A 60,948-nucleotide genomic window follows, 5' to 3' on the forward strand; every position below is an offset into this window, starting at 1 on the left:
ACAGTTGAGTCTGACATTAACTAACTTTACAATATTGAGTTTACCATTTTATGAATTACAATATGTACATGATGGTTCTGTACAATATGTACTGTATGTATGTATATCATACAACAATAGGATAATGTTGAAATCGCCTTACCAAATAGTAATCGACACTGTAACTGCCATGTGTGAAACAACTATGCAAATTAAAACAAAAAATGCATGCTCCCATCTGTGCACTTTGTTCACTTTGGCTTGTCTGTCATCACTAGGCTAAGCTGCTAACGTTAGCCATCAAGCTAACAAAGTTTGTCCCAGATGAGTTTTACGATGAAGCCCTCTTTGTCTGGAGAAGTAAATGAATGGTTCCAGCGCTGTAGGAGCTGTATCTACTACGCTTTGTTTCAGGACAAACTGGATCACACAGAGTTCCAATGTGACAATTGTTTGCTTGCCGGGGATTATAGGCTTGAGGTGTCTTCCTTCATCACTCAGGTAGCCAGCCTACGTAAGATACTGGGGAAAATGCAGAATCGAATGTTTACCATTTCTACGCCGGTGCTGCACGGCGTTCGCGCATGTTGGATGCATCTCTATCTTGTAGTTTGTCGTTATCCAAATGGCCGGAGTCGAAGGAGCACAGCAAGAGGAGCATGCCAATCAACAATGGTCACAAGTCATGAGCTGTGGAAGCCGAAGACAGAGGCCTCCCGCAATGCAATCTACACTCCCTACGAGAGGCCCGGGGGTATCGCTGGGGGTATCTGCGTCTGCGGCTGCTGTGCCTACTCCTACTCCTTCCCCTACGATTTCGAAGTCAACTTTCGGCAACCTTCCATCCCTGCTCTGGATCGAGCGAGACTTCTCCATCTGTCGGAGGCCTGCATGCCTGTGAAGCGTGGGAGTGGGCGTATTTCCTCGTCCTTCTCGCCAGCCAGGATTTTGGGCAGCTCCATGGTAAGAACTGTTCCTGGTACAAAAACAATGTCCTATCCCGGAGTTTCAGTAAATTACATTACTAAGCTGCTCCCTAATGTACTACGTCAGGACATGGACATTGATTCTGTCGTAGTCTATGTGGGTTTTAATGACATTATGAAGGGCAGCTCTGAACAGTTGAAACTGGATTTCAAAGAGCTGATTGAATCTCTGCTCGACACAAATAAAATACCCATCATATCTGGCCCTGTGCCCTCTCTGAATCATGGCATTGAACGCTTTAGCAGGATTCTTTCTCTTCACAACTGGTTACGTGATTATTGCAAGCCAATGGGTGTAACTTTTGTTGACAATTTCGATACCTTTTGGAAACAAAAGGAGGATGGGATCCACCCAAATGATTTGGGATCCTGGATCCTTTCACCGAATTTTAAGGCTGGGTCTCAAGCCCAGCTTAGTTAGTCCCTACCATTGTGTCACTGAGTCATCATAATGCTTTAGCAAATGTACATTATACCAGGGGCATTGGAAGACACAATGTAAGTAACTTAATTTATGTCCCTCTAACTGCCCTGAATGCCTCTGCTGATCCTACAGCTATTCTATGCAGCAATTGTGTGCTTATGAACCATATTTATGCTGTTAGCACTGAGGCCGTGTGCCCTAGTAGGAAGTCCACTGTGTGCAGCTCACTCTGCACTAACATAAATAACATGAGAATATCTACTTCTGCTAAGCTTCCCAGTAAAGCAATGAAAACAAGCAAGCATCCCAGAAAAGTGCTCAAAATAACCCAAGTTAACAAATGTAGCTTAAGAAACAAGGTTCATTAAATTAATAACTTTCGAGTAACAGATGACATTCATATTTTGACTATCTCTGAAACTCACTTAGACTATACCCTTTATGATACAGTGGTAGCAATACAAGGTTATAACATATACAGAAATGCCAGTGGTGGAGGTGTTGCTGTTTATATTCAGAACCACATTCCTGTAAAGATTAGAGAGGATCTCATGTTAAATACTGTTGAAGTAATATGGCTTCAGGTTCATCTGCCTCACCTAAAGCCCATTATTGTGGGAAGCTGTTATAGACCACCAATTGCTAGCAGTCAGTATCTGGATAATGTGTGAAATTCTTGATAGTGTGTGTGATATCAACAGAGAGGTATATTTTCTGGGTGATTTAAATATTGACTGGCTTTCATCAAGCTGCCCACTCAAGAAAAAGCTTCAAACTGTAACCAGTGCCTGCAACCTGGTTCAGGTTATCAGTCAACCTACAGTACTGGGGTAGTTACAAACAGCACAGGAATGAAATCATCAACATGTATTGATCAAATCTCTACTAATGCTGCAGAAATGAGCTTGAAAGCAGTATCCATATCCATCGGATGTAGTGATCACAGTATAGTAGCCTTATCTAGGAAAGTGTATAAGAGGTCATACTATAATTTTTATAGTGATTCCTATGTTGTTGATGTAAAGAATATTTGTTGGTCTGTGGTGTGTAATGAGACGTTGCACTTGAAATTGCTTATCCAAGTAACTAATAAGCATGCACTTATGAAGCGAGTTACTAATAAGCATGGATTTAACAAACCTGTTAAATCCACATGAATTGATGAGGAATTGAAAAATTGTATGGTTGAGAGGGATGAGGCCTAAGGAATGGCAAATAAGTCTGGCTGAACAACCGATTGACAAATGTACTGCAAATTGAGAAATCATGTGACTAAACTGAATAAAAAGAAGAAGAAACTACACTATGGAACAAAGATAAATGACAGTAAAAAGCTTTGGAGCACTTTCAATTACATTTTGGGAAAAAAGGCAAACTCAGCTCCATCATTCATTGAATCAGATGGCTCATTCATCACAAAACCGATTGATATTGCCAACTACTTTAATTATTTTTTTCATTGGCAAGATTAGCAAACTTAGGCATGACATGCCAGCAACAAGCGCTGACACTTCACATCAAAGTAATTAATAAAGACAAGAATTGTAATTTTGAGTTCTGTAAAGTCAGTGTGGAAGAGGTGAAAAAATTATTGTTGTCTATCAACAATGACAAGCAACTGGGGTCTGACAACTTTAATGGAAAATTACTGAGGATAATAGCCACTCCTATTTGCCTTAACTTCAATTTAAGACTACTAGAAAGTGTGTCCCCTCAGGCCTGGAGGGAAGCAAAGGTAATTCCACTACCTAAGAATAGTAAAGCTCCCTTAACTGGCTCAAATAGCCGAACAATCAGCTTGTTACCAACCCTTAGTAAAGGTAGAATCAGGAATTCCCCAGGGCAGCTGTCTAGGCCCCTAACCTTTTTCAATCTTTACTAACGACATGCCACTGGCTTTGAGTAAATCCAGTGTGTCGATGTATGCGGATGACTCAACACGATACACTTCAGCTACTACAGCGAGTGAAACCACTGCAACACTTAACAAAGAGCTGCAGTTAGTTTGAGAATGGGTGGCAAGGAATAAGTTAGTCCTAAATATTTCAAAAACTAAAAGCATTGTATTTGGGACAAACCATTCACTAAACCCTAAACCTCAACTAAATCTTGTAATAAATAATGTGGAAATTGAGCAAATTGAGGTGACTATGCTGCTTGGAGTAACCCTGGATTGTAAACTGTCATGGTCAAAACATATTGATACAACAGTAGCTAAGATGGGGAGAAGTCTGTCCATAATAAAGCACTACTCTAACTTCTTAACAGCACTATCAACAAGGCAGGTCCTACAGGCTCTACTTTTGTCTCACCTGAAAACTGTTCAGTCGTGTGGTCATGTGCCCCAAAGATGGACTTAGGAAAATTGCAATTGGCTCTCGTCCTTGGATGTACACAGAGAGCAAACACTGATAATACAGTTAAGGTCGGAAGTTCACAATATACCTTAGCCAAATACTTGTAAACTCAGTTTTTCATAATTCCTGAAATTTAATCCTAGTAAAATGTCCCTGTCTTAGGTCAGTTAGGATCACCACTTTATTTTAAGAATGTGAAATGTCAGAATAATAGTAGAGAGAATGACTTATTTCAGCTTTTATTTCTTTCATCACATTCCCAGTGGGTCAGAAGTTTACATACACTCAATTAGTATTTGGTAGCATTGCCTTTAAATTGTTTAACTTGGGTCAAACATTTCGGGTAGCCTTCCACAAGCTTCCCACAATAAGTTGGGTGAATTTTGTCCCATTCCTCCTGACAGAGCTGGTGTAACTGAGTCAGGTTTGTAGGCCTCCTTGCTCGCACACGCTTTTTCAGTTCTGCCCACAAATTTTCTATGGGACTGAAATCAGGGCTTTGTGATGGCCACTCCAATACCTTGACTTTGTTGTCCTTAAGCCATTTTGCAAAAACTTTGGAAGTATGCTTGGGGTCATTTGTCCATTTTGAAGACCCATTTGCGACCAAGCTTTAACTTCCTGACTGATGTCTTGTGATGTTGCTTCAATAAATCCACATAATTTTCCTGCCTCATGATGCCATCTATTTTGTGAAGTGCACCAGTCCCTCCTGCAGCAAAGCACCCCCACAACATGATACTGCCACCCCCGTGCTTCACGGTTGGGATGGTGTTCTTCAGCTTGCAAGCCTCCCCCTTTTTCCTCCAAACATATCGATGGTCATTATGGCCAAACAGTTTTATTTTTGTTTCATCAGACCAGAGGACATTTCTCCAAAAAGTATGATATTTTTCCCCATGTGCAGTTGCAAACCGTAGTCTGGCTTTTTATGGCGGTTTTGGAGCAGTGGCTTCTTCCTTGCTGAGCGGCCTTTCAGGTTATGTTGCGATAGGACTCGTTTTACTGTGGATATAGATACTTTTGTACCTGTTTCCTCCAGCATCTTCACACGGTACTTTGCTGTTGTTCTGGGATTGATTTGCACTTTTCGCACTAAAGTACGTTCATCTTTAGGAGACAGAACGCGTCTCCTTCCTGAGCGGTATGACAGCTGCATGGTCCCATGGTGTTTACACTTGCGTACTACTGTTTGTACAGATGAACGTGGTACCTTCAGGCGTTTGGAAATTGCTCCCACGGATGAACCAGACTTGTGGAGGTCTACAATTTTTTCCTGAGGCCTTGGCTGATTTCTTTTGATTTTCCCATGATGTCAAGCAAAGAGGCACTGAGTTTGAAGGTAGGCCTTGAAATACATCCACAGGTACACCTCCAATTGACTCAAATGATGTCAATTAGCCTATCAGAAGCTTCTAAAACCATTACATAATTTTCTGGAATTTTCCAAGCTATTTAAAGGCACAGTCATCTTAGTGTATGTAAACTTCTGACCCACTGGAATTGTGATACAGTGAATTATAAGTGAAATAATCTGTCTGTAAACAATTGTTGGAAAAATGACTTGTCTCATGCACAAAGTAGATGTCCTAACCGTCTTTCCAAAACTATAGTTTGTTAACAAGAAATTTGTGGAGTGGTTTAAAAACGAGTTTTAATGACTCCAACCTAAGTGTATGTAAACTTCCGACTTCAACAGTATGTATGTCAATCTCTCCTGGCTCAAAGTGGAGGAGAGGTTGACTTCATCACTACTTGTATTTGTGAGAGGTATTGACATGTTCAAAGCACCGAGCTGTCTGTTTAAACGCTTAGCACACAGCTCAGACACCCATGCATACCTCACAAGACATGCCATCAGAGGTCTCTTCACAGTCCCCAAGTCCAGAACAGACTATGGGAGGCGCACAGTACTACATAGAGCCATGAATACGTGGAACTCTATTCCACATCAGGTAACTGATGCAAGCAGTAGAATCAGATTTAAAAAAACAGATAAAAATACACCTTATGAAACAGCGGGGACTGTGAAGCAACACAAACATAGGCGCAGACACATGCATACACACATGATAACATACGCACTATACACACGTACACATGGATTTTGTTTTGTAGATATGTGGTAGTGGAGTAGGGGCCTGAGGGCACACACTTAGTGTGTTGTGAAATCTGTTATGAAGGTATTCTAATGTTTTTACAATTATATAACTGCCTTAATTTTGCCTGACCCCAGGAAGAGTAGCTGCTACCTTGGCAGAAAATAATGGGGATCCATAATAAATACAAATACAAATACTAGGTGAACATTGCTCTGTTGAGCCAGCTTGAACCATTTAAAACGCTTGGCACTGGCAGCACCAACCCTTTCCAAACCATCATCTGTCTGTGATATATATTATTCACTGGAACACTGAGGCTGTGCCATAAATGGCAACCTACTCCTTTAATTCTGGCCCTGATGAAAAGTAGTACACTATAAAGGAAATAGGGTGCCATTTGGGATGTACAATGAGTGAAACAAAACAATGCCTGGTTGAATACCTGCCATGTATATGATGTATGTATATTATGGTGTCTGTCAGCTGCCAGTAGAATTGAGAGCATTTTGGTTACATGTGGGCATTTACATAGAAAAGGAAATTAGCCACCATAGACATAACTGTAGATACAATATTTATCTCTATGGTGACCACTCCCCCTCTGCTTGTACATGATATAAGGAGGGGTTGACAGACAGGGTTAGAATGGATGATTGATTACTTGATCTTCTTTAATCTAATGTTTGAATTATTTTTTTTAAATCAGCAGGGAATCAACAAGTGTGGACCGTGTTCACTGTCAAATTCAAGTGGAATTGAGTTGTCATGTGAAAGAATGCAGAACAGTGTCTTATTGCTACCTGGCATAGTCTATTTACTATCTGTAGGTTTTGCTAAGCCTCTGTCCTCTTGATCACTGTTAAGCTTGCCTCCCACATAACATGTCCTTCTACGCAGCCGAAAACAGCTCCATATCATACTCCACTGAAAGCGCTGCAGTCAGGAAATGGAGACCTGGTAGTCCAAAGTTGTGTTTGTTGATGTCTTTCTAGCCTGTCATTCACTAGGTGGTAGTAGTGTTTCTGTTTCACACTGTCAATCCAACCTTTAAAGGCTCGTCTGGTGAACTGGGTCAGATAATAGAGAGGAGAGATTGCTACATTTTACTATAGAATTCTTTAGTATACTGTAGAATACTATATTACACACTGTGAAAGCCTACACTTCTATGTCAAAGATAATAAAACAAAAACACTATAGTAAATACTACACACAAAAATAAATATTACACTAATGTCCGCAAAAACACTACAGTAAATACTACAGTCAGCAAAAACACTACAGTAAATACTACAGTATATTACAATCTGCAAAAACACTACATGAATTACTATAGTATATACTACAGTTTTCTTTCAGTACAGTATTTATTCTATTCTGTAAATACTACATTATACTACAGTAAACACTACAGTGAATACTACAGTAAAGACTGCAAAAACACTACAGTGAATACTACATTATATAAATATAGTAATACTGCAGTATTTAGACCATAGTATATTATAGTATTTGTTATATGGGAACCCTGTCAAACTCCATAGAGGACAGATAAACACCAACCAGCTGAACTTTGCCCCAAATCAGTCAGACTGGGGGCGGGGAACAGAGGTGGGTGGGCTTTCATTGATATCCAATAAGGGATAGGAAGAGCTACAGGCAATTCATTTCAATCCCCTTAATAACATGTGTGTACCCTTTACAGTTAGATTGTGTTTAATTGTAAAAGTATTACATATAAAGATTCCAGGTACAAACATAAATGTCCTCACAACAGAACATTTTTGTCAAGTGATTGTTCAAATTATTTAGCTTCAAATTACTGTCTATTTGAGTCTTTGATGTACACGTTTTAAATACTGTATACGTTTCTTTATCCAGTTGTGAAACTATTTCTTCTCGGCCCCCAGGTGTTTTTCAGGACAGCTCAGACAGTACTTGCTGATGGACCTGGGGTAAGGAGGACTGGCTGGGTCCACTTTCTTGGTCTTCAGATCCACTCTGTAGTATTTATCTGGAAAACAAATACAGAGAATATATCTGGTGGATTTCAAGTTGTTCTGTGCCCTTAGGGTGTGTGTTTAATGGGAGGTTAAAAAGAAAAAAGCACAAGGACAATAAAGTATCTTTCCTTACCTCCCTTGAAGAAGTAGACGCTCTGCACTGGCTGGCCCTTGTTGACAAACTCCCAGTAGGCACCTCTCCTCAGCGTTGTATCTGGAGTCATAGTTGTATACATCTCTTCTCCTGTCCTGGTTATCCCTCCTTCTATCCCTGTCTCTGTCTTCGTCCCTGTCATCCGTCGGGCGCATGTCCCACCCTCCGCCAGCTTCCGCCCGAGATCCATCCCCCTCTCAGCGAATCCTTTCCCCATATCCATCCCCCTCTCTGCGAATCCTTTCCCCATATCCATCCCCCTCTCTGTGAATCCTTTCCCCATATCCATCCCCCTCTCTGCGAATCCTTTCCCCATATCCATCCCCCTCTCAGCGAATCCTTTCCCCATATCCATCCCCCTCTCTGCGAATCCTTTCCCCATATCCATCCCCCTCTCAGCGAATCCTTTCCCCATATCCATCCCCCTCTCAGCGAATCCTTTCCCCATATCCATCCCCCTCTCAGCGAATCCTTTCCCCATATCCATCCCCCTCTCAGCGAATCCTTTCCCCATATCCATCCCCCTCTCTGCGAATCCTTTCCCCATATCCATCCCCCTCTCAGCGAATCCTTTCCCCATATCCATCCCCCTCTCTGCGAATCCTTTCCCCATATCCATCCCCCTCTCAGCGAATCCTTTCCCCATATCCATCCCCCTCTCTGCGAATCCTTTCCCCATATCCATCCCCCTCTCAGCGAATCCTTTCCCCATATCCATCCCCCTCTCAGCGAATCCTTTTCCCATATCCATCCCCCTCTCTGCGAATCCTTTCCCCATATCCATCCCCCTCTCTGTGAATCCTTTCCCCATATCCATCCCCCTCTCAGCGAATCCTTTCCCCATATCCATCCCCCTCTCAGCGAATCCTTTCCCCATATCCATCCCCCTCTCAGCGAATCCTTTCCCCATATCCATCCCCCTCTCAGCGAATCCTTTCCCCATATCCATCCCCCTCTCAGCGAATCCTTTCCCCATATCCATCCCCCTCTCAGCGAATCCTTTCCCCATATCCATCCCCCTCTCAGCGAATCCTTTCCCCATATCCATCCCCCTCTCTGTGAATCCTTTCCCCATATCCATCCCCCTCTCTGTGAATCCTTTCCCCATATCCATCCCCCTCTCAGCGAATCCTTTCCCCATATCCATCCCCCTCTCTGTGAATCCTTTCCCCATATCCATCCCCCTCTCTGTGAATCCTTTCCCCATATCCATCCCCTTCTCTGCGAGCGCCTGCCCCATATCCATTACCGTCCCGGCACCCCAGTAAGACTGGTGTCTATTTCTGCGTCGGACCCACTGCTAGTCCCACTGCTGTCCATTTTGTTGCCCTTGTCCATATTGTTGTCCATATTGCTGTCCATTGTTGCCCTTGTTGTCCATATTGTTGTCCATATTGCTGTCCATTTTGTAGCCCTTGTTGTCCATATTGTTGTCCATTTTGCTGACCCTGTTGGCCATATTGTTGGCCATACTGCCCCCACTGTTGGTCCCATGGCTAGCGCCTCCCGTCATTGCGGTCCCGTAAAGGGGGTAAAGGTGGTGGGGGGGGGTAGGGGTGCGGCCAGTGGCCTGGGGGTGATGTAGAGTCTCCCTGTCAAGACAGCGTCCACTGGGGACTTGATGCTGATCCAGTCCTTGTTGATGAACCGATGCCCACCGTGGTGGTTGGGGACTGAGGGAGAGAGAATGACATGAGATATAGCATTAGATGGTGGGGTCTAGCTTTAAAACTCTTCTTGTTTGTTAAGCAACCATTTTCTTAATGTAAACATTGTGCCATTAATGATTCCTTATATCCTCTTTCTTCACCACTTCAATACGCATTGGATGAGAAGGTCCGCAGGTAAGAGATTTAGATCTTCTTCTCAAATGCGTTTTGAGAAGAAGAAATAAAAATAGGAAGTGAGGACACAAGAAAAGATCATTGAGAAAGAGCTACAGTGAGGGAAAAAAGTATTTGATCCCCTGCTGATTTTGTACGTTTGCCCACTGACAAAGGAAACAGAGGTCACATTAGATGAAATACCCAATGAATTATAAGCCTTTTTTTTATTTAACTAGGCAAATTCTTATTTGCAATGACAGCCTACTGGGGAACAGTGGGGTAACTGCCTTGTTCAGGTGCAGAATGACAGATTTTTACCTTGTCAGCTCGGGGATTCAAACCAGCAACCTTTCAGTTATTGGCCCAATGCTCTAACCACTAGGCTACCTGCATATTATGTGAATATTGAACATATGCAACTCATTACCATGTTAATCAGTGGTGCATTATTCAATATGACCATTAGAGGTTGTTAAAAGTGAAATCTGTAACTTTTGTAACAATCAATATACAAACACACGCACGCACACACACACTCTCTTCTTACTTTTCATACGACATGCGGTCTCGTAGTCTGAGCAGCAGCTCTTGTAGTGCCGACACATGGTGTCACACTGGTAATTCTTTTTGGAGTCGAAGCCATTCTCCCAGCGGTCCACGCATGACTCTGACACACAAGGACAGCACTTAGAAATGACCATGGAACAGCAAACATTTCTGGAATACTTCCACCAACTCCAATATACTGTTTCTAACTGAGTTTCCAAATCCTGTTCTCTTTCACCAGTAACAACTCAGTCAAACTTCAACCAAAATGTCACCACTACATTTTCAAATCAACCTAGATTATATATATTTTTATGGTATACTTACCCTCTGCAGCAAACTTAGTAGCTAGCCTGGCTAGCAGGAGTATCAGCCCGAGCCTCATGCTGTCGGTCTCTCTGGGTCTCTCTGGGTGTGTGACTGAGAGGACCCAGGGGATAGAGAACCGTGCACTGCCAATCAATGACCAATGCAATGCAGTGGCTACCAGTGTCATTCACCTCTACAGCATGTTTAGTTAAACCTTGTTTCAACCTTGTTTCAACCTTATTTTTGTTGAAAGAAATCTGTAAATGAAGAGTTTCATTCAAAATGATATATATCAATTTAAATAAATGTTGGTAAGTTAGCTTTTTCCCTTTAATAAAGAACCTATGAAACAGATACAACCACAAAGACCAGGGAGGTTTTCCAATGCCTTGCAAAGAAGGGGACCTATTGGTAGATGGGTAAAAAAGCAGACATTGAATATCCCTTTGAGCGTGGTGAAATGATTAATTACACTTTGGATTGTGTATCAATACACCCAGTCACTACAAAGATACAGGCATCCTTCCTAACTCAGTTGCCAGAGAGGAAGGAAACCGCTCAGGGATTTCACCATGAAGCCAATGTTCACTTTAAAACAGTTACAGAGTTTAATGGCTGTGATAGGAGAAAACGGAGGATGGATCAACAACATTGTAGTTACTCCAGAATACTAACCTAACTAGGAAAAGAGAGAAGCCTGTACAGTATAAAAAAATATTCAAAAACATGCATCCTGTTTGCAACAAAGCATTAATACTGCAAAAAATGTGGTAAAGCAATTCACTTTTTATCCTGATTACAAAATGTTATGTTTGGGGCAAATCCAATACAACACATTACTGAGTACCACTCTCCATATTTTCAAGCATAGTGGTGGCTGCATCATGTTATGGGTATGCTTGTAATTGTTTAGGACTGGAGAGTTTTTCAGGATAAAAAAGAAACGGAATGGATCTAAGCACAGGCAAAATCCTCAAGGAAAACCTGGTTCCATCTGCTTTCCACCAGACACTGGGAGATGAATTCACCTTTCAGCAGGACAATAACCTAAAACACTATGCCAAATCTATGCTGGAGTTGCTTACCAAAAATCCAGTGAACGTTCCTGAGTGGCCGAGTTACAGTTTTGACTTAAAAATGCTTGAAAAATTTGACACAGCTTAAGAATTTTTAAAAGAATAATGGGCAAATGTTGCACAATCCAGGTGTGGAAAGCTCTTAGGGACTTACCCAGAATAACTCACATCTGTAATCGCTGCCAAAGGTAATTCTACAAAGTATTAACTCAGTGGAATGAATACTGTTTCAATTAGATATTTCTGTATTTAATTTTCAATAAATTTGCTAAAATTGCTAATAACATGTTTTCACTTTGTCATTATGGGAGTATTGTGTGTAGATGGGTGAGAGAAATTATATTTAATCAATTTTGATTTCAGCCTGTAACACATAAAAATGTGGAATAAGTTAATAGGTATGAATACTTAGCCTATATCATTAATTAAAAAGTCCTAAAACGGATGTAGAAATTGCAGATTTCCCCTTTAAGCAACAGTAAAAGGCCTAATGACTATAATGGACAAAATATTGTTATTTGTTTCTGCTGATATCTGTTCATCAAGAGCTTCATGAAATGGGTTTCCATGGCCAAGCAGCTGCACACAAGCCTAAGATCACCATGTGCAATGCCAATCGTCGGCTGGAGTAGTGTAAAGCTCGCCACCATTGGACTCTGGAGCAATGGAAATGCATTCTCCGGAGTGATGAATCACGCTTAACCATCTGGCAGTCCGACGGACACATCTGGGTTTGGCGGATGCCAGGAGAATGCTACCTGCCCAAATGCATAGTGCCAACTGTAAAGTTTGTTGGAGGAGGAATAATGGTCTGGGGCTGTTTTTCATGGTTCAGACTAGGCCCCTTAGTTCCAGTGAAGGGCAAATTTAACGCTACAGCATACAATGTCTGTGCTTCCAACTTTGTGGCAACAGTTTGGGTAAGGCCCTTTCCTGTTTCAGCATGACAATGCCCCTATGCACAAAGCGAGGTCCATACAGAAATGGTTTGTCGAGATCGGTGTGGAAGAACTTGACTGGCCTGCACAGAGCCCTGACCTCAACCGCACTGTACACCTTTGGGATGAATTGGAACACAGACTGTGGACCAGGTCTAATCGCCCATGCGAGGTCCATACAGAGACAAAGTAGAGTCGCAATTCAACGGCTCAAACACGAGACGTATGTGGCAGGGTCTTCAGTCAATAATGGATTACAAAAAGAAAACCAGCCCTGTCGCGGACATCGACGTCTTGCTCCCAGACATATTAAAACAACTTCTTTGCTCGCTTTGAGGACAGACAATACAGTGCCACTGACACGGCCCGCTACCAAAGCCTGTGGGCTCTCCTTCTTCGTGGCCAACGTGAGTAAAACATTTAAACGTGTTAACCCTTGCAAGGCTGCCGGCCCAGACGGCATCCCTAGTCGCGTCCTCAGAGCAGCTGGCTGGTGTGTTTACGGACATATTCAATCAATCCCTATCCCAGTCTGCTGTCCCCACATGCTTCAAGAGGGCCACCATTGTTCCTGTTCCCAAGAAAGCTAAGGTAACTGAACTAAATGACTATCGCTCCATTGCACTCACTTCTGTCATCATGAAGTGCTTTGAGAGACTAGTCAAGGATCATATCACCTTCACCTTACCTGATACCCTAGACACACTCCAATTTTCTTACCGCCCCAATAGGTCCACTGACAATGCAATCGCCATCACACTGCACACTGCCCTAACCCATCTGGACAAGAGGAATACCTATGTAAGAATGCTGTTCATTGACTACAGCTCAGCATTTATCACCATAGTACCCTCCAAACTCGTCATTAAGCTCGAGACCCTGGGTCTCGACCCCACCCTGTGCAACTGGGTCCTGGACTTTCTGACAGGCCGCCCCCAGATGGTGAAGGTAGGAAACAACATCTCCACCCCTGTTCCCCATGACTGTGGTCATGCACGCTTCCAACTCAATCATCAAGTTTGCAGACGACACTACAGTGGTAGGCTTGATTACCAACAACGACGAGAAGCCTACAGGGAGGAGGTGAGGGCCCTCGGAGTGTGGTGTCAGGAAAATAACCTCTCACTCAATGTCAACAAAACAAAGGGGATGATTGTGGACTTCAGGAAACAGCAGAGGGAGCATCCCCACATCCGCTTCAACGGGACAGTAGTGGAGAGGGTGGAAAGTTTGAAGTTCCTTGGCGTACACATCACGGACAAACTGAAATGGTCCACCCACACAGACAGCGTGGTGAAGAAGGTGCAACAGTGCCTCTTCAACCTCAGGAGGCTGAAGAAATTCGGCTTGTCACCAAAAACACTCACAAACTTTTACAGATGCACAATCGAGAGCATCCTGTCAGGCTGTATCACCGCCTGGTACGTCACCTGCACCGCCCGCAACCGCAACGCACTCCAGAGGGTAGTGCGGTCTGCGCAACGCATCACCAGGGGCAAACTACCCGCCCTCCAGGACACCTACAGCACCCGATGTCACAGGAAGGCCAAAAAGATCATCAAGGACAACAACCACCCGAGCCACTGCCTGTTCACCCCGCTATCATCCAGAAGGCGAGGTCGGTACATGTGCATAAAAGCTGGGACCGAGAGACTGAAAAACAGCTTCTATCTCAAGGCCATCAGACTGTTAAACAGCCATCACTGACATAGAGAGGCTGCTGCCAACATACAGACTCAAATCTCTGGCCACTTAAATAAATGGACTTAATAATGGTATCACTAGTCACTTTAAATAACACCACTTTAATAATGTTTACATATCCTACATTACTCATCTCATATGTATATACTGTACTCTATACCATCTACTGCATCTTGCCTATGCCGCACGGCCATCGCTCATCCATATATTTATATGTACATATTCTTATTCATCCCTTCACATTTGTGTATATATGATAGTTGTTGTGAATTTGTTTGATTACTTGTTAGATATTAATGCATTGTTGGAACTAGGAGCACAAGCATTTCGCTACACTCGCATTAACATCTGCTAACCATGTGTATGTGACCAATAAAATTTGATTTGATTTGATTTGACATCAGTTCCCTCACCTCACTAATGCTCTTGTGGCTGAATGGAAGCAAGTCCCCTCAGCAATGTTCCAACATTTACAGGAAAGCCTTCCCAGAAGAGTGGAGGCTGTTATAGCAGCAAACGGGGACCAACTCCATATTAATGCCCATGATTTTGGAATGAGATGTTCAACGAGTAGGTGTCCACATACTTTTGGACATGTAGTGTAGCAATTGATGTGCACTGTTTTATCTTATTGTAGCTCCATAATAACCTATTTAGCACAGTTGATGTGTGTACCATCTTGTTGATTGATTATACTTCTACCTTTATCCACAAGGGGGCATAGTGGAGATGAGCACCATACTGGCGCTTTGTTGCTGAGCGGGCCTCGGTATGACATGTCCGTCTGTAAATATATCCTGAAGGTAATGGGCGGTCCTAGCTTCGAGGACGTTCGAGGATGCTGAGTCAAGGATGTCAAGGAGAGAGGCTATTTTAACAATACGTAGCCTAAATAAGATATATTTGTTATGGATTAAAGGACAACATGTCGTTTCAATATAGTCATGTGAATAGAGAGGAAAAAGGAAAACCGTGAGAGTCATTTTGATCGACAGTGCGTCTTTGTCTGGATTAAGCCTCAATAATGCAAGCGAGAGACAGAAGACAACAGAGCTGTTTATATTTCTCCATCCAGCTGGTAAACGTAATTTGATATGTAATGGGCTTTTTGAGACAATTGTTTTCCCTGTCTAGGAGTTCTCTAAACATCCGCAGTGGTGATACATTATCTAATAGTGGACACAGTGAAAGCTTGATAATTTATTTGGCGTTGGGTTATTCTGAGTAGACATAATTTGATCCAACAAGGCCTTGTGTAAACGATAGGAGAAAACGGAGGACATCCGTGTTTAAATGCAAGCATAGTGTGACGGCTTGGTCATGATGATGCGAGATGAGTCTTTATTCACTTATTTTCAAAGATGACATCAGTGTGATGATGATGCAATTTAGTGAAAGCTGTCACTTTGATTTTATAGCTCAGCATCCAGTCCAGATGATGGGATTGTAATTTCACCTATTGTGGTTTGTTCATGTATCTAAACAACTTGAATGCAAGACAAACATTGTTTCCCATTCATTTATAACCAGGTTATTACGCACACGTTTATTTCTCCAGAGAAACTAGCCTGATAATTGATCTGTTATTGATCAGGGCCTGCAACAAGCCCTCTTGGCCCTGACAGAGATTGGCTGTTGATGCTCTTATCTCTAACCGTTTTCCTCTGGAGACTCTATCAATACCTCTCCATGTTCAGCTCCGAAAGACTCACGGTACCGGAATATGTCAGCCGGATTGGGAACCGGAGGTCGGGCAGCTCGAGCTCATTCTCGGAACCGAAAGCACCACCGGTCTCACCGGGTGTCCACGGTGCCGACGTCCAGGATGTTTTGGATACCTCGCTCCCGGCCCTGCGCTCCGCTATCAAGACACTGAAATCAGCCAAAGATACATCGGATCTAGACGAGACCCGCAGGGCCATCGCAGAGACGTTCCAGTTAGTGGAGGAGGCCTGGGTTCTGCCTACTGTGGGCCGGCAGGTCGCGGAGGAGATATGCAACAGGATACGACTGGACGGAGGACTGGAGCTGCTCCTGCAACTCCTCATGACACCTGCTGTGGAGATCACCTATGAGTCTGCCAAACTACTGGAGCAGATACTGGTCTCTGAGAACAGGTGTGTATTCACTACAGGCCCACATGCACTTTTTCAGTTGTACAACATATTACCTTGGTCCTAACCTTTAGGGACAGTTTCCAGGACCCAGATACAGATAAGTCTTAGTCGTTCTGGGGCGCCAGGCAGCCTAGTGGTTAGACCAGGCAGCCTAGTGGTTAGAGTGTTGGGCCAGTAACTGAAAGGTTGCTGGATTGAATCCCCAAATTGACAAGGTAAAAATCTGTCGTTCTGCACCGGAACAAGGCAGTTAATCCACTGTTCCCCGGTAGGCCGTCATTGTAAATAAGAATTTGTTCTTAACTGACTTTCCTAGTTAAATAAAGGTTAAAAAAAACATTTAGAAACTCAGCCACTGGTTTGGGGAGGAACTGATTACGTGTAATTGTTGCGATAATAACGGTAATTGTTGCGTTACCAGCCAAAATATTGTAATCAGATTACAGATACTTTTGAAAAACTAGACGATTACTTCGAGGATAAGTTTTACGTTCAGAAAGAATGTTTGCGAAAAAAATATTTGACACTTCTCTGTTTTCTGAATGACATTCAAATCAGCATTGAAAAAAGGCGCAAATGTAAATTTGTTCCACCTGAGCGAGTCTGACCACAAGTCAGAGACCACTGTGATGACACACCAAATGTGTTTGATGGATCGCGGGGAAAGAGCAGGATTAGTCATTTGTAGGCTACAGTCCAAGCTATGTTTTTCCAAGTCGCACTGTTGGCGGTAAGGATGACAGCAGGTAAGGAGGTAAGGATGACATCAGTGGTGTAGTTTAGGTGATACGGATATCACTTATTATTGGTCAAAGCATGCCATTCCATGAACGCAGCATTTATTTTTCTACTCAAACCAATGAGCCCAATCAGTCCTCCATGACAACAAAATCATAAACAGAGTAGTGCTGGCTAATAAGTCCTTAGTTTTGGTGCTCAGGTAAAACAATTTGGCTAATCTATACTTCCATATTTCCAAGTCCTATTCTTGAAAATCAAGGGGTATAACATTTATTGGAATGACTGGAATTCTGATAGACTTTGGTTTTTAATGTAAAGATATAATTGAATCATATTATATGTAGTAGAAAGTGATGGGTTAGAAGAAGCCTACATAACAAACCCATAAAGTAAAATTTAACATCCATATGGCCAAATATGTAAACTTTAACACAGATTTATCCTGCCATAGATGTCGTTCAATTGGTAACATACATTTTTGCCTTCTTCTAATGCATCTTGAGGGGAAAGTAATCTAAAAGTAACTGAATGTAATCAGATTACATTACTGAGTTTGAGTAATCCAAAAGTTACGTTACTGATTAGAATTTTGGACAGGTAACTAGTATCTGTAACGGATTACATTTTGAAATTAACCTACCCAACCCTGCCTAGTTATATACTAATCATTTTCTTTACCGTCTTCACCTCTCTCTCTTCTTATTCAGAGATTACGTGGCTCACATGGGTCTGGGGGTGATCCTGAATCTGACGAGGGAGACAGAGGACGCCCAGCTGGCCCGCAGCGTCTCAGGCATCCTGGAGCACATGTTCAAACACACCGAGGAGACGTCTGCCCAGCTCATCGCCAACGGCGCCCTGGATGCCCTGCTCTTCTGGTGCCGCGGTACCGACCCCACTGTCCTCCGCCACTGTGCTGTGGCACTCGCCAACTGCGCCATGTATGGCGGCCATCACTGCCAGCGGCTGATGATCGAGAAGCAGGCAGCCGAGTGGTTGTTTCCGTTGGCGTTCTCCAAAGAGGACGAGCTCATCCGCTTCCATGCGTGTTTAGCGGTGGCCGTGCTCGCCAATAACCGGGAGATCGAGCAGGAGGTGGGTCCTGTGTGGCTCAGTTAGTACAGCATGGAGCTTGTAACACCAGGGTGGTTGGTGTGATTCCTGCAGTGGCAACCTATACGAAAATATGTATGCACACAACACTGTACATTTCTCTGGATTAAAGTGTCTGCTAAATGTATTATTATAGGTGGTGAAGTCAGGGACGTTGGAGCTGGTGGAGCCCTTTATTGCATCTCTGGACCCTGATGAGTTTGCCAGGAGCTTGCTGGACAGTGCGGACAGCATGCAGGGGAGGACGGCGGCAGATCTACAGCAGCTCCTGCCACTACTGGATGGTGCCAGACTGGAGGGGAAGTGTATCGCTGCCTTCTACCTGTGTGTCGAAACCAGCATCAAGTCACGCCAGCGCAACACCAAGGTCAGTATCAGGGAACAAAAGCACACCTGGTTCAACCTTGATAAGCAGTTGATTTGCTGAATCAGATGTGTTAGTGCTGGGCTGGAACAAAAGCCTGCACGCTCTCCCTGTGGTGACCACTACACCTTAGTGCAGAGTTTCCCAAACCTGGTCCTCAGGACCCCAAGAGGTGCACGTTTAGGTTTTTGTCCTAACACTACACAGCTGATTAAAATGATCAAAGCTTGATGATTAGTTGATTATTTGAGTCAGCTGTGTAGGGCTAGGACAAAAAATGAAATGTGCACCCCTTGGTGTCCAGAGGACCAGGTTTGGAAACCCTGCTTTAGTGGGTAGTGGATACAGGGATTTCACCCAACAACCTTTTGGGGCCTAAAACCACTTCTGGTGCCCACTTACCTAACTATATATAAAATCAAATCAAATTGCATTTGTCACACGCTTTGTAAACAGCAGGTGTAGACTAACTATGAAATGCTTACTTCCCAACAATGAAGAGAGAAAAATATATACAAATAATATCACAAGGAATAAATACACAATGAGTAACGATAACTTGGCTAAAAACTGTACATGGAATACCAGTACAGTCGATGTGCAGGGGTATAATGTAATTGAGGTAGATATGTGCATATAGGTAGGGGTAAAGTGACTAGGCAACAGGATAGATAATAAACAGTAGCAGCAGCATATGTAATGAGTCAAAAGAGTTAGTCCAAAAGGGGTCAATGCAGATTGTCCGGTTAGCTATTTGGTTAACTATTTAGTAGTCTTATGGCTTGGGGGTAGAAGCTGTTCAGGGTCCTGTTGGTTCTAGACTTGGTGTATCGGTACCGCTTGCCGTGCGGTAGCAGAGATCAGTCTCTGACTTGGGTGGCTGGAGTCTTTGACAAGTCCACTATGGCCCCGATGATGTGGATGGAGGCGTGCTCGACCCTCCATTTCCTGTAGTCCACGATCAGCTCCTTTGTCTTGCTGACATTGAGGGAGAGGTTGTTGTCCTGGCACCACACTGCCAGGTCTGTGACATCCTCTCTATAGGTGGTCTCATTGTTGTCGGTGATCAGGCCTACCACTGTTGTGTCGTCAGCAAACTTAATGATGGTGTTGGAGTCGTGCACAGCCACGAAGTCGTGGGTGAACAGGGAGTACAGGAGGAGACTTAAGCATGCACCCCAGATGGGCCCGTGTTGAGGGTCAGCATGGCGGATGTGTTCTTGTCTACCCTCACCACCTGGGGGTGGCCCATCAGGAAGTCCAGGATCCAGTTGCAGAGGGAGATGTTCAGTCCCAGGGTCCTGAGCTTAGTGATCAGCTTAGAGGGCACTCTAGTGTTGAACGCTGAGCTGTAGTCAATGAACAGCATTCTCACATACAGTTGAAGTCGGAAGTTTACATACACCTTAGCCAAATACATTTAAACTCAGTTTTTCACAATTCCTGACATTTAATCCTAGTAAAAATTCCCTGTCTTAGGTCAGTTAGGATCACCACTTTATTTTAAGAATGTGAAATGTCAGAATAATAGTAGAGAGAATGATTTATTTCAGCTTTTATTTCTTTCGTCACATTCCCAGTGGGTCAGAAGTTTACATACACTCAATTAGTATTTGATAGTGTTGCCTTTAAATTGTTTAACTTGGGTCAAACGTTTCAGGTAGCCTTCCACAAGCTTCCCACAATAAGTTTTTTGGCCCATTTTTGAATTTTGGCCCATTCCTCCTGACAGAGCTGGTGTAACTGAGTCAGGTTTGTAGGCCTCCTTGCTCACACACAATTTTTCAGTTCTGCCCACAAATGTTCTATGGGATTGAGGTCAGGGCTTTGTGATGACCACTCCAATACCTTAACTTTGTGTCAATCACAAAGTAGATGTCCTAACCGACTTGCCAAAACTATAGTTTGTATGGCAGACCAGGGGGTTTGGTCAAGACGTTTACCCATATCAGACATGGACAGAGAAGGATTAGCTCAGTTTCAAGGGTGTTTATTTAAATAATAGATCAAAAAGAAAAGGATATGTCTCCCCTACGAGACCCTCTCCGGGATGCCGTCTTCTGGGATTCCGGGTCTGGATATTTCCTGTCGGGAACAAAACTGAACTCACTCTTGTTACCTCTGCAACCATTAACAATAATACAGGAGTCCTATCTTCCCCCATTCCTCCACTGTGTGCTGCCCTTCTGGCAGCTTTATGGGCCTTGCACAGCTGGTGAGCAATCCGCCCTTGATTACTCACCAGCTCCCAATCAGCCCCAATTAGTCCTGGCTGGAGAGCCCGTCGAGACCTGGCATGTCCAGCAGATGGAGCCATCGCCTCGTGATGTATACTCCATCTGTTACCAGGCCTCGACGAGTCTCCCCCTGGTGGCTGACCTGCTGTACGCCACATTTGTTAAAAAGAAATTTGTGGAGTGGTTGAAAAACAAGTTTTAATGACTACAACCTAAGTGTATGTAAACTTCCGACTTCAACTGTAGGTGTTCTTCTTGTCCAGGTGGGGGAGAGCAGTGTCATCTGTGGTTCTATTGAGGCGGTATGCAATTTGGAGTGGGTCCAGAGTGTCTGGGATGTTGGTGTTGATGTTACATTTTTACATTTACGTCATTTAGCAGACGCTCTTATCCAGAGCGACTTACAAATTGGTGCATTCACCTTATGATATCCAGTGGAACAACCACTTTACAATAGTACATCTATATCTTTTTTTTTGGGGGGGGGGGGTTAGAAGGATTACTATATCCTATCCCAGGTATTCCTTAAAGAGGTGGGGTTTCTGGTGTCTACGGAAGGTGGTGATTGACTCCGCTGTCCTGGCGTCGTGAGGGAGCTTGTTCCACCATTGGGGTGCCAGAGCAGCGAACAGTTTTGACTGGGCTGAGCGGGAACTGTGCTTCCGCAGAGGTAGGGGGGCCAGCAGGCCAGAGGTGGATGAACGCAGTGCCCTTGTTTGGGTGAACCATGACCAGCCTTTCAAAGCATTTCATGGCTAATGATGTGAGTGCTATGGGAAATAGACATTTAGACAGGTTACCTGGGCGTTCTTGGGCAAAGGGACTATGGTGATCTGCTTGAAACATGTAGGTATTACAGACTGGGTCAGGGAGAGGTTGAAAATGTCAGTGAAGACACCCGCCAGCTGGTAAGCACATGATCTTTGTACGTGTCCTGGTATCCATCTGGTCCCGCGGCCTTGTGAATGTTAACCTGTTTAAAGGTCTTACATTGGCTACGGAGAGCGAGAACACACAATCGTTTGGAACTGCTGGCGCTCTCATGCATGGTTTAATGTTACTTGCCTCGAATCGAGCATAGAAGGCATTTAGCTTGTCTGGTAGGCTCGCGTCACTGAGCAGCTTGCGGCTGGGTTTCCCTTTGTAATCCGTAATAGTTTGCAAGCCCTGCCACATCCGACGAGCGTTCAAGCTGGATGTTTGATGGCTCATTGAAGGTCGTAGCGGGATTTCTTATAACATCCGGATTAGTATCCTGCTCCTTGAAAGCAGTAGCTCCAATCTATAGCTCAGTGCGGATGTTGCCTGTAATCCATGGCTTTTGGTTGGGATATGTACAGTACGTGTGGTCACTGTGTGGACGACATCGTCGATGCACTTATTAATGAAGCCAGTGACTGATGTGGTAAACTCCTCAATGTTATCGGATGAATCCTGGAACATATTCCAGTCTGTGCTAGCGAAACAGTCCGTTAGCATCCGTTTCATCTGACCACTTCTGTATTGAGTGCGTCACTGTTACTTCCTGTTTGAGTTTTTGCTTGTAAGCAGGAATCAGGAGGATAGAGTTATGGTCAGATTTGCCAAAGGGAGGGCGAGGGAGAGCCTTGTATGCGTTTCTGTGTGTGGAGTAAATGTGATCAAGTTTTGTTGCATCTAGTTGCACAGGTGACATACCGGTAAAAATGAGGTAAAAGGGATTTAAATGTTCCTTAATTAAAATCACCAGCCCTACAATATCAATGGACATACAATTGAATGTGTGTACATTCTTCCTCCCAGATCTTCCAGGAGATAGGTGCGGTGCAGAGCCTGAAAAGGATTGTCATGTACTCCAGCAACGGGACAGCCTGTGCCCTGGCCAAGCGGGCACTGGGGATGATGGGGGAGGAGGTGCCGCGACGTATCCTGTCCTCCGTGCCCAACTGGAAGGGTGGTGAGGTGCAGAGATGGCTCCAAGTGATTGGATTCAGCTCTTACACTGAGCGCTTCCAGGTGTGTGTTTCTGTGTCTCGGTGTGTGTGTGTGAGAGAGAAAGATAGATAGAGATAGCGATAGCAAAAGACAAGGTTTGAACAGTAAACAATGAGAATGCTCTTCTATAGTCCTTGTAAAGATGGTGACAAAATAAGGTCAATGTTTGGTTTCATATCCATTAGATATGGATACCTACAGGTAACTACCAAAATAACAGAAATACTTGAGTAAATGAAGGATACTAAGTACATTGAAAGCAGGTGCGTTCACGCAGATGTGGTTCCTGAGTTAATAAAGCAATTAACATATCATCATGCTTAGGGACATGTATAAAAATGCTGGGCAGGCCAGTATTTTGGCCATTATTTTGTCAACCATGGCTATGCCCCCATACGATGACAATGCCCCCATCCATAGGGCACGAGTGGTCACTGAATGGTTTGATGAGCATGAAAACAATGTAAACCATATGCCGTGGCCCTCTTAGTCACCAGATCTCAACCCAATTAAACACTTATGGGAGATTCTGGAGACATCGTTTTCTACCACCATCAGCAAAGCATCCCTCCAATAGAGTTCCAGACACTTGTAGAATCTATGCCAAGTCGCATTAAAGCTGTTCTGGCTCGTCGTGGCCCAACGCCCTATTAAGACACTTTATGTTGGTGTTTCCTTTGTTTTGGCAGTTACCTGTATTTCTCCTTAGCCTCTTACTCACTAAATTAACTCAGTCTTTCTCTCTACTCTCTCTGCCCATCCTTCAGGAGCTGCAGGTGGATGGTGACCTACTGCTGAACATCACAGAGCAGGAGCTGAGCACTGACCTGGGCATGACCGCAGGACTCACTCGCAAGAGGTTAGTTCAGTCATCTGTCAAGTTTATATCAAGCTTATAAAACATCTGTTACATCAGTCAACATCAGTGAAATTGAGCATTGAAATAAAATCCACACCTCACCCTGCCAACTCCATTTTGATTTGTCTTCTAGGTTCCTCCGTGACCTGCGTGTGCTGAAGACCTACGCCAACTACTCGACCTGTGACCCCAACAACATGGCTGACTGGCTGGGCGAGGTGAACCCACGCTTCCGCCAGTACACCTACGGCCTGGTGCAGTCTGGCGTGGACCGCAAGAACGTCCTCCACCTCACCGACAAGCAGCTCCAGTCAGACTGTTACATAGGTGGGTTGTGAGCCAAAAGCCACATGTACTTGCCCTGCAAGACAATGGAGAATAAAGTATTCCTTTTCTCCTTCTAGAGAACGGCATCCATCGCGCCAAGATCCTGGCAGCCACCCGTAGGCCGATTAAGCCGTGTCTGACCGATGCCCAGCCCCCTGGACCGGATGTGTTTATTAGCTACCGCAGGACTACCGGTTCCCAGCTCGCAAGGTCTGCAGAGAGGGAGAGGAAGAGGGAGAGTCATGGATAGGGCGAGGAATAATAGTCAGGAGAGAGGGAAAGCTAGGGAGCTTTGAGAACATTATCAGGTTTGTCAGGATTATCTGGAGGCTAAGATCTATAGATCGTCAATTGTTACTCTCTCCCCCCCCCCCCCCCCCCCCCCAGTCTGTTGAAGGTCCACCTGCAGGTCAGAGGTTTCAGTGTGTTCATTGACGTGGAGAAGCTGGAAGCAGGGAAGTTTGAGGACAAGCTGATCCAGAGCGTCCAGCGGGCACGGAACTTCATCCTGGTGCTGTCTGCCAACGCCCTCGACAAGTGCATGGGCGACACTGGCATGAAGGACTGGGTACACAAGGTCAGACATAGACAGATCTATACATAGATAGGTTCTGCATACAGAACAATATACACTGAGTATACAAAACATTACTTTTTCCATGACATAGACTGACCAGGTGAATCCAGGTGAACGCTATGATCCTTTATTGATGTCACTTGTTAAATCCACTTCAATCAGTGTAGATGAAGAGGAGGAGACAGGTTAAAGAAGGATTTTTAAGCCTCGAGACATGGATTGTGAATGTGTGCCATTCAGAGGGTGAATGGGCAAGACAAAATGTTTAAGTGCTTTTGAATGGGGTATGCAAGGCGCACTGGTTTGTGTCAAGAACTGCAACACTGCTGGGGTTTTCACTATCAACAGTTTCCTGTGTGTATCAAGAATGGTCCCCTACCCAAAGGACATCCAGCCAACTTGACACAACTGTGGGAATTATTGGAGTCAACATGGGGCAGCATCCCTGTGGAACGTTTTCAACACCCTGTAGAATCCATGCCTCGACGAACATCAACAAGGGATTATAGCTTTCACGTGGATTCACCTGGTCAGTCTGTCATGGAACGAGCAGGTGTTCATAATGTTTTGTTCATTCAGTGTAGATCCAATAGTATCTAGATGGAATTCCAAAAATGTTCTATGTGTATAATCCTGTCACTCTAGCTGTTACATGTCTAGATGTTCCATCTATATGTTGGTGATATACAATATTAGACATAGAGAGGTCCCCTGCATCAGTGGCGTCATTTCAGCTGAACTTAGGGTATGGCAACGTTGAAGCTCCAAGGAATTTATATAAAGTTGAAGCTCATGTACTCCATTGCTACACAATTTAAAAACGCTAAAAACAAACTGCAAAAACAACCAAATTGACTGGACATTATCACCTTGCTGCTGTAGCTTCATTCACCTTAGTCCATAAAGGACTTAACGTTCTACAAACATGTCATACAGCAATTAGCTGCTACTTTACCCATTAGCTCAGCACCAGTATTAAAAACTCAAGTTTAGTTTCATGTCAAGTCAAACAGTAATTACCTAGCCATCTACAACCATCTTCCACCTCTGCACTATTTTGAAAGAAAAGTTGCACTGTTCACTGCAGCTGCGTCGATGTGCTCTCTCAAAGGCATCCAACCGGATAAACACCCTTCTCGCACGCTCAAAGGCGTGTGCATGGTCCTAAAGCCAGCCCGCTAATTATGCATTTGCCTTGGAATGATTTTAGTAGCCTATTTTAAATAGTTGGTGTTGAGCTAGGGTCTGGCGACTGCCATACTCTGCCATACCCTATTGACGCCCCTGCCCTGCATACAGAACAATGTTACAGTCGAGAGATTATTTTCCCCATATACCCCGGCCCTTACATGTCTAGACTGCGTAGACACTGTGCCTGTCTGTGATTTAACGTACCTCTCGTAAATCCTGCAGGAGATAGTCACAGCTCTCGCTGGGAAGAAGAACATCGTCCCTGTCACTGATAACTTCATGTGGCCTGACCCAAACTCTCTGCCTGAGGACATGAAAACCATCCTCAACTTCAACGGCATCAAGTGAGTCAGACAGAGACGGCAGACTGTTTGAGAGAGATGAGCAGTTTGAACACTTATCCAAAGTGCACTTCGCTGGAGTTTCTTACATTTTCTTTCCCCCTGTCTCTGTCTCCCTCTCTTTCTCTTTCCTTCTCTATCTTTCTCTATCACTCAACCTCTCTCTTTATCTCTCCCTCTTTCTCCCTTTCTCTTTCCCTTTCTCCCTCTTTCTCTCCCTCCCTCCCTCCCTTTCTCTCTCGATACAGGTGGTCCCATGAGTACCAAGAGGCCACCATTGAGAAGATCCTGCGTTTTCTCAAAGGCAACCCCAGCCAAGACCAGACAGACTGTCCCAAGACAGACTGCCCTAAGGGGCCGCAAGGGCCACAGAAGAAACAAAGGCCCTTGAATGGAGCTCTGGTCTGTGATGATGTAAAATTGTGACCATTAGTGATCAGTAATCAATAATGTCGAACAGAGCATGCTCTGCGCTCTGGTTGGTCAGCTCTACACGTGTGCATGTGAAGACACGTTTAATAGTCTGTATTTAAATCATATGTTTTTCAGCACTTGTAAATACCATGTAGTGCTCTCCAAAACTGCAGTACCAATGTCATAAGCTGTTATTAGCATGGTCAGGTATATTGTTTGTCTCTCAGGAAATAACCAGTGTGAAAAGTCAGCCGTTGATGGCATCATGCATTACACGTAATACAAATGTGGAGTATCTCTGTTTCCTCTCCTTAGCACTGCTCTCTCATTGTTCTAAATACGCCCATACTTTCAAAGAAAAGACAGCATTCTGGTTTATAGTAGCCTGAGTACCAGCCTGTTTGTGCTATCATTCCAACTCCTTGACATGTTAGGCTTGGAGTTGGAAAGAGTACAAACAGATCTGGGACCAGGCTTTTAGTAATGTTCCAGTGTAAAGTACATAGTGTATTTGAAATACTGTTTCTTTTTTTTCTTCTCATGGTGCTTAAATGGAATTCTGCAAGCTCATTGGTGGTCGACTATTGCATTGATTTGATGTGTCTTTACGATTGTGTAACCTGGGTGCTGGCAAACCGCCTAATCCCACAGAGATGACCTCTGACCGATACAGATCGAGTCTGGTCCTAGATCTGTTTATGTGCTGTTTTGCCAACTCCTATGGTCATTGTCGTGACAAGGACCATACGAGATGTCAAAACAACGCAAACAGATCTGTGACCAGGATAGAAGAGGTCTACAATAACTATACTCATTATACACTTACACTCATCTGCCCAGCGACAATCAGGGGTTCACAAAGAACTCTCTCTCTCAACCAAACTTGAGGCAATGAAAAATACCATTATCAATGTATCTTGCACATGTGAAAACGGATAGACACTCTCTCTCACTGTTCACAAAGATACAATCAGTTGACAAAAACAATATCTACACTACCAGCTAAGGCTGAAGCTACTCTATGAAAACACTTCCATCACCTGCCTGTCAGAAAGTCTTGTAGTATACAGTCACAACATGCTGCGTTACTTTGTTCGGCTAAACTGATGTAACTACAATGCTGATTTGTGGTTTGATTCCTTCCTCACGCCAAAAGAGATTCTGTAATTGATTTGGCTGATTGACAGTCAGCCTTAGTTCACCAGCTTGTATCTATTGGATAGAAGCAATTCAGTAGATAAAGGATATCACATTGAGGGCAGAGCTAAATACTGTATACATGGCTCACATTGAGGATCCTTTTTAGACCAGCATGCACCACCCCTGTCTAAATCATTTGAAGTCTACTATTATCTGTGACATGATCAGAAAAACATCTAACAAAACAATCATGCAGTTTCTGATTATCTGTTTAGATATTACTAACCAAGTGTTGCAAAATGAGCACAGAAGTGATCAAATCACCAGGTTATTGTATTTATAATTCAATGAAGTGGAACGCTAACACTTTACTTTAAACATGGAATTATTAGGTTATTAGTGACGTGTTTGTGTTGTAGATTCATATCTGTTAGTGATGTACAGTAGATACTTATGTACCCACACAGTACTAAATGGTGTGGGGGAAAGGAAAACAAAAAATGTCACCTCAGTCCCAAGTTACAGTATTTGCTCTCAGCACTGCTAGCTATATCTTGACACTGTTTTGATGGCTCTTCTGGGCTATTTCCCCTGTTGCCTTAATACAGGTATGTTGATTAAATACTGTATACATAGACATGTTCTTGTTTACTTTCTTTATTCAAGATTTAGGCATTGTTGTCATTTTACAATATAGTAGCGCAATAAAAACAACTACCCCAGGATACAGTAAATCTGTGAATCTTTCTGTGCATTACAATATAGTGCAACACTACTTGAAATGGATTCTTATGAAGCGTTATATTGCCTTATTATTATTATTAACATATTCATAGCAGCTAATAGATTCAATGGTATTATGAAACGGTAAATCAGTAAGGCATGAGGCAGAAGGCCCCTAGTTGTGAAACACTCATCATATACCATTCCCTTTTGTGGCTTGCTTTATTGTAGAGTTTCATATGTTCCACTTCTGCATCTACAAGGTGCTATAAATGTTTTATAAGGCAATAACATTTCATAAGAAGCCAGTTAAGTGTTATCAAATATATAATTGGCTTTCCACATCAGCATCTACAAGGTGCTATAAATGTTTTATAAGGCAATATCATTTCATTTCAAGAAGCCACTTAACTTTAAGTGTCAAATATATATCATTGGTATGATTCAATTATTCATTCGTTCCATTTTCTAAAGATGATAAATATCATTCAGTATTTAAAAATCAGTAATACTGTACGGTACAGACAATAAAATCAAATCACAATACTGAGCAGAAACTCTTATCCAAAGCAACTTCCAGTCAGTGCATTGAACACATTGGTTACATGATTTCAGAAGACAGAAAGCCAGTAGGCTATCGCAGGCCTTCCTCCCTAACAGCAAATCAAAATATATCATCCCAAATACTGAGTGACAGTAATGCTTCAACTCTCCCCCTGGCCCCAACCCCTCAGTTTCTGTTGCATCCTTTTAAATGTGTTATAAGAGATCTGGTTGCCCCCTGTGCTACTGAGGGTTGAACCCAGGACAGTGTGTGTGGTGTGTGTGAGCTAGCTGTGGCCTTGTGCTGGGGGGTTATCATGTGTTGCTATGTGGGAACACTTTAGGGAGCAGGGAGTTTAGACTAGGCCATCTAATGACACACACACACACACACACACACACACACACACACACACACACACACACACACACACACACACACACACACACACACACACACACACACACACACACTCCTATCTATTGTATAGTATGGAGGGGTGACAGGGTTGCTGTGTTAGGGCACTTAAGGGGTTAGACTGGGCTATCTGTTGAATGGAGGGATGACAGTAAACTGTAAGCAGTGTAACTCAGTACTCCCTGACTGCTGTTAGAAGCGGATGGGTCTCGTTTTGTTCAGAGATACTAATGGTTGAGTCTGGACAAGTTGGGCTAAAGTCGATCTACCTGCTGCTCGCATGCTATGGTGACATTGAGATGCACTGTTATTGAATTTCATATTTTCTGAGTCATGTATTTTCTGCCTGCCCTTGGATAGTTTGATATAGTACTGTGGGTATTATTTGACCACAATTGTATGTCAGCTCACATTAGGTTTTCAGTTTAAAATACAACAGGGAACCCAGACCTCTTTCTCTTCTAGTCTCACATGACGTAGTGCACAGTGATGTCTGACATGGGGAGTTGGCTGGTGGTTCCAGCTTTTTGGTCTTTTGGTGTTGAAGCCACGGAATCCAAACTTTGTGTGGTCTAATGACAGTCAGCTACCTCTCCAGCACACTGGTAAAAAGGTGTATGTAGGGCAGCAGAGGCTGTGGCCTTCCAGACGCTCAAGCTGTGATGTGAAGAAGTTTATCTACTAACCGTCCGTCTGTCTGTCTGTCTGTCTGTCTGTCTGTCTGTCTGTCTGTCTGTCTGTCTGTCTGTCTGTCTGTCTGTCTGTCTGTCAGGATGTTGCAGAGTCCTCTCTTCTGTCTGTTCTCTGATCCCGACACTCAACTATCCTAAACACACAACAACATGCATGAATCACAAGGTATTTATGGCCTTAGTGTTTTAAATGAGGACATCTGAAATTGGAATTTCAGGTAAGGAAGGACTTACCCAATGATCCCTGTAGGGATGAGGAGGAGGAGGGCTCCGAACAGGAAGGGGAATCCCTTCATGATGTGCAGGGTGGCTGGGTAGAGAGTGTTAAAGAGGCTGCTGGCCACCAGGGAACACAGCCCCTCCACACAGGCCACCGACGCAAACAACGCACCTGAAACACACACAGGACAGGAAATAGCACGTAGCACTTAAAGCATATTCTTATGAAGTGTTATGCTACCTTATGAACATTTACAGCACCTTATAGATGTAGTCATAGAGCACTATGAAACTGTATACATGAGAGGCCGTGACATATTGTGAATATATCCCAGCTAAGGGCCTTCTTTTGAAAGCGCTCTCTCACCTTGTTCTTCAGGCCCCACCAGTTTGGACAGCTTGGCCCTGAGGACTGGAGTGGCTGCCATGTAGAGGAAGCACAGCCCATAGCCTGTTAGAGAAGGGGAGTAGACACACATTTACCTGTTAAAGGTACACTATGGAAGTTTACTTGGGGAATGGACACACAACAGTGATGATGGGGATGTTCCATGTATAATCTATCACCATCACAAGAAGGCAGTGAATAAGCAGTGAGTTTTGCGACCTCTACCCAGCTGTGTGATCTCTGTGGAAGAAACCAGACAGGAGGAGAGAGAAAACAGAAGTCCTCCAGGGCAGGCTTATTGATCTAGTACTCTGGGAGACAGGTGTCTTACTGTGTGCTACTACAGCGTTTCTCCCTGTGCACTGTTCTCCAGACACCATCAGGTAATACTGCTGACTTATACTGTTGCTAGCTGAGCCAAGAGCACATGTTCATTAAGACTAATAATAAACTGTGAAAAAGGTCAACACATCTAGTAAACTCTAAACTGATTGTAATCTGGTTGTAATGATGTCATTTTAACTCGTTTTGTTTTCTGGGATAGCCTCTCACCTGTGAACATGAGTTCAGTAGTGTTGGCCAGTGAGATGACCACCAGGCCAGTCATGTTTGAGGCCAGTCCCACCAGAGACACCCAGGAGTCCTCTAGGCATCGCTGCAAGGTCCTCAACCCCAGAAGGCTGCTGAGGTAGGCCAGGTTCTGGGCTGCAGAGCCCCAGCCGATCAGCCCTGGGCCCCAGCACAGCGGAGAGCTCAGCTCATACAGAACATACAGCTCGCGGCTGCCAAAGTGGACCGTCACCACCAGGAAGAAGCAGAAGATGTACAGCCACAGTTTGTACCTCCTCCATTTTGTGTAACTGCCGACCTCAGTGGGGTCGCCTAGTGCAGAGTAGAGGCGGTAGACGGCGCGGTGGTGACGGGTGGTAAAGAGTTTGGCACTGGGGTCAGGGGTGACGGACTCGGGTACAAACAGGTAGGCATAGAGGGCAGCAGCCAGGTTAGTGGCCAGCACCAGCCAGAATGGGTTAATGTACCTGGGGAGGAAAAGAAAGGGTGGGGAATTTGGTTATTTCAGTATGGATCAAGTCCCCATGAGAGATATAAGTGTTATCCAGTTAAGAAGCTTACAAACATACTGTAATCAAAAAATGAATTGAAGAAGAATATGAGAGTGATATGTTTTTCATCCACAGATAGCTAGCTACCTTGGGACATCTTAACATGATATAACCTACCCTTGTGCCCGCCGCCACTGCCCCCCTATGATACTGGCCAGCATGCCAGCCAGTCCCAGACAGGCCTCCAGCACTGCCACCCTGAAGGTCCGGGAGCCCCTGTCGCTAGTATCAGCCACATAGGCAAAGCAGCCTGCCAGGATGCTGTTGAAGTCGCCTGAGAGTAAGGATGAGTTAGTTGACTAATCAATAAGTCGGTCAAGGATGCCCACATTGATCAAAAAACGTGTTTAAAAAAAGCGGATTAATTGGTTAATTGGCCCTAGCAACTAATTGATTCTGAAAAACTTGAGTTGGACATGATGTGTTATCTGGTTGTATCTTAGTAAAGATCTTCCTGAAGCTAACATAATGGTGTCCCATCTTCTTATCAATACAGGACATATCCCTACCTGAGAGGCCTGAGAGCAGCCTGCCCAGGAGGAACCAGGCCACGGGCAGCTTGAGGTACATGACCAGCAGGTAGACCCCAGCCTGCAGGGCCAGACCCAGGCTGGGCAGGATGAGCACGGGGCGCCGGCCCCCCTGGTCACTCCAGGAGCCAAGCAGAGTCACCACAAACAGCCCCACTGCAAATCCTCCCAAGTTGATGTACAGGTTCCAGTGGGCTGTCAGGGTCTCTACCTCCTGATGAATGATGAGAGGATATGGTTTGAGTTATGATGAAAGCAAACAGTTCACTGTCATGGTCAGTTATCTGCATGCCAACCTAAAACTACATTACCTGGTGTCCCTAGAGGAGTTCAAAGGACAAATAGATGAACTGGTAGTTGGGACATGTAGTTGTTTCTAGTTGTCACCTGATGTCACTAGTTGGCGTTGCAGTATGTAAGGAAGGATTCTGTCTTACATTACGTATTTTGATACTTATTTTATTGGCCATCATTTGATGTATTGCACTCTATTTTTTTTTTTAACTTGTGTCATGTACATGTCCTTTACTGACGTACTGCTTTTAATATTGATGTGTATCAAATCAAATCAAATTGTATTTGTCACATGCGCCGAATACAACAGGTGTAGACCTTACAGTGAAACGCTTACTTACAAGCCCCTAACCAACAATGCAGTTCAAGAAATAGATATTTACTAAATAAAATATTTACTAAATAAACTAAAGTAAAAAAAAATCGAATCAATCAAAAAGTAACACAAGAAATGTTGATAATTTGCCATAACTGTCATGTTTGCGCATATCTCTCCTATGTACAAATCTTATGGCAGTCATTTTACTTAAGGCCCTTGGAAATGACCTACATATCTGTAGTAATAAAAAAAATCGAATGCAATATATCGATACACAAATCAAATCGTGTTTGTTTGTGGATTGGTGATTTACATTTGTGGAAAGTGATTTACATTTGTGGATTGGTGATTTACATTTGTGGATTGGTGATATACATTTGTGGATTGGTGATATACATTTGTGGATTGGTGATATACATTTGTGGATTGGTGATATACATTTGTGGATTGGTGATATACATTTGTGGATTGGTGATATACATTTGTGGATTGGAGCTTAATTGTACAGATCATGATACACGAATATAAAATGCATGCTGTGAGTTCACAATACATTTGGCATGATATTGATCCCATACAGGTCTCTTAAAAAATATATTTTTATCCCAGCTAGACTAACTTTGTTGAATAAAGGTTAACATTTATCATAATGATCATTAAGATGTTAAACGTGAAGTTAGATTATTATTTGATGTTATTCAACCAATTAAGCAATTATTTAATCATCATTCAAGACCTTTATTTGCTAAACCAGCCGTGTTAGTGCTAGGCTGGAATAAAAGCGTGCACACAAGAACAGGAGTGATAGAGGATTGTCTATGTTTCCCCCACCTTTTGAAGTGGGTCTGGGGGCCCAGAAGTGTTGGCACATCCCCCTCCTTTTGTTCCGTTGTAACCAACGTCTTCACTGATGCGGTCCCATAGGTACTGCGTAGACAGCGGCCACTGAAGAGACAGTGAGAACATCGATAAGAACAACACGGGTTCAACAGAAACCGAAAGCGGGCAAGCGAACGGCGGCCGTCTATAGCAAATGTGTCCCTTATTCTCAACCTCCTCGTTATTACAAAATGTGTCATTTATCGGTATGTCGTCGTCTACAGACGATAGAGTATCTTCGGGAAGAATTGCTCTGGTGTCCGAATCTTCCATTGCCAGTTTGTAGGATACCAAAAAAAGATTCAAGACCCTAACTAAGAGTTTCGGTTCCTTTGTTATTATAGACTCGTCTTCGCAAGACTGAATAGTTTGCGGGCAAAATCTTCAAATAATTCACTTGTTCTGATCAGAAACAAAGACAAAACGTACTTAAACTGTAAGTAAAACCTCTAGAAGTTATTAATACAGTAGTCTTGTCCGCATAATGGTCTCGAGATTGCCCCATCTGGACGAAGCTTCGAACTGCACGTCGAGTTTCTGTTGCTCTCCCATTTCAGGATAATTCCACGGTGTCAGTTTAAAATGTACTGAATATCAAACAAAAAACAATGATTGCAAAGTTAAACAAACCACACACCTCTATGCACAATGACTACTTTTAACAATTTTCTCAGAATATTTTACAAAAACACATAGACTTTTTTTTCTTTTTTTTTAACCTTTATTTAACTAGGCAAGTCATTAATAAGAACACATTCTTATTTACAATGACGGCCTAGGAACAGTGCAAGTGAAAGCCTATTGGCGCATTCTAGCACGTATTTGCACATTTCAGTTACACAGCTACTATGTGAAGTGCGCGTATGCAGTAACACAATTCGCCTTTGCACTCCTTCTAAACAACACATTTTTTGGAAACTTTGGCAAAGGGTAAAGTCTACAAACTTAGTCCACTCTTTTCGTAACATATTCTAGTTTTGGAAATAGAAAACTGTATTGAGATCAAACGTTTTATCGATGAGAACATTTGCAGAATGTCGGCCAAAATCCATCTCCCTCCATCTTCTCCCACTGCCGGCCACTGGGCTTTCTCTCACCACTATATTTGGTAGTGTGTGGAAATGCCAACCGGATGCTTCACATTTATACATCCGGTGAAATATCTGTCTCATCTGTGGCTCTGTCATTCTGTTACCAAACTTTGCATTTGCGATGTTCTTCAAGTAAATGTGTTTTTGTCAAAATGTCTGTGGGAATTGCTAAAAGTAGGCCTTGTCCTTGTCCATAGAGTTGTACGGTTTGTTAAACTTTGCAATAATTGGTTTTGGTTTTATATACATTTTAAAGTGAAAAATCTGAGGCTGCGTCACTGTTGCTTTGGAATTGCCGAACATCAAATTGTCACAATGTCACCACATGCATTTGTTTTATTTCGTTATGTAATTATATATATAAAAAAAGGTCAAACATTTAGACATTTAATCAACAAATGATTACACATTCTGTACTCTTTATGTTATTAGATATTTATTACACATGTAGCCTAATTCTAGATCTACATCATTAGATAAACTGACATTTATTCAAAAACGTTTCTTAAAAATACATTTGTTTCTGTAAAATCAAAACAATTGATTTGATTAACTTAATTGATCAAAATACATATTAAAGGGGCAATCTGCAGTTCAAACAGCTACAAAGGTTCACCCATCACTGTTTAAAACTTTTGGGAAACAATTCTCAAATGCATAGACAGAACTATTGACGCAAGGACTGTCCATGATCCATTATACCAGAATTATAGTTTTGAGGAGTTTGTTTACAATTACATTGTTTACTAACAATGGATATATTTTGGATTCTGATGTGGTGTGACAGTTGTACTCATGAGGCATTTATACATTTTCAGAAATCAATGGATATACACTGAGTGTACAAAACATGGACTGACCAGGTGAATCCAGGTGAAAGATATGATCCCTTATTGATGTCACTTGTTAAATCCACTTCAATCAGCGTAGATGAAGGGGAGGAGACAGGTTAAATAATTATTTTTAAGCCTTGAGACAATTGAGATGGATTGTGCATGTATGCCATTCAGAGGGTGAATGGGCAAGACAAAATATTGAAGTCCCTTTGAACGAGGTATGGTAGTAGGTGCCAGGCGCGCTGGTTAGAGTGTGTTAAAAACAGTAACGCTGCTGTTTTTTTTTAATGCTCAACAGCTTCCCATGTGTATCAAGAATGCACCTTGTGGAATAGCAGGGGACTGTGAAGAGACACACACAGGTACAGACACGCATACGCACATGGGCGCTAGCACACACACTCTACACACACACACGTACATTGTAATTGTAATATTGTTGTATGGTGGTATCATACATGTTTTGTTGTAGATATATAGTGGTGTAACAATGTTATATGATGTGTTGATTTATCTTTGGTTTTATGTGTAATGTAAGTGCCTTAGTGTGTTTGGACCCCAAGAAGAGTAGCTGCTGCCTTGGCTGGGAATGTTCATCCTGCATGTGTCCTCACATGTTTCACCAATCCCTCTCAGAAATATCCTGACATATCCTGTTGTATTCAAGGTGTGTTCCATAATATTTCCAAATAATGTCTATGAAACATCTGTACAATAAAGGCACAGAATTCCAGAACATCATTTGAAGCTAGTTTACTATCAGAAATCACCCCAAATTAAGCAATCAATCATATCGATGAAAAAGTACTTTCCATTATTGCAGTTCAAATTCCACTATTACTGAGAACAAAATGCTTGTTGTGAGAAAGGGAACATTGACTTCCAGCTGCAGCAATTGAAGTGCATTGTTAAACAGGTCATATAAAGACTTTTCTTTATAACTCAACGGGAATTTGTGCTGAAGAGTTTTCTCAACCGAATTCAAGGCTGTCTTGGGCAATAAAGTTCATATGTAAAGTACCATAATGTACCATTTATGTAACATTGTCTTAACATGGGAAAGTTGACATGAAAACTCAGACTTATCCTAGTTTACGTATTGTGGTACACACACACACACACACACACACACACACACACACACACACACACACACACACACACACACACACACACACACACACACACACACACACATACCCACACACACACACACACACACACACACACACACACACGCAGGCACACATGCAGGCACACAGCAGGCACACACACACACACACACACACACACACACACACACACACACACACACACACACACACACACACACACACACACACACACACATGCAGGCACACAGCAGGCACACACACACACACACACACACACACACACACACACACACACACACACACACACACACACACACACACAAACACACACTATCTGGGAATCTGAGTTATGGCGTTATGGGTGGCATGGAGGAATATTCCTACATGTTTCTAAACAGTGATGTGGGCACTTTACCCAGAGATGATGTAATGACACCATGTAATGACAGTGGTTAAAGCCATGTAATGACAGTGGTTAAAGCCATGTAATGACAGTGGTTAAAGCCATGTAATGACAGTGGTTAAAGCCATGTAATGACAGTGGTTAAAGTCATGTAATGACAGTGGTTAAAGCCATGTAATGACAGTGGTTAAAGCCATGTAATGACAGTGGTTAAAGCCATGTAATGACAGTGGTTAAAGCCATGTAATGACAGTGGTTAAAGCCATGTAATGACAGTGGTTAAAGCCATGTAATGACAGTGGTTAAAGCCATGTAATGACAGTGGTTAAAGCACCAAACATGCTTAGAAGCTTACATTTTCTAGTCTAATATGATGTATTCACTTGGAAAGCATAGTGGCCTAGGGTTGTTCCAACAACTATTATTCTACTGTATAGCAGACGACCGTTGTTATGGCACAATAAACTGGCTTCAACAGAAAAGTGCCATAAAACACAAATCGTTTTTTTAGTTTACTTGGTTACAGTTATGGATAATAGTCTGTCACTAATCAGATTTATTTCCAACATGTATTATTTTGTACGTGCAGTTTTCCTCCTATCCAAGATGGATACAATAAAGGACGAGGATGAGCTGTAATTAGATGAATAAACAGTTCTATCTCAGTTTAACTCAGAGAATATATTTACCTTAAGATCATTTTCATTGTTTTAAATGGAACACACCCACCCACATTCAGTCCTTGAACTGAGCTGCCAAGAGGTGAGAATTCTTGTCTCATCTCATATCTGTTTACACTTTGTATTTTAAAGTATTCACACACACATACGCCCACACACACTGTCTCTGTCGCTCTCTCTCTGATGAATGTATAGACAGACACCAGTTAGAAAAGAAAGGGAAAGATGCAGGGAAATGTCTGTGCCTGTTGCAGTCGGTGATTCATACATATTACATTGACTTGCTTTATAACATCTGCTTCCAACTCACACTCTCAAACACATAGATCCCCTGAACGCAGCTCACTTTACAGCCCACTTTCCAACTCACACTCTCAAACACATAGATCCCCTGAACGCAGCTCACTTTACAGCCCGCTTTCCAGCTCACACTCTCAAACACCTAGACCCCCTGAACGCAGCTCACTTTACAGCCCGCTTTCCAACTCACACTCTCAAACACCTAGACCCCCTGAACGCAGCTCACTTTACAGCCCACTTTCCAACTCACACTCTCAAACACATAGACCCCCTGAACGCAGCTCACTCTCCAGCTCCCAATCACCTGAATTCTGATCACCTGTTCACACACCTGTATGTCATTATCCCACACTATTTAGTTCAGTTCTTTGCACCCCATCACTGTGAGGTGTTGTTTGTTTTGTGACACACTTCTATTTGGAGCTCTGTTTTTCCCCATAATCTAATCCTCCTGTGTATGATAGTTTTGGCCTGCCTCACTAATGACGCCTTTTGCCTATTTCCTGCCTGTACTTTAACCTATCGGATTTCCTGTTATCTACCTATTGTCTGATCTCCCGGATGACGTTACTAGCCTTTTCCCTGCCTGTACTGTTGCCTTTTTGGACCCCCTGTGTATGACCTTCTGCCTGCCCCTGGACCCAGCTACCTGCCTCCTCCTGTGGTCCTTTACCAATAAACACCAGCTGCGCCCTGCACTTGAAACCAGCTGTCTGTCTCCCCTCGTGTTCATTACAAGCTTACAGTTATAGTTGGCTTGCTTAATGTTTAAGTAATGCAAAGTAATACAAAGCCATTTCAGGGGTTACATTTTCATTTGGCTCAACATTTGTTTTGCTTTGGGATCAATCATTTGTAATCTCTTCAAAGAGAGTGAATAGTTTCAAAACATCCAAACCTATCAGAAAAAGTTGATGATATTCCAAAATCTGTACTTTGCTCTGTCAGAAAAACGTTCTGTGGGGGAGGGGTGCTCTTACATGACATTTTTTTTTCTCACAATCGCTAGGACCCGTTTCTCAATACTTAGGTCACTTTTTCAAAACTCTTCACACAGTGAGTACAACAGCAGTCTATGTAAGCTAATCTGTGGATCATTTTCATTGCTTTGGCACACAATGCATTCAATGACTACATCTTTCAATTTTCATGAATTATTTTCTCACTCAGACACAACCACCACCAAAACTCTATGTTCCTACAGGCCAATTTGCACATGTTTACATACTCTTTTCAAAACTGTTAAACGGAAGTTCAAAACCTAACATACCACACAATTGAATAAGACAGAAATTTGCTACATTTCTACAGTAATACGTATTGAAATATATTCCAAATCTAAAAAATGAAATACTATCAAAACAATTAGACCAACCACAGCTGATTCCCATTGTAGCTGAACACCTACACAGGTGTTAGTCTGTCAATTTCATTACCATCTATACAAAAGGGGTCATCTTAGGAATAATGCTGTACAGTAATGTAAACATGGACCCAGACAGAGAGAGAGAAGTGGCTGACAGAGGAAGAAGAGTGGCTGGGAGAGGGAGAGGAAGATCAAGACCTGTAGTCTCAGATGAGATTAGGGCTACTATAATTGATCATGTAATAAATCATGGTCTATCAATAAGAGAGGCTGGTCTGAAAGTGCAGCCAAATCTGCAACGCTCAGCAGTGGCATCTATTGTGAGAAATTTCCGGCAAAACAACAGGTAAGATGTGCATTCTGCAAGGGCATCTGACTGAACTGTACATTACAGAAGTAAATTGAGCAAAGCCTCCAAACCGACTTGTGTGTAATTGTTTTTGTATTTCTGCTTAGGACCCAACGGTTACCTCCCACAGGTGGGAGAGGTAGGATTTTCACTGCTGTGCAGGAAACTGCAATCGTTGATATGCTCATCAGAAATAATGGCATAAAACTCACAGAGATTCGGGACAGTGTTGGCAGACCACATTACATTTGGAAATATTCACAATGTAAGCATAACTATTTCTAGAGTCCTGAAACAACATCAAGTCAGGATGAAGCAGTTGTACACTGTCCCCTTTGAGAGGAACTCTGAACGAGTCAAGCAACTCAGGAACCAATATGTCCAGGTAAGATGACTATAAAATACACAACTGGTTTTGAACCAAACCAAACAGGGCAGCGGCACACAATGGCATGTGTTAAGGTATAATGTAAACTACCGTAATAGCCTAACTCTTAAGTTGCCTTGTGGATTTATTTTAGAGAGTCATGGAGATTGAAGCCAGGCAAACACCCCACATATTCCTCTTTGTGGATTAGGCTGGTTTCAACTTGGCCAAAACACAGCGGCGAGGAAGGAATGTGATTGGGAAAAGAGTCACAGTGGATGTCCTGGGCCAGAGGGGTGCCAACATCACAATGTGTGCAGCAGTATCCTCTGATGGATTGCTGTTACACAAACCACTAATTGGGCCATACAACACCGAGCGCATTTCATTCCTGGATGACCTCTATGGAAGGGTTGAGTCAGGTGAGGAAAGGGTTGCAGTGAGGCAAAATCGGCCAACGTTTGTAATTGTATGGGACAATGTGGCATTTCACCACTCCTGTGCAGTTACAGAGTGGTTTGCAGCCCATCCCAGGATGGTGTCACTTTTCCTCCCACCTTACTCTCCATTCCTCAACCCCATAGAGGAATTATTTTCCTCATGGAGGTGGAAGGTTTATGACCACCATCCACATGATCAAATGTCCCTCCTGGATGCAATGAATGCTGGATGCCTGGACATATCTGCAAACGATTGCCAGGGATGGACCAGGCATGCCAAAATATTCTTTCCTACAGTAGCTGTACTGCCCAAGATGATATAAGATCTGATGTGGATGAGAACCTGTGGCCAAATGCAGAAGACAGGGTTGACTAGCATTGCTATTGTATCTCTATTGGTAGATGGTGTATATACAAATTCTTGTATTTTGGAATCACTCAATGCCAGAAAATGACATGAAGCATATTGCATCATGTCTGATTCATTCCTATAACATATACTGCAGTGAATTCTAAACAGTAGAGAGGTGTCATTCCTGTAACATATACTGCAGTGAATTCTAAACAGTAGAGAGGTGTCATTCCTGTAACATATACTGCAGTGAATTCTAAACAGTAGAGAGGTGTCATTCCTATAACATATACTGCAGTGAATTCTAAACAGTAGAGAGGTGTCATTCCTATAACATATACTGCAGTGAATTCTAAACAGTAGAGAGGTGTCATTCCTATATCATATACTGCAGTGAATTCTAAACAGTAGAGAGGTGTCATTCCTATAACATATACTGCAGTGAATTCTAAACAGTAGAGAGGTGTCATTCCTATAACATATACTGCAGTGAATTCTAAACAGTAGAGAGGTGTCATTCCTATAACATATACTGCAGTGAATTCTAAACAGTAGAGAGGTGTCATTCCTATAACATATACTGCAGTGAATTCTAAACAGTAGAGAGGTGTCATTCCTGTAACATATACTGCAGTGAATTCTAAACAGTAGAGAGGTGTCATTCCTATAACATATACTGCAGTGAATTGTAAACAGTAGAGAGGTGTCATTCCTGTAACATATACTGCAGTGAATTCTAAACAGTAGAGAGGTGTCATTCCTATAACATATACTGCAGTGAATTCTAAACAGTAGAGAGGTGTCATTCCTATAACATATACTGCAGTGAATTCTAAACAGTAGAGAGGTGTCATTCCTGTAACATATACTGCAGTGAATTCTAAACAGTAGAGAGGTGTCATTCCTATAACATATACTGCAGTGTATTCTAAACAGTAGAGAGGTGTCATTCCTGTAACATATACTGCAGTGAATTCTAAACAGTAGAGAGGTGTCATTCCTATAACATATACTGCAGTGAATTCTAAACAGTAGAGAGGTGTCATTCCTATAACATATACTGCAGTGAATTCTAAACAGTAGAGAGGTGTCATTCCTATAACATATACTGCAGTGAATTCTAAACAGTAGAGAGGTGTCATTCCTATAACATATACTGCAGTGTATTCTAAACAGTAGAGAGGTGTCATTCCTGTAACATATACTGCAGTGAATTCTAAACAGTAGAGAGGTGTCATTCCTATAACATATACTGCAGTGAATTCTAAACAGTAGAGAGGTGTCATTCCTATAACATATACTGCAGTGAATTCTAAACAGTAGAGAGGTGTCATTCCTGTAACATATACTGCAGTGAATTCTAAACAGTAGAGAGGTGTCATTCCTATAACATATACTGCAGTGAATTCTAAACAGTAGAGAGGTGTCATTCCTGTAACATATACTGCAGTGAATTCTAAACAGTAGAGAGGTGTCATTCCTGTAACATATACTGCAGTGAATTCTAAACAGTAGAGAGGTGTCATTCCTGTAACATATACTGCAGTGAATTCTAAACACTAGAGAGGTGTCATTCCTGTAACATATACTGCAGTGAATTCTAAACAGTAGAGAGGTGTCATTCCTATAACATATACTGCAGTGAATTCTAAACAGTAGAGAGGTGTCATTCCTGTAACATATACTGCAGTGAATTTTAACCAGTAGAGAGGTGTCATTCCTGTAACATATACTGCAGTGAATTCTAAACAGTAGAGAGGTGTCATTCCTGTAACATATACTGCAGTGAATTCTAAACAGTAGAGAGGTGTCATTCCTGTAACATATACTGCAGTGAATTCTAAACAGTAGAGAGGTGTCATTCCTATAACATATACTGCAGTGAATTCTAAACAGTAGAGAGGTGTCATTCCTATAACATATACTGCAGTGAATTCTAAACAGTAGAGAGGTGTCATTCCTATAACATATACTGCAGTGAATTCTAAACAGTAGAGAGGTGTCATTCCTATAACATATACTGCAGTGAATTCTAAACAGTAGAGAGGTGTCATTCCTATAACATATACTGCAGTGAATTCTAAACAGTAGAGAGGTGTCATTCCTATAACATATACTGCAGTGAATTCTAAACAGTAGAGAGGTGTCATTCCTATAACATATACTGCAGTGAATTCTAAACAGTAGAGAGGTGTCATTCCTATAACATATACTGCAGTGAATTCTAAACAGTAGAGAGGTGTCATTCCTATAACATATACTGCAGTGAATTCTAAACAGTAGAGAGGTGTCATTCCTGTAACATATACTGCAGTGAATTCTAAACAGTAGAGAGGTGTCATTCCTATAACATATACTGCAGTGAATTCTAAACAGTAGAGAGGTGTCATTCCTATAACATATACTGCAGTGAATTCTAAACAGTAGAGAGGTGTCATTCCTATAACATATACTGCAGTGAATTCTAAACAGTAGAGAGGTGTCATTCCTGTAACATATACTGCAGTGAATTCTAAACAGTAGAGAGGTGTCATTCCTGTAACATATACTGCAGTGAATTCTAAACAGTAGAGAGGTGTCATTCCTATAACATATACTGCAGTGAATTCTAAACAGTAGAGAGGTGTCATTCCTATAACATATACTGCAGTGAATTCTAAACAGTAGAGAGGTGTCATTCCTGTAACATATACTGCAGTGAATTCTAAACAGTAGAGAGGTGTCATTCCTGTAACATATACTGCAGTGAATTCTAAACAGTAGAGAGGTGTCATTCCTGTAACATATACTGCAGTGAATTCTAAACAGTAGAGAGGTGTCATTCCTGTAACATATACTGCAGTGAATTCTAAACAGTAGAGAGGTGTCATTCCTGTAACATATACTGCAGTGAATTCTAAACAGTAGAGAGGTGTCATTCCTATAACATATACTGCAGTGAATTCTAAACAGTAGAGAGGTGTCATTCCTATAACATATACTGCAGTGAATCCTAAACAGTAGAGAGGTGTCATTCTTGTTTTGTAAAGACATTTTACAAAAGAAAACATTGTGTAATGTTACCTGTTGTTAGTGTTTTTTAGGTAATTGTTTTATGAGTGACAACGTGTGCTTGTTGGTTGACAACCTTTGTTAGTGTTATGGAAGAATGAGTTGATTTGAGACATGTATGAAGTGTTTTGGTAGTTTTAGGGCATTTTGGATGTGAAATGAACTGCTGTGCCAAGCTGAAAGTTGGTTAGGAGAACTGTGTAAATAGTTTTGAAAAAATGACCTAAGTATTGAGAAATGGGTCCTAGCGATTGTAAAAAACGGCAAGATGGAGTTCATGGGTTGTGTTCATTAGGGCATTCTGTAGCGACATTTGTGCAATGGAAAGGGAATATAAGCGTCTAATATTAGAAACATTCAGATTGTAACTCCCCGTTTTATTCAGTTTATGGTTACTGAAAACCACCCAGGTTTCTGTAGGAGAGGCCCTTATGCAGGTATTTGTCTGACAAGGCCCTCTGCCCAGCTCTTATTGTTTTTCTCTTCAATGGACTTTGGCACAACCCAAACAAGGGGGAGGTGGATGGGTGAGGCAGCCTCAGGTGAATGTGATGATCACGTGACAGGGTGCCCAATAGATCAACAAAGCAATAGGTAACACTTGAAAAGCCAGCAGTGCCTAAAGGGCTGGGGTGGGATATACACTGTGTACAAAACATTAAGAACACCATCCTAATATTGAGTTGCACCCCGCTTTTGCCCTCGGAACAGCCTCAAGAATTTGTTCTTAACTGACTTGCCTAGTTAAATAAAGGTAAAGTAAATAACATTTATAAAAATTGTCATGGCATGGACTCTACAAGGTGTTGAAAATGTTCCACAGGGATGCTGGCCCATGTTGACTCCATTGCTTCCCACAGTTGTGTCAAGCTGGCTGGATGTCCTTTTGGTGGTGGACCATTCTTGATACAATCGGGAAAGGAAAAGGAAGGAAAGGGAGATACAAACTGTTGAGCATAAAAAAACAGCAACGTTGCAGTTCTTGACACACTCAAACCAGTGCACCTGGCACCTACTACCATACCCCGTTCAAAGGCACTGAAATCTTTTGTCTTGCCTATTCACCTTCTGAATGGCACACAATCACAATCCATATCTCAATTGTCTCAAGGCTTAAAAATCCTTATTTAACTTGTCTCCTCCCCTTTATCTACACTGACTGAAGTGGATTTAACAGGTGACATTGTAACGGTCGTCGTATGAAGTGGACCAAGGCGCAGCGGGTTGAGTGCTCATTTTAACTTTATTTGAGACACGTAACAAAAACAAGAAAACGAACGCATGCCAAACAGTCTTGCAGGCTACACACAGCTATGCAAAAATAACTTCCCACAAAACACAAGTGAAAAAAAGGGCTACCTAAGTATGACTCCCAATCAGCAACAACGATGTACAGCTTTTCCTGATTGAGAGCCATACCAGGCCAACAAAGAAATACACAACATAGAAAATCATGGAAATACAAAACATAGAACAATACCCAAAAACCCCGTAACACATAAAACAAACACCCCTCTTACATAAGGACATATCCCAACAAACCCCGAACCACATAAAACAAACACCCCAGACATCAATAAGGGATCATAGCTTTCACCTGGATTCACCTGGTCATGAAAGAGCAACATCCCTAATATTTTGTACACTCAGTGTATATTTATTCAGCAAGACTGTATACCTTAACAGGGAACATGAAAAGGATCTTCTTTTCACCTTTTTGGGGAATTTTACCATGTACTGTAGGCTTATGTATTTCGAAAATTGGACATCTCTCTCTCCAGCTCTCTCACTACCCCTCTCAATTTAATTTAATTTAATTCAATTCAATTCAATTCAAGGGCTTTATTGGCATGGGAAACATATGTTAACATTGCCAAAGCAAGTGAAGTAGATAATAATCAAAAGTGAAATAAACAATAACAATTAACAGTAAACATTACACAGAAGTTCCAAAATAATAAAGACATTTCAAATGTCATATTATGTCTATATACAGTATTGTAACGATGTGCAAATAGTAAAGTATAAAAAGGAAAATAAATTAACATAGATATGGGTTGTATTTACAATGATGTTTGTTCTTCACTGGTTGCCCTTTTCTTGTGGAAACAGGTCACAAATATTGCTGCTGTGATGGCACAATGTGGTATTTCACCCAGTAGATATGGGAGTTTATCAAAATTGTTTTTTCAGATTCTTTGTAGATCTGTGTAATCTGAGGGAAATACTGTATGTGTCACGTCCTGACCAGCAGATGGAGCTGTTGTTGTAGTTTTGGGGTCAGGACGTGGCAGTCTTGTGTTCTGTGTTGGTCTTGTGACTCCTGATCAGGAACAGCTGGGGATCGTTGTTCCTGATTGGGAGTCATATATGTAGGAGTATGTTTGTCACTTGGTTTGGTGGGTAGTTGTTTTTGCACTGCGTATTGTGTGCCTGCAAAACTGTTCCTGTCTTATATATTGTTTGAATTGTGAAGTGGATGCTCTACTCCTTTATTTTTATTAAAGATGAGTATTCACATACCTGCTGCGCCTTGGTCCATTTTTACAGAAGACAGCCGTTACAGAACTACCCACCACCAAAGGACCAAGCAGCAGAAGAGGAGGAAGCCACAGGAGAGAAAAAGGGAACAATGGACATGGGAGGACGTCCTGGACGGCAAGGGAGCCTACACCTGGGAAGAGATCCTGGCCGGAAGGGATCGCCTCCCATGGGAACAGGTGGAGGCACTCAGGAGAGTGGAGGCAGCTGGACAGAGGAACCATCGGGAAAGTTACGCTGGAACACGGTTGGCTAGGAAACCCGAGAGGCAGCCCCAAGATTTTTTTTGGGGGGGGCACACGGGTAGCTTGGCCAGGCCAGGGAAGAGCCGTAAGCCAGCTACCCGTGACTACAGGGAGGTGCGTACGAGGTGGAGGGCGTCATGTTACGCTGAGGTGCGCACCATCTCGCCTATACGGACGCACAGCCCAGTGCGCCCAGTACCAGCGCCCCGCAGGTGCCAGGGCAAGGGGAGCATCGAGCCGGAAGGGGTGATGCCAACCCTGCACTCAAGACCGCCAGTGCGCCCTTTCGGTCCGGTGTTTCCCGCTAGACACACTAGCATGGAGGTGCGTGTCTCCAGGCTGGTACGTCCAATACCTGCCCCACGCATCAGGAGTCAACAGTCGTCATCAGAGCTGCCCGCCAGTCAACAGTCGTCGGAGCTGCCCGCCAGTCAACAGTCGTCGGAGCTGCCCGCCAGTCAACAGTCGTCGGAGCTGCCCGCCAGTCAACAGTCGTCGGAGCTGCCCGCCAGTCAACAGTCGTCGGAGCTGCCCGCCAGTCAACAGTCGTCGGAGCTGCCCGCCAGTCAACAGTCGTCGGAGCTGCCCGCCAGTCAACAGTCGTCGGAGCTGCCCGCCAGTCAACAGTCGCCGGAGTGGCCGGACTGCGCTGAACTGCCGGAGTGGTCGGATTGCGCTGAACTGCCGGAGTGGCCGGACTGCGCTGAACTGCCGGAGTGGCCGGACTGCGCTGAACTGCCGGAGTGGCCGGACTGCGCTGAACTGCCGGAGTGGCCGGACTGCGCTGAACTGCCGGAGTGGCCGGACTGCGCTGAACTGCCGGAGTGGCCGGACTGCCCTGAACTGCCGGAGTGGCCGGACTGCCCTGAACTGCCGGAGTGGCCGGACTGCCCTGAACTGCCGGAGTGGCCGGACTGCCCTGAACTGCCGGAGTGGCCGGACTGCCCTGAACTGCCGGAGTGGCCGGACTGCCCTGAACTGCCGGAGTGGCCGGACTGCCCTGAACTGCCGGAGTGGCCGGACTGCCCTGAACTGCCGGAGTGGCCGGACTGCCCTGAACTGCCGGAGTGGCCGGACTGCCCTGAACTGCCGGAGTGGCCGGACTGCCCTGAACTGCCGGAGTGGCCGGACTGCCCTGAACTGCCGGAGTGGCCGGACTGCCCTGAACTGCCGGAGTGGCCGGACTGCCCTGAACTGCCGGAGTGGCCGGACTGCCCTGAACTGCCGGAGTGGCCGGACTGCCCTGAACTGCCGGAGTGGCCGGACTGCCCTGAACTGCCGGAGTGGCCGGACTGCCCTGTTCTGCCGGAGTGGCCGGACTGCCCTGTTCTGCCGGAGTGGCCGGACTGCCCTGTTCTGCCGGAGTGGCCGGACTGCCCTGTTCTGCCAGAGTGGCCGGACTGCCCTGTTCTGCCAGAGTGGCCGGACTGCCCTGTTCTGCCAGAGTGGCCGGACTGCCCGGTTCTGCCAGAGGTGCCCGCCTGCCCTGATCTGCCAGGGTGCCCGGCCTGTCAGGATCAGCCCGAGGGGTCCTCCTGCCCTTCGGTCCAGCCCGAGTGGTCCTCCTGCCCTCCGGTCCAGCCCGAGTGGTCCTCCTGCCCTCCGGCCCAGCCCGAGTGGCCCGCATGCCTTCCGGCCCGGCCCGAGTGGCCCGCATGCCTTCCGGCCCGGCCCGAGTGGCCCGCATGCCTTCCGGCCCGGCCCGAGTGGCCCGCATGCCTTCCGGCCCGGCCCTTCAGTGGCCCGCATGCCTTCCGGCCCGGCCCGAGTGGCCCGCATGCCTTCCGGCCCGGCCCGAGGGGCCCGCATGCCTTCCGGCCCGGCCCGAGGGGCCCTCCTGCTCTCCGGCCCGGCCCGAGGGGCCCTCCTGTCCCCCGGCCCGGCCCGAGGGGCCCTCCTGTCCCCCGGCCCGGCCCGAGGGGCCCTCCTGTCCTCCGGCCCGGCTCGAGGGGTCCGTCTGCCTGGCGCAGCTATCGGCTCCACCGAAGTGGGCGACGCCGAGGGTGGAGCAGGGTCCACGTCCTGCACCGGAGCCACCTCCAGAATAGGTGGGTTGGGGAGGGAGGGTGTAGCACAGTGCCGTCGTTGACGGCAGCCACCCTCCCTTCCCTCCCTTATTGTTTAGGGGTTATTGTTTATGGGTTTTGTTGGGGATTTTGTTTGTTGGTGTTTTTTCGTTGTTAGGTGCATTCCGGGGTCTGCACCTTGAGGGGGGGGTACTGTCACGTCCTGACCAGCAGATGGAGCTGTTGTTGTAGTTTTGGGGTCAGGACGTGGCAGTCTTGTGTTCTGTGTTGGTCTTGTGACTCCTGATCAGGAACAGCTGGGGATCGTTGTTCCTGATTGGGAGTCATATATGTAGGAGTATGTTTGTCACTTGGTTTGGTGGGTAGTTGTTTTTGCACTGCGTATTGTGTGCCTGCAAAACTGTTCCTGTCTTATATATTGTTTGAATTGTGAAGTGGATGCTCTACTCCTTTATTTTTATTAAAGATGAGTATTCACATACCTGCTGCGCCTTGGTCCATTTTTACAGAAGACAGCCGTTACAGTATGTCTCTAATATGGGCATGCATTTGGCAGGAGGTTAGAAATTGCAGCTCAGTTTCCACCTCATTTTGTGGGCAGTGTGCACATAGCCCTTCTTCTCTTGAGAGACAGGTCTGCCTACAGCGGCCTTTCTCAATAGCAAGGCTATGCTCACTGAGTCTGTACATAGTCAAAGCTTTCCTTAAGTTTAGTCAGTCCCAGTGGTCAGGTATTCTGCCACTGTGTACTCTCTGTTTAGGGCCAAATTTTATTTAGCCTTTTCATGCTTTTTTATCCATCTTAAATATGTTTGGACAAAAAAACAGTACACAATATTTCCCTGGATTGTAGAGATTTGTACACTCACACTTTATAAAACCATGCTCATCCTTATACAGTATATCCTGCAATAGGAATCTGTCATTTCAAACTTACACTGGTAAGGTGATCTCACTCACTCACTCACTCACTCACTCACTCACTCACTCACTCACTCACTCACTCACTCACTCACTCACTCACTCACTCACTCACTCACTCACTCACTCACTCACTCACTCACTCACTCACTCACTCACTCACTCACTCACTCACTCACTAAGGCACTCAGACACTCAGGCACTCAGTTACATTACTGTCTTGTGTTGTACAACACACTCCTTCCTCAGCCCAGTCGCCTCACTCCAAAGTTAATATTTAATTCTCTCTGTGTGATATATATACTGCAACTTTATCTCCTGTTCTCTCTTTTAACAGTGTGGTAGTGTCCTCATTTATCTCCTAACATCTCCCCCGCACTCCAATTATATTTTCTATCTAATATATCCATTTCTCTTCTCTGTGTACCTGCGCTACCCTCTGGATATCTGGACCAGCCATGGTGGTGTGTCTAAGTGGACTATGGAGGTATCGGAATTACCTGATCATATTCCTCATCCCTCTGTTGATTCTACCTTTACCCCTAATAGTTGGGGGACCGGTAAGAGTGTGTGTGTATGCGTGTGTTTGTGTGTGTGTGTCTGTTTGTTTGTTTGTGTCTAACTGTGCAGAGGCTGTGATTTGTTTGTTTTAAACCTCTTGAAAGTTCAGAAGTTATTCTGCAGCATTTCAAGTCCTGGTTGTACACAAATGTAATACTGAAATTCCTTAAACTCTATATGTTTATTGACGCTTCACTGCATGCTTTGATTACACATCTGTGTGTATTTCCTGATGTGACATTTCTATTGTATTTGTGACATTTCTTAATATTTCAGAATATCCAGGAATCTACTGTAGACTGGTCATTTAGTGTGTGTAGACACTGTAGATAAGAACTTCCTCAGCCATGCACATTGCTGGTTCAGTGTTCGCTGTGAGTTACGGTTGCCCTCCAGGACAATAAACCATCAGGAATGAAAGACTTGCATGACAGGCACTTTATCGTTCCTTCTTCATCTTTTATCACCAAGGGCTTACAATGTATCATAAATATATTTATAGAAAATCCAAGCCTGTTTTTTCCCTCTAAGAATATATTTGTTTTATCAAAATTGATATTTAAAGGGCAATCTGCAGTTCATACAACTACCCCCCCGTCACTGATTCAAACTTTTGGTAAACAGCTGAGGGATGGGGCTGGAGAAATATAACCACTCTCAAATTCATAGAGAGAGCTAGGGATGCTAGGACTGACCATCCATGATATAACAATTATAGGTTTAACCATGTTTTGAGGCTATACAGTATTTGTTTACATTGACATTGTTTACAAACAGTGGAGTAAAACAAGCTTATATTTTGGGTTCTGATGGGGTACGACAGTTAAACTAAGCTCATGAGATAAGTTATATTCCTCAAAAATCAACAGGTACATAATTAATACATAATCCCCAAAAATGTATGTAGCAACTGAGGATTCTAGCTTTAATTGGTTAACTGAAGGGCATCGTAACTAAATGACATAATTATGCCAACTCATTGCTGGCCCAGCTACAGTTTATATCCTGCAGACACAGCCTCCCTTGACCTCTCCATCGTGGTTAAAGATTAGACCTACAACAAAATGATCATGTTAAGTTACATGGGAGATACTATGTCCATGGAGAACTGGAGAGAACTGGAGCACCTTTAGAAATGACAGTAATATGAATTTGGGTAGGCATAATATTTGTTTTAATTGATTGTTATTAACTATGCATTGCAAGAACTATAACTGACTTATTGAATAGATTTATTGAATTGCACACAAGAACACTTCTTTATGTTCTAAAATAGTTATACTGCTTGTCTGTGCTTTGATGCTGTCGGCTGTTGTCCCAGATGATTGTTTACTAAGAACAAAATGGTCCTGAGAGAGGAATGACTGTGTGTTGTGTGCATTTGTACATGTTGTCCTACCTCAACAGTACTCTCACAGTCCCCGTCTGTCTCATGTGTGTGTACAGGAGGCTAGTTGTGGATTTGTAATCATCCTGATGGCCCTGTACTGGTGTACAGAGTGTATGCCCCTGGCTGTGACTGGTCTGCTGCCTGTCATCCTCTTCCCTATGATGGGCATCATGGAGTCAAGCGAGGTACCAACACTGCTACCCTCTCCCCTCTCTACTCAACCACCTCCATACCTAATGACTGGATCTTACCCACCCATTAGACTAATGGAGACAACAACATTCTGTTTTATGATCAGAATAAACAGGTCAACAGTTGACTAAAAAGTGAAATGTAAATCTTTGTTTAGTAGATACAGTGTTGAGGACGTATGAATAAAGCACCTAAGTAGTGTTGATAAACTTCTTACTGTTGATCCCATTATTAGTACATTATGGTATTTCTAAGCAGAACCTGTCTCAGGCCAGTACACTCGTTCAGAACCCCCCTGTCTGTCTCTCATCCAGGTGTGTAACCAGTACATGAAGGACTCTAACATGCTGTTCATCGGAGGCCTGTTGGTGGCTATAGCTGTGGAATACTGGAACCTTCACACACGCATGGCCCTCAGAGTACTGCTGCTAGTAGGGGTGAGGCCTGCCCTGTAAGAGACCTGTTTTAATGATTCTATTACAGAGCTGTTTGGTCTAGTGTTCTGATAGCCCAATGTTCTATTCATATTAAGTGTCTTATATGTTTCATTTTTAAATGTTTTTTTATCTCACTCTCTATTCTCCTCACTCTTGCTTTTCCACTCTATCTCCATTCTCTTTCCCCCCCTCTCTCTCTCTCTCTCTCTCTCTCTCTCTCTCTCTCTCTCTCTCTCTCTCTCTCTCTCTCTCTCTCTCTCTCTCTCTCTATTCCCCACTCTCTCTCCAGTCTGATGCTGGGCTTCATGGGCACCACAGCCTTCCTGTCCATGTGGATCAGTAACACAGCCTCCACTGCCATGATGCTGCCCATCGCTAACGCTGTGCTGAAGCAGCTGTGTGACACTGAGGCCCAGGCAGAGGAGAGGGAGATGGACCTGATGGCCATCAGGGGGGCCGGGACTGGGACTGGGACTGGGACTGGGACTGGGACTGGGACTGGGACTGGGACTGGGACTGGGGTACCAAAGGGCCAGGAAAACCAGGCCTTTGAGATGGGTGACAAGGAAAAAACTATTACCATAGGTGTGTGTTGTTAGGAGAAAGTGGTGTGTGTGGGGGGTGGGGTGGAGGTGGTGTATGTGTGTGTGTGAGCATTTGTTTTGTGTCCATTAGCCCCAACACCATCCGTTCTAGGTTTATCAAGCCATTCTCAAACGAGAATACAGCCTGGTACCACAAGATTATGTGTCCATTAGTTCGACCATGAGCTTTCACAATCATAAGCTATTCCACATCTTTCTCTTTTTGTAATAAATGATATCTCCCTTATTTGGCAGCTGATGGAGGTGCTGCTAAATATAAAAAGGATGTCAAGCCCAGGGAGAATGGGGTCAAGTTAGGGAAGTAGAATACAGTGTCTGTTCTCTCAACATCAGTGTTCCTCTATCAGGGTGTACAGGCTTTTGTTCCAGCCCAGTAATAACACAGCTGTTGTGGATTCCCTGAAACACCCTTCTGTCAATTATTCAACCATTCATCTTAGTAGAGGAACACAGTTAAGTAAGAGATATTGATAAGTTAATGATATGATAATTCAGGATGTGACCTCATTGATTTTGTCTGTTCGAGACAAGATTGTTTGGACTTATCGTCTCATCTGGCTGAGATAGAATACAAAGTACACGGACACATTGAACATCATGTTCAATATCACCACCAGATACTCTCAATCCCTGTTTCTTGCAGACTCCCTGAAAACAACGTGAATAATCTTTGCCCTAAACCCTTAGTTACGCTTAGAAAAACTTCTGATAGACTGACCTCTAATCCCTGAACATTTTGATTGGCTGACCCATGGTTCTCTCCCTCCAGAGCCCGAGCCAGAGGTGGAGGAGAGCCTGGAGGCGAGGGAGAGGAGGCTGAAGAGGGAGGCTAAGTACCTGAACCTGGATAAAGGCATGAGTCTCAGTGTGTGTTACGCTGCCAGCATCGGAGGAACAGCCACCCTCACGGGCACCACCCCGAACCTCATCCTCAAGGGACAGGTCGACGAGTACGTTTATATGTCTGTTTATGAATGCTTACTGTGCGGTTAAACCGGTTAAGCAACACTTCATCTCTGGGAGAACTGTAGTGCCCAGTCTACTTTACTTACAGCAGCTAAAGCACAAGGCTGGATACACTGACTGAACAGTAGCTCCTTTGATCATGTTTCCATTCCCTTCCCTGGCTTGGGAGTTAGCTAACATCTTTGTCACTTCCTCCATAGAATTAGGATTCCCTGTACTTTCCCGTTCAAAGCAGTTTTTTGTGGCGGGTGCACCAGCCCAGCGGCCATATTGGGTGTACCTACAGTACAGTACCCTTTAGAATGTTCATGTAACTAATGCTAGTTCTAATTCTATCATTCTATCATTCTTTCCCCACAGGCTGTTCCCAGGAAATGGAGACATCATCAACTTTGCCAGCTGGTTCGGTTTCTCCTTCCCCAACATGGTTCTGATGCTGATCATTTCCTGGCTGTGGCTGCAGTTTATGTACCTGGGCTGCAAGTGAGTCCTTCTTTCCTGTTATGTTTTATCTACAGCCAATAATATCCATAACATCGTCTCGTGGCAGGAAGCCGAAGCAATATAACATAAAAATGCTATATAATGACTAAGCATAGTAAAACAATAGAAGATAATGGTTTATGCTCATATTTCACTTATATAGATACTTCATTGTCCATTTAGGTAAGACACTGACATATAGACAAAGTAGATACACGCCTATATAAGACCCAGAGACCTATATGACACTATATAGAGATCTCTGATATGTCTCGGATCTGTTCTGCCCATTCACACACAGCATGAAGAAGTCGTTTGGCTGCGGGATGAATAAAGATGGTGACAAGGAGGCGTACGGGGTGATGAAGAATGAGTATAAGAAGCTGGGCAGTATGTGCTTCGCTGAGGGCTGTATCCTAGTACTGTTTGTCCTGCTGGTCCTGCTCTGGTTCACCAGAGAACCAGGCTTCATGCCCGGCTGGGCCACGGTGCTCTTCAACAAGGACAGACCGTGAGTGATAGATCAGTATGTTGTCTGTAGTAACTCCTGGGTGTTGTGCCTACTAGTCACTCCCTCTGCTTCTTCCTGGTTCTCCCTCGCTTTTTTTAATCTGATAGCTTTCTGCTGTGTATCCCAGTCTTTGCTCTTTCCCGCTTTCTCACTCTCATGTAAGTTAACAATTTAGCTATACACATAATGTGGATATAAACTGTAATTACACTGTACATGTCTATGTAACTACCATATTAATACATAAGGACACATTGAGAAATGGGACCAAGAGACATTTATATCTGTCCCAGGTACGTCACTGATGGCACGGTGGCCATCCTGATGTCAACACTGTTCTTTATGATCCCATCCCAACTACCCAGATGTGGCGGGTACTCTGAGGATGGTATGTGTGTACGTTTGTGCATGTGTGTGTTTTGTCAATATATCTATGAGGGGTGAGAGTACATTGGTGTGTTTACGAGTGTGTGATCGAGAGAGACGTTGTGTGTGTGTCTACCTGTCTGTCTGTGATACTATTGTATAGAGCAGCCTTTCGGACATGTTCATGGTGGGTCGTGACATTATTTTGTTGGGGGGGGGGGAAACTCAGTCGGGGTCTCAATTTACTGTTGAAAGTTTGAATAGTAGAATACACAAGGTGCAATTTAGACATTTGGTTGAATAGTAGAATACACAAGGTGCAATTTAGACATTTGGTTGAATAGTAGAATACACAAGGTGCAATTTAGACATTTGGTTGAATAGTAGAATACACAAGGTGCAATTTAGACATTTGGTTGAATAGTAGAATACACAAGGTGCAATTTAGACATTTGGTTGAATAGTAGAATACACAAGGTGCAATTTAGACATTTGGTTGAATAGTAGAATACACAAGGTGCAATTTAGACATTTGGTTGAATAGTAGAATACACAAGGTGCAATTTAGACATTTGGTTGAATAGTAGAATACACAAGGTGCAATTTAGACATTTGGTTGGGCATCAGCAGTTTTTCTCTTATTGTCAGATGTTTTGTTGTTGTACATTTTAGTCATTAAGCAGACGCTCTTATCCAGAGCAACTTATAGTAGTGAATGCATCCATTTTCGTACTGGTCCCCCATGGGAATCAAACCCACAACACTGGCGTTGCAGGCGCCATGCTCTACCAACTGAGCCACTCTGACAGTCACTCAATTAGCTATGTCAGCTAACAATTTTTAGATTAGTAAATTAGTCTAGCCAGCTATCTAAACATGTAGTAGTCATGGTCGAATACCGACCGGCCAAGCAGGGCACATGCCCAAGGGCCCTGACCTCCACGGGGCCGCCATCACTCTCGCTCAGATATATATTAACATGGCATAAGTCATGGCAAAATGTGTAGAATTGCAGGAAATTAGCTTTAAAACTTTTCTCTCCGCCGCCAGGAGGGGGGCCTATAAAATGTTTTGCCTGCGAGGAGGGGAGGCCCCTCAAACAAATCTCACTTATGGCCCATGTTTTCATGAGCTTGGGTCCCAGGAATGACTTATTTGGGTCCCAGGCTTTGTAATCGTCCTGATAGCACCCTTACTTCTCAGGGCTCGCACACTCACTCACTCAGTCACGCCCCCCCCCCCCCCCCCCACCACACACACCACACACACACACACACACACACACACACACACACACACACACACACACACACACACATCAGAGGGCTGCAGCGTGATAGCGCTAGCCTCAAGGTCAGCCCTGCCCTACAACGGCTGTATTCTCTGTTCTGCCCTTTCCCCGAAACAAATAGCTTTGAAATCAATAAATGACTGGCGGACATTTATAAAGGGATAGAATTATTTTTTGGATAACCTTATTTGCTATTTATTATGTATAGATTTCTTTTATATCTGTCACGCCCTGGCCATAGAGAGGTTTTTGTTCTCTATTTTGGTTAGGCCAGGGTGTGACTAGGGTGGGCATTCTATGTCCTTTTTTCTATGGTTTGTATTTCTTTGTTTTGGCCGGGTATGGTTCTCAATCAGGGACAGCTGTATATTGTTGTCTCTGATTGGGAGCCATACTTAGGCAGCCTGTTTTCCTTTGGGTTTTGTGGGTGGTTAATTTCTGTTTAGTGTTGCTTACCTGGCAGAACTGTTTGGCTGTCGGTTTTGTTTCTTTGTTTATGTGTTCTCAGTACAATAAATACATGATGAGCCTTGGTCTACTCCCTTCGATGGCCGTTACAATATCAAACATTTAATTCAGTCTTTATGCAATGCCCACTGTAGAGAACACCGGAATGACAAGAATCACTGAATTTTCACAGTGAATTATTGTAATGTTTGTTTGTGTCAATTAATGCCATAAGGGATGGGTTGCCAACTGGCGATTTGACACCAAAATAAGATTTCATTCATTCATATTAAATACATATTGACTTTTCTCCCTCTGTAACCTAAGCCGAGTTTAGTGTTCTTACTCCTGATAAGTGACAAGGTCAAAACCAAGTGCTCCAGTAATGCAGCTCCTACCTCAAAACGGCAGCAGCTTAATGTGTTTGGTAAATACATGGGTGTCACAATGATTAAAGGCACTTAGTGAAGAGTTTGAGTTTGGAGTGTGAGGCAGCAGAGTTTGCAAAGCAGACTTTGAGGTGCCTTGTCATGGCTTCTTGACTTCTGGTTTTCCGTTCCTGGAATAGAGTGTTTTTGTGGTCATGTTAGTATCTAGGAGTTATCGATGGCCTTTGCTCCCTGAGTATCAATATAAGTAAGTTAGTACAGTTCTATCTAGGACAGAGTCCTGTACATCGTAACAGTATAATCTCTGCCCATATAGATTTGGACAGAGATACTGTACACTTTAATAACACTGTACCTTCCTAACTACCATGTAAATACACAGATCTTCGGGACTGTATTCTTCAGTTATCATACTACCAAGTTCCTGCAGGAGTGCCTGGAATCAAGGCTATAAGGACCGTGATAGTAAACCTTGTGTCATTCTTCTGTGTGTGTCTTGTCCCTATAGGAAAGCCCCTGAAGGCCCCTCCCACCCTGCTGAACTGGGACGTGGTCCAAGAGAAGATGCCGTGGAACATTCTCCTGCTACTGGGAGGAGGCTTCGCTCTGGCCCGGGGCAGTGAGGTACTGTCTGTCTGTAGGTTGTTCAGTCTGTCCAAATCGGTCGGTCTGTGTTTTCTTTTTTTAAACAAAAATTATGACAATTGTGGATATGTTTTTCTCTGTGTGCAGGTGTCTGGTCTGTCTCAGTGGCTAGGAGAAAGTCTGGCCCCCCTGCAATCCATCCCTCCCTTTGCCATTTCCTTCCTCCTGTGTCTACTCACCGCCACTTTCACTGAGTGCTCCAGTAACGTAGCTACTACCACACTGTTCCTGCCTATACTGGCCTCTATGGTAAGACAGAATCCCTTAGAAATGTACATACACACACCCAGGCAACACACATGGTAACACACATGGTAACACACATGGTAACACACATGGTAACACACATGTCCACTTAGAAAGCCTGGATCAATGATTTTAAGTGGTGCTCCTTTTGGGACTATTCCATTGGTTCCATTTTACGGGGAAAACTAAAGCCCCGCGAGAGGTTTGGTCAGCATATTAGGCATACACAATATGTTCATTTCACCTCTTTGACTCATGTATGACCCTGTCTGTCTGTTCCCAGGCTGTAGCCATTAAGCTCCACCCACTGTACGTCATGCTGCCCTGCACCATCTGTGCCTCGCTGGCCTTCATGTTGCCGGTGGCCACGCCCCCTAATGCCATTGCCTTCTCTTATGGCAACCTCAAAGTCATGGATATGGTACGACCTATGACCCTTCACCCCTCACCCCTCACCCCTCTCCATACAGTACTTTGTGTAGAGAGTGAAATACTATCCTGGATCCAAACTGAATTGTTCTGTTTCACTGTTTCAGTCTGGGCATCTCTTCATTGTAAAAAACACTTTGTGACAATTGCTGATATAAAAATAGTTTTATTCTGTAAATACAGTAAATGTGATTCATTGATTGAATCATTGAAACCAGAAGTGAAACGGAGCAATTCACTTTGGATCCAGGCTAGTAGAATACATGGTTGTGAATCATTCCGTCTGTAACCCATGTTTCTACTTGTTTTTCACCGCGCTGACAACAGGCGAAGGCTGGGTTCGTTCTGAACATTGTTGGTGTCATCACCATCAACATCGCACTTAACACCTGGGGAGCAGCCATGTTCAATCTCAACACCTTCCCTGACTGGGCCAATGTTACCACCATACCCACCCCCTGATCTGGAGACACTGGCAAGGAAGGAAGGAAAGAGGGAAGGAAGGGGAGAACAAAAAGAAGAGGAGGAAGAGAGCGGAGGGATGGGAAGACGTCTATCTGGGACAGGCTGTGAACAGAAGACAGTGCTGATGGTCAACCCACTCAGGGTGTTGTAGGCTCCTACTGTATACACACTCCATATAACAACACACAACCATAATCAATGGTTTTTTGTACAGCTAAAACATGCAGGTTGTATTTGATCCTTTTTCGGATTGCCAAATCTGTTTAAGCTTAGAGGAGAGGACACAAGAGGGAGATCTATGATTACGTTATTATATCAAAACAACAACAAACAAACAAACATCTATTTAATGTGAAAGGCAATCTGAGTTGGAATACAAATGTTCTTTTTTAAGTCAGGAAACCATCAGTGGCATCATTATTATGAAACGTTGTGCTGTTGGTCCTTAATGCTGCTGCACAAAATGTATATTTTTATTACTGTTTCGTCAGTGTTTATGTATCATGTCCACTGTATTAAATACTGCACACAGAAACTCAACCCTTCGAAATAGGAGAATCATTTCAAGTGTCCAATCAAAGGCCATCGCAAACTAAATCAAAATGTTATTTGGGGGATTTTTTTTAAATTTGTATTGGTTATAATTGTATATTAGTTCATGTATGATGATGACATTACTATTTGGTTTGCACATTGATTTCTTGGGTTCAAACATTTTGTGGCACTGCTCCCTTCATACCCACTTCCTGTAGGATTGCAGAATATGAACTTGGGCAAAAATGATGGGCTCAAATCCCATTGACATCCATAGGATTATTCCCACTGGCGGAGACCCCACCGGGTTTGAACGGAGACAAGGGTACTGAAGGCAAATCCTTTCTATTTCAATGTTATTATTGTTGTTTTCAATTATATAGCTTTCAGATAATTCAGAGTCCTTTCAAAGCAGTAGGTAAAAAATGAAGAAAAATACAGTACAAAATAATAATTGAGGGTAATGAAGGAAATTAATCAAATGAAATGACTATTTATAGAATGAATTAAAGGAACCACTGGCAGGGGGCCGTGTTCATTGGACAGTAGGACAGGATGACCTTTGGATGACCTTTCCATGACCTAGGGTCATCAGGGCGGCCGGTAATAAAATGAGATATAAAAACATCTGGGTACCATTCTCCCGTGATCATTCCATGGTAGTGTAACTCAGAGGCAAACAAACAAGAGAAAGACTCAGTGGTACCATGCATAGTCAGGTGGTAGGGTGGTTCCATGCATAGTCGGGTGGTAGGGTGGTACCATGCATAGTCGGGTGGTAGGGTGGTTCCATGCATAGTCAGGTGGTAGGGTGGTACCATGTATAGTCGGGTGGTAGGGTGGTTCCATGCATAGTCAGGTGGTAGGGTGGTTACATGCATAGTCAGGTGGTAGGGTGGTACCATGCATAGTCGGGTGGTAGGGTGGTACCATGAATAGTCGGGTGGTAGGGTGGTACCATGCATAGTCAGGTGGTAGGGTG

General features: G+C 43.6%; 6 protein-coding genes and 1 long non-coding RNA gene across 10 annotated transcripts in view; 4 read left to right on the forward strand and 3 right to left on the reverse strand.

Annotated features, from left to right (window-relative positions):
• Positions 1–214, forward strand: part of LOC106612859 (scavenger receptor class F member 1-like) — an 8,630-nt gene extending 8,416 nt beyond the window's left edge. Inside the window, exon 13 of the mRNA XM_014214436.3 lies at positions 1–214. This exon is cut by the window's left edge and continues 1,158 nt beyond it. The gene's annotated coding sequence lies outside the window, so the exon portion shown is untranslated.
• Positions 215–7,546: 7,332 nt separating this feature from the next.
• On the reverse strand, positions 7,547–8,340 carry LOC123724146 (uncharacterized). The gene is made up of 2 exons (XM_045687090.2): positions 7,985–8,340; positions 7,547–7,862 (listed from the first exon to the last, which is right to left on the reverse strand). Exons 1-2 carry the CDS (start codon positions 8,325–8,327, stop codon positions 7,738–7,740), a joined length of 468 nt encoding a protein of 155 aa, XP_045543046.2. The 5' UTR covers positions 8,328–8,340; the 3' UTR covers positions 7,547–7,737.
• A 779-nt stretch (positions 8,341–9,119) lies between these two features.
• LOC145857986 (uncharacterized) lies at positions 9,120–10,822 on the reverse strand. The gene is made up of 3 exons (XM_082955585.1): positions 10,705–10,822; positions 10,379–10,498; positions 9,120–9,678 (listed from the first exon to the last, which is right to left on the reverse strand). The coding sequence occupies exons 1-3, from the start codon at positions 10,760–10,762 to the stop codon at positions 9,515–9,517; spliced, it is 342 nt and encodes a 113-aa protein (XP_082811711.1). The 5' UTR covers positions 10,763–10,822; the 3' UTR covers positions 9,120–9,514.
• A 4,334-nt stretch (positions 10,823–15,156) lies between these two features.
• Positions 15,157–28,524, forward strand: LOC106612856 (NAD(+) hydrolase SARM1). Its single transcript, XM_045724541.2, has 10 exons — positions 15,157–16,521; positions 17,970–18,357; positions 18,512–18,742; positions 22,759–22,971; positions 23,718–23,809; positions 23,943–24,136; positions 24,214–24,346; positions 24,524–24,713; positions 26,127–26,248; positions 26,494–28,524. Exons 1-10 carry the CDS (start codon positions 16,043–16,045, stop codon positions 26,669–26,671), a joined length of 2,220 nt encoding a protein of 739 aa, XP_045580497.1. The 5' UTR covers positions 15,157–16,042; the 3' UTR covers positions 26,672–28,524.
• On the reverse strand, positions 28,441–34,436 carry slc46a1 (solute carrier family 46 member 1). Of its 2 annotated transcripts, none has more exons than XM_082956303.1 (7): positions 33,878–34,436; positions 32,413–32,647; positions 32,021–32,177; positions 31,335–31,819; positions 30,762–30,845; positions 30,410–30,566; positions 28,441–30,304 (listed from the first exon to the last, which is right to left on the reverse strand). In XM_082956303.1, exons 1-7 carry the CDS (start codon positions 34,196–34,198, stop codon positions 30,301–30,303), a joined length of 1,443 nt encoding a protein of 480 aa, XP_082812429.1. In that variant the 5' UTR covers positions 34,199–34,436; the 3' UTR covers positions 28,441–30,300. The 2 variants fall into 2 exon arrangements, with proteins under 2 accessions (XP_082812429.1, XP_014069907.1); XM_014214432.3 differs by having other exon boundaries at positions 28,441–30,309.
• On the forward strand, positions 34,084–39,055 carry LOC106612858 (uncharacterized). Of its 2 annotated transcripts, XR_014378891.1 has the most exons (4): positions 34,084–34,361; positions 35,835–35,889; positions 36,151–36,214; positions 36,391–39,055. It is a non-coding gene; the product is annotated as an uncharacterized LOC106612858 (long non-coding RNA). The 2 variants fall into 2 exon arrangements; XR_001330378.3 differs by having other exon boundaries at positions 35,835–36,214.
• Positions 39,056–50,289: 11,234 nt separating this feature from the next.
• On the forward strand, positions 50,290–59,972 carry LOC106612854 (solute carrier family 13 member 2). 2 transcript variants are annotated; one of them, XM_014214429.3, is made up of 12 exons: positions 50,290–50,569; positions 52,017–52,145; positions 52,467–52,603; positions 52,879–53,174; positions 53,964–54,144; positions 54,521–54,643; positions 54,945–55,154; positions 55,448–55,542; positions 58,156–58,271; positions 58,380–58,541; positions 58,822–58,959; positions 59,295–59,972. In XM_014214429.3, the coding sequence occupies exons 1-12, from the start codon at positions 50,468–50,470 to the stop codon at positions 59,427–59,429; spliced, it is 1,824 nt and encodes a 607-aa protein (XP_014069904.2). In that variant the 5' UTR covers positions 50,290–50,467; the 3' UTR covers positions 59,430–59,972. The 2 variants fall into 2 exon arrangements, with proteins under 2 accessions (XP_014069904.2, XP_014069905.2); XM_014214430.3 differs by having other exon boundaries at positions 50,338–50,496.
• Positions 59,973–60,948: the final 976 nt, after the last annotated feature.

The sequence above is a fragment of the Salmo salar genome, chromosome 09, assembly GCF_965601325.2.
Source record: "Salmo salar chromosome 09, fSalSal1, whole genome shotgun sequence".
Taxonomy (NCBI): Eukaryota; Metazoa; Chordata; class Actinopteri; order Salmoniformes; family Salmonidae; genus Salmo; species Salmo salar.

Coding starts and splice junctions, on each gene's coding strand:
- slc46a1 (XM_014214432.3), bottom strand. CDS start 34,198: ATGGAAGATTCGGACACCAGAGCAATTCTTCCCGAAGATACTCTATCG. Junction 31,820..32,020: donor CAGTGGCGGCGGGCACAAGG/GTAGGTTATATC, acceptor TTTCCTCCCCAG/GTACATTAACCCATTCTGGC. Junction 30,567..30,761: donor GGTGGGGCCTGAAGAACAAG/GTGAGAGAGCGC, acceptor TGTGTGTTTCAG/GTGCGTTGTTTGCGTCGGTG.
- LOC106612854 (XM_014214429.3), top strand. CDS start 50,468: ATGGTGGTGTGTCTAAGTGGACTATGGAGGTATCGGAATTACCTGATC. Junction 55,155..55,447: donor CTCTTCAACAAGGACAGACC/GTGAGTGATAGA, acceptor TATCTGTCCCAG/GTACGTCACTGATGGCACGG. Junction 55,543..58,155: donor TGGCGGGTACTCTGAGGATG/GTATGTGTGTAC, acceptor TTGTCCCTATAG/GAAAGCCCCTGAAGGCCCCT.
- LOC106612856 (XM_045724541.2), top strand. CDS start 16,043: ATGCTCTTATCTCTAACCGTTTTCCTCTGGAGACTCTATCAATACCTC. Junction 16,522..17,969: donor ATACTGGTCTCTGAGAACAG/GTGTGTATTCAC, acceptor CTTCTTATTCAG/AGATTACGTGGCTCACATGG. Junction 24,714..26,126: donor TGAAGGACTGGGTACACAAG/GTCAGACATAGA, acceptor TAAATCCTGCAG/GAGATAGTCACAGCTCTCGC.
- LOC123724146 (XM_045687090.2), bottom strand. CDS start 8,327: ATGGATATGGGGAAAGGATTCGCAGAGAGGGGGATGGATATGGGGAAA. Junction 7,863..7,984: donor CGTCTACTTCTTCAAGGGAG/GTAAGGAAAGAT, acceptor TTTGTTTTCCAG/ATAAATACTACAGAGTGGAT.
- LOC145857986 (XM_082955585.1), bottom strand. CDS start 10,762: ATGAGGCTCGGGCTGATACTCCTGCTAGCCAGGCTAGCTACTAAGTTT. Junction 10,499..10,704: donor TACTAAGTTTGCTGCAGAGG/GTAAGTATACCA, acceptor CTTGTGTGTCAG/AGTCATGCGTGGACCGCTGG. Junction 9,679..10,378: donor GACCGCATGTCGTATGAAAA/GTAAGAAGAGAG, acceptor TCTCTCCCTCAG/TCCCCAACCACCACGGTGGG.